The sequence below is a fragment of the Megascapheus bottae genome, chromosome 7 (assembly GCF_031878675.1).
Source record: "Megascapheus bottae isolate mThoBot1 chromosome 7, mThoBot2.hap1, whole genome shotgun sequence".
NCBI classification, from domain to species: domain Eukaryota; kingdom Metazoa; phylum Chordata; class Mammalia; order Rodentia; family Geomyidae; genus Megascapheus; species Megascapheus bottae.
This window is the reverse complement of record NC_143515.1, coordinates 69,961,715-70,033,803: the sequence shown is the minus strand read 5'-3', so window position 1 is coordinate 70,033,803 and position 72,089 is coordinate 69,961,715.

Here is a 72,089-nt window from a genome sequence, read left to right as displayed (position 1 = left end):
AATTTAGCCCACATGCAGGCTCTAGAAATCCACAATGTTAAAGGAGGTTTTAGAAAGATCTAAGTTAAAAAGTCTAGATAATAACTAATCAGATAGAAGCAAGAAAACCTCTCCAAACTACTTTAATTCAAATTGAGAACTCCCTGATGTACTTAAATATGCAAAGGACAAATACATATTATCCTCTAGGTGTTTGAAGGTAAATGAATGTTGTATAAAATGAAAAGGGTAAATAAAAATTAAAAGGATTAATAACACTAGAAAAAAATCAAAGTGAGTAAGAAGAAAAATATAATCATTTCACACTACAGGGCTTAGTAGCAAATATCAGTTCAGAGGCAAATTAAAAAAATTCTAAAATTCACTTCACCAAAATCTGCAGCATAATCATGTATTAGGGCAAGAAGTATATACCAAGAGTCATGTAAGATCACCATATTTATTTTCAAATTCATTGAAATTATGAATGATATGTTAAAAATAAATTATATAATTTAAGCACATCACTTACCATCATAAAACTGATTAATAGGCAAAACAATTTTTAGAACACCATGTATATGAATAACTGCTAAAGCAGGACAAGAACAAAAAAAAATCAGTTGAATATTATTGTGAATGAGGCTCAAGGAGCAAAGGAGAAAATTGTGGCTGATGAGAAAAAGAAAGAGAGCAGTCCTGGATCCTGCTTGGCCTCTTAGCTCTGTTAAGAAGTTCAGAAGCAAGGCTAATTGCAGGTGAAAACAGGATTGATGCTGAGAAATAATAACCTCCAATCTGTTTCCTGTAGGTTATTTGGGACCAGTGTAAAATTCACTTCTGACAGGGCCAAGGTGGCAGGAATTAAGAGGCTCTTACTCTGTTGTAGGTGACAGGTGATGATTTGGAATGGTCTAATCAGTGAAACATAGATATTTGCCTATACTCAGGATGCATTTAGAAAGGAAGCTATGCAATTTGTCATGTTAACCACTAGGCGTGGTCAAACATAAATCAGACACTTCTGGTTTGTGTAAATGATTTGTTCTGAGCACCTAAAAGAGAGTGAGACTGGATATAAAAATATCCTGGGAGGTTTGGTTTGGGATTTGTAGACCTCAAATGGAGAAGACAGATTCTGAGTTATGAACCTGATTTAAAAGAGATAGGTCTATAGATTGCAATTAAGATACACACAAGTTCACAAGAAGGGCTTCACAGGAATGGTTTGTTATAATGAAATACAGATGCTCCTTGAATTAGGTTAAAATTAAAACCTGATAAATGCATCATAAATAGATAACATCATCAGTTGACAATTCATTGAATACACTTAACCTATTGGACATCAGAGCCGAGCTACAAGGTACACCGGGAGTCATGCTATGTCCTCTCATGCTTGTGTGGTTGACAGGCGTAGTTCTCTGCTGTCCAGACCCAGTATCAGGAGCAACTGCCATTCCAATGTGTTTCCAGCCTGAGAAAAGATCAACACTGAAAGTCTGGTGAATTTTACTCAATATGTATTGCTTTGCCATTGTATACTAAAAATTTATTTCAAGACAATCCACTATAATTTGATACCTGATCTGATACATGGAGTAGGTTTAGGAAATCACATTTAGAAATGCCGATGTTGAAGGAGAGGGATGGCTCAAGTGGTAGAGAGTCAACCTAGAAAACTAGAAATGCAAATGTTTTCAAGGTTTGTCAGAGATGGAAGCATTAGCATAGAAGACTTTGGAGAAAGGGCAGGGTGATCACTTGCCAATGCTGCTGCAAGGAAAAGTGAGAAGTGAAAAAATTCTCATGCCATGGGAGAACTGGAAGAAGAAGCCAGATTACTGCGGACTAAGAGGATCCAAAGAAGAGACAAGAACCACAGGAAGCTCTTTAAGATATGGAACCAACCCAGATGCAGATTCAATATGCAGTTATTTCTATCTTTTTCTTTCTGTTTTACTTTTCTGTACCCTTTGTCTTGTATATAAGCTTATCTGATCCATGGAAAGGAAAGGGCATTGCAGAAACAGCAGGACAAAGAATGAACTAATGCAACAATGATAATCACTAAACACTATGGTGAAAATGAATAAACTTTACAATCTGGGTGGAGATGGTAGCAGAGTGGAGAAAATGAGTGAAGAGTTAACAGTGTTTAAAAGAAAATATACTCATTACCTTACTTGGGTAATTGTAACTCCCCTGTTCATCTCAATTGCAATAAATACCAAAATAAAAAATAAATATAAATTAAATTAATAAAAAGAAATGCAGACAGCTCTTAACAAGTTACCTTACTAAGGAGTTAAGAAATTTTTGTTTTTGTTTTTTTTTAAAGAATTAATTATTATTCTTTGAATGCTTCTGTTATTTGTCTTATAAGCCTCCATCTCCATGTTAATTTATCTTTGTTACATGTTATTCTTTCCTTCCCCCTTATGGGCCTTCAAATATGTGGAAGTCTTGGGGAATCCCTATTAGTGTGACTCATCTGTAGATTTAAGTCTAAACTCACACTTCGTATTTCTAAACTGCATTTTGTGTGAACAGGTCTCCTGTCCATTGGAAAGCTCCAGGTGGAAATCTGGATGCCTTTTCCTTGGGCTCTCAATGTCAAGGTTTTCAATCCTTGAGATCCAGTGTCACGTTTCTTAGCTGTAAGGGACATGGGGACATCATGGTTTATTTCCTCTAACATATTGACTTCCAACACATAATCCTATTCTTTTCAAGGGACTATGTTTTCAGTAAGAGAACTCCTACTTTCTCACCTGTTTTAAGTTTACTTGAACAAAACTTTTAGTATATGTTTTAGAACTTGAAATCCTTAACAGTTCATTGTATCACTATATTATAGTAGAGATCCAAGACTAAAATTATACAATTTCTTCAACTGGGCTGAGTAGCCTCCAATATCCATATATGTTAAGCCACTAAGCCAATATTTATTTAGAGCATACTATGTGCAAAATTGATACAATGTGTTTTTTTGTCCTACTGTTTCTTTGTTGAAATGTACTTTTTTGTTTCCAAATATAAAAGCATACCTAATTAAAAGGATATATAAATCAATAAGATACATTAAAATACTATTGTATAGCTCAATTTAAAATTAAAAGGACATTATCAAATAATAAGATTGTGACCAGTCCAATTTTAATTAGCTGGAATTAAAAAAACTCTTGAAAAATACAATTTGATGATGTGCCTGTCTTCCCTGTGGTTTTACAGAATTTGTGTTTATTATTGTATGGAATATCCTTAAAAATCTTATAAAATAATCATTTAACTTTTCTTTTTTTCATATATTTTTATTGTAATTAATAGAAGGGCTACATTATATTCACCAGATAGAGGGTTCATTACTTCACAAACATTGATACCCTTTATCATGTCTTGGACTCCATTTCCCTCTCCCCACTCCCACCCCTCATCTTGTTTTCCCCCCTTATCTATCCTATTTCAAATAAACATATATACAATATATCAGATGACAAGGTAAAATACTGTAACCATATGATATAACCAAGGGACAGCAAAAGAGATGAGAGATAACATAGTAAATTAAGGACAACAATCACTCATTATATGGCTTTTGTTTCTATATCCTGGAGGTCCTTTCATTTAGCATCATATTATATGGCCTTATGCATCTGGGTTTTGTTCTATTGTAAATCTCTGCTAGAAGAGCCCAAGGTTTCTACTGATTATGACAAATGAGGGAAACCATTGAGCCTATGTTCCTTTGAGTCTGGCTTACTTCATTTAATATGATTTTTTCCAAGTCTTTCCATTTCCTTACAAATGGGGCGATGTCATTCTTGAGGACAGCAGCATAGAATTCCATTGTGTATAAATGCCACATCTTGTTGATCCACTCATCAACTGAGGGGCATCTGGGTTGGTTCCATATCTTTGCTATGGTAAATAGTGCTGCAATGAACATCATTGTGCTAGTGGATTTAGTATGACCTTGTTTCTGTAAGATTGGGTAAATGCCAAGTAATGGAATTGCTGGGTCATAGGGAGCTCTATGCTGAGTCTTTTGAGGAACCACCATACTGCTTTCCATGGTGGTTGAATGAGTTTGCACTCCCACCAACAATGTAGTAGTTGATTAGATTTTTCAATCTTATAAAATAGTCATTTAACTTTTCTTAATCTATGGGAAAACTTACTTTCAAAAAGTCACTGAAAAAATCATATTAAGTGAAGTAAGCCAGACTCAAAGGAACTTAGGCTCAATGGTTTCCCTCATTAGTCATAATCAGTAGAAACCTTGGGCTCTACTAGCAGAGATCTGCAATAGAGCAAAATCTTGATACATAAGGCCATATAGTATGAAGCTAATTGAAAGGACCTCCAGGATATCGAAACAAAAGCCATATAACGAATGATTGTTGTCCTTAATGTACTATGTTGTCTCTCATCTCCTTTGCTGTCCCTTGGTTATCTCATATTGTTATAGTATCTCACTTTGTTATCTGATATATTGAATTTATTTGTATTTGGTTATTTGAAATTTGATAGGGAACGGGGGAAAACCAAGACAGGTGGGGGGTGTGGGGGGGGAGGGAAATGGGTACCAAGACATGTGAAAAGGTATCAATGTACGTGAATTAATGCACCTTCTATCTGGCAAATATCATGTAACCCTTTTACTAATTACAATAAAAAATGCAAAAAAAAAGTCACTGAATAGAGCTAATGTCACACAATAATTGAACACAGATTTATCATGTAGAACTGGGAGTCTTTTTGTGGCCTTTGAAGAACTTACAGTATGCTGTTCAGTGTGAGAAAGAAATACGTTCAAAACAGAACATTAGAAAATACTAAGTAAAGGAACCGAAAGGATGAATTAGGATGAATATGCTTGAAATAGCTTATTTGCATGTATGAACACAAAATAATTAATCTTTTTGAAATTGTATCAGAAGGAGACAGGGGAGTAGAGTAATGAAAGGAGTAAAATTGATCAGGATAAATTGTATACATATAGATAAAAATGTCACAATGAAATCCCCCTGATATAACTTATGCTAATATGTTTTTAAAACACCTTTAAGATGACAGTCTTTGATATCTCCTCACCGACACGAGTGCTTAGATTTCCATGGTTGGAGTTCATACTGCACTTTGCTACTGGCTCTCGGATTTACCACACTCAGAATAAATGATCAGGTTTAAAGTCACTAGCATCTATAAATGTGAACAACGAAGATAAGCTTCCTTTACTGAAGAAGAAAAAACCCAGATAGCCCTCACAAGTTAAATTCTTTCCACTGTCACCTCTGAGTCAGACTCACAGGCATCATTTGGGTCTTAATGGTTCTGTAGATGATGCTTCTGCCAGGAATTAGGACAGCCAATAGAAAACAGATGACAGTAGTTAGTGAACATGGTGACATATGAAGCATTCTAAGTGCAGTAAACCAGGGGGTGACTGTTGTCCTTGAGTGTTTGGAACTTTCACTGCCCAAGTAGGTCATTGAATCAAATGACTACGAGATTGACATTCTGTCAAATAGGAAAAACAGAGCATTTTCTGGGGTGGGGGTCGACAAAACAAAACAAAAATACAACTATATTTGGATGAAATACTGATAAAAAAGAAAGAAAATATGCTATTATAGAAGCACAGAGACAGACCAGTGAAACCCCTAACTCCCGTGAATTAGTGGTTATTATATGTGGAGGAAAAATACAAACTTTGTTAATACTTTTCTCATCCACTGTGAAATATCAAAACTTGGCTGTGATGTAGCATTTAACTGCACATCGAATCAAGAGTCCGGTAATAGAAATTGCCTTTTTGCAGTAGAAAACAGGGTTAGAAGCAAACCAAAATAACACATAAAACAGATCCCCATGGAGAAAATTGAAGACTGATTCTAGCATGTAAAGATCGAGGATGCAATTCCTGTTCTGTGAAAAGCTTTTTTCCTGGGGTTTTAAATTTTCCTCTTGATTACATGTGGAATCAAGGGGTGTCAGTGTGATTGTGCCCAAGCATGACTCCGAGAAGCTGAAATGGGGCAGACACAGACAGATGGCGACAGGCTCATTTTTAAGTCTGACCAGCAGGGATATACAAGTCAAGAACAAAAGGCAGATCTTAGAGTTGGCAAGGAGTTTTCATTTCCAAATTTTAATGCCTCAGCTGGTTAAAATTAAGTTTACTTCTCTAGCAAACAAGAGCTTCAACAAAATAGTACTAAGGAAGAGTCATTTCAACTTATCTACCTAATGTACAAGTTTTAAAAAGTCAAACCAGGCCATTGTTTAAGGGAACAGAAAAAAAAAACATTATTTCATCCTGTTACTTTGTATAAAAATTGGAACAGTCTTTGCAGAAAACAACTGGTTATTCATAATGGAGAAGATCAATCTACTTTTCCAAAAGCAGGATTCCAAATCCATTAGAGCACATCAATGCAAATTAAGTTTTCTACTTATTTTCAAGACAGAGGAACTTAGCCACCATACCATGTGTTATGAATACAATGAGATACAAATCAAATATCCAGTTCAATCATCCTAGATGATTGTATAGTGGGGATTTATTTTTTTCAAAAGATCTGACAGACTCAAATTGTGATCAATTATAATCTCCCAGTATAGAAAAATCAAAGATTTCATTTCTGCTGCTGTAGTCCATTTAATTTTTTTGCTGTTTAATATGTATTGTTTCAGTGAAACAGTGTTTAAAAAACAATACACTCTCTTCTTTTCAAGTGCAAATCCTTTTGTATCTGCTAATGCATTTTTCAAAGCATATCTGTATGTAATCTTAGAAAAAGCATCCTCCTCCAGGAGAAGAAATATGTCTGTATTGCTTTTATTGAGTCTGGGCTCATAATCCCTTTCCTCTGCATCTGTATTGCTTTTATTAACACTGGACTCATAATGTTCTTCAGTGTGATAGAACCAGAGATGAATGTCAGGCTCAGGCTCACACCTGTATGAAGATATGAATGCTGTAGCTTCATCTCTCAATTACTTCTACTCTCTAAAAGACAGTATCTATAGAGAAAAATGCCCAGCTATTGGAGTTATTCTCCCTCGAGGATGCTATCTAAACAGGGTGCTACTTCCTGTGGATTCCTGAGGAGAAAACAGCAGAGCTATCCTCTTACTCAACATGAATAATTGCATGAGTGAGTGTGTGTGTGTGTGTGTGTGTGTGTGTGTGTGTGTGTGTGTGTTCAACAATGGATTTCCTTCACAGATAAAAATTTGTAACATCTTATTTCAAGTAGTGGAGAACGTTCCATCTGGACACCTTGGAGAGTAACACTCAGATGGCACAAAACTCCTTGCATTGAAGATTCTCTATACCAACTATTGTAACACCAAGTTCTAGTTTCTAAAATTTTATGTACTTAAAATATTCACAAATGCATTATATTAGGACAATTTAAATGCACATGTATGCATTTATTCATTGGATAGGCATGGATGAACACAAATCTCCATGTTTACATATGGAGGAAATTTTATATATACATATAACTCAAAATCTTAAAAAAGTCATTGTGCTATTTTATCAGAAAAAGTGAATATAATTTTGATGCTACTGATACTCTCCTTTTATTACTTCCTAAGGGAATTAGTAGGAATTGTTCTGCATACTTTTTGTATGATAGGATAAAGTGTGTGTAAGTAAGGTTGATTAAGGTGCCTTTAACATTCCAGTGATACTGAAGTAAATCCTTATCCATTAGTCACTTCTAAGAGTTTACAGGGAGGTTGAGTGTGTTCTATGACACTTAATTAGAATAAGTAGGAATACAGATTTTTTTTCAACTTTTAATTGAGACGTTTCGTCTTAGATTTGGCATACGCTTCGACTTTTGTGTCATGACTGTTACTACTGGGGCCTCTGTTTCCTTAATCATACCCTAGTTTGTTTATTTCCCCATTCTCAATATTAGCACTACCGAGTCCATGTTGGTCACTATTACCCATCTTGAAGTTCGTCTATTCCAGGAACTCTTCATTGAACAGTAAGTTTCAAGCAATTATTAACAAGTAAGCACTCATTTCTATTGTCACTATGCATACTCACACTTAACTCATTTCAGACTGTTCCCATGAAAATATTTCCTAATCAGTTATGTTAAAAGAATATTCATTCAGAGAGCATGGCAGAGAATGAATGTGGTCAGAATAGATCATTTGTATGTATGAAAATAAAACAGTGAAGCATTGAAAATACTTTTTGGAAGGGAGACATTATGGAAGGGTGAGAGATAGAGAGGGCAAGGTCGATTGCAATATATTGTAAACAATATCAAAATGTCATAGTACCTGCCCCCATAAAACTACCATATGCTGAAATTAAATGAACATATACATAGATATATGTATACATTAATTAAATATCCAGTCAAATAAGGCTACTTTCTTTAGCCAAAACAATGAACAATGTACTTATTTATATTTTCCTAGAAAATAATCCTTTGAATGGGAGAAAAATAACAGCATGACAGCCTCCCATAGAAACTGGGTATGGAACACAGTTCGCAAATAAAACTCTTATTAGGTTGATAGACATTGAAATTGCTGCTCATTGTACAGGGACATAAATATCCATTCTGCCCAAAACAAATTTAGCCAAATCAAAATACGTAACACTGAGAACATTTCAGCTTTTCTCTCACACATGGAGCTAGCCATACAAGCCAGCTCGATTCTATCGCCTCTCCTCATTAAGCTTGAAAGCATATTTTGTGTTGCTTTTAGCAGCTCCTAAAACTTCTTTGTCTTTTTGCACAGCATCATAAAAGTTCCCACCTGACAGATCATAAATCGTTCTTGCAGAGCAGTCTGTCCCCTGGTACATCCTGGCTACATTCAATTCTCCAGATACATGACTAACAGCATTTATACACTTTTGCACAAAACTTACTTTCAAGACCTGGAAAATGTTTGACCCTATCCTATCAATTCAGAGCAGAGAATGGCCCACTTTCCACAGAGCATTTATTCTCACTGAGAGGGGAAGGAAAAAAGGTTTGTTCTGTGATGAAACACATTTGAAACAATAAAGAATGTGTTATCCAAAGTCAAGACTATCTGGCCACACAAATACTACCTGGATTCTTAGAATTCTTTCACCTATTACAGAAATCTGGGTTTTTCAACAGTCTCTGTGGAAGACATTTAAGGACATGTGATTTGAATGAGCTAGTGATTTGGTCCCTCATGTCACATACATTGCTGTTAGATTCTCCTAGATTCTAGACACTTTGCTAGCTGAGACAATCTCAGAGATAAAACTTATCTAAACCATTTTGTTTGATTGCTTGGTAGAATGAATAGCAGAGAAAAGAGAATTAGGAGAAGCCAAACAAAACCTATCAGTCATGTTCCCCGATTATTGATGGTGACAGAGAAAATCTGGAGCAAATATTTTCTGAAACTAGTATATGCAACCTCTCTGAAATGGAAAGACTTTTAAGAATTGGTGTGTATATGGTTTGTAAACTGAGTTCCTAACTCATCCAGAAAAATAAACAAATAAGACAGAAGTATGTCAAATATATGCAGAAAATCACATGTACCACGTCTTCCACTTAAGGTGGTCTACTTCCTTTCAGCTGTTGTCATGAAAAATGTGGGACCACTATTCCAGAACTCCTAAGACTAGGAAAGGAGGAAATAAAGACTTATGTAAAATATGTCACAATTGAAATAACAGTAATAAATGTATAATCAACTCCAGATGTTATGGTCTACATATTTGTAGCTCTCAGAACTTCATGTTTTGAAGTACTAAACCACAAGTGATAGCACTAAGATTTGGATACGATCACTAGGCCACAGCCCCAACCCAGGGAAGAAGTGTCCTCATACTAAGGAAGAGGCACCAGAGTACCATCTCTTGGCCATGTGAGAACACAGAAAGAAGGCAATCTCTATAAGCCAGGAAGAAGGTCCATCTAACACAAATGAGGAACCGTGCAACTTTTGTATCTGGGTTTGGCTTCCTCATACTCAATGTAATATTTTCCCAAGTCTTTCCATTTCCTTACAAATGATACAATATATTTTTTCTAGTGGATAAGTAAAATGCCATTGTGTATAGTTATTACATTTTCCTGATTCATTTGTCCACTGGGAGACAGCTGGGCTGATTCTATAACTTTGGGGAATAGTTTTGCAATGAACATGGTTGTGCTGGTGGCTTTACGGTAGCCTTGTTTGTGTTCTACAGTATAAATTTCCAAGAGTAGAATTGCTGCATCATAGAATAATTTGATATTTAGTCTTCATTACTTTACTGTACAGCCTGTAAGCTGGAAGAAATACCTGATGTGTCTCACACAAAACACTGCTCCACTGAGATTGTGAACATTCAATTGCGACAAGGCATCACTACTGACAGCAGTGGTAGGAACAGTGAGTTGGTCTACTGGAGTCATCAATATACTTCTAATTGCACAAAGCTTCTTGTTTCATAGAGACTGTTAATTGAGTGGAGTAAACCTTCCCAGTACTCAAACTTTGGGAGGTTCTCTGACATTGGAAAGAGTGTAGACATAAGAAGATCAATTTCACTCCTACTAAGAGGGGCTGAGGTCTAACAATCATGGTTCAGACTCAGCCCAGGCAGAGAAGTTCCCAGTATTCTCACCTCTGATTTATCTTAATTCGTATCTTTAATCAGCAAAAAGCCAGAGTGAAAGTGTGTCTCAAGTGGAGAGCCTCAACCATGAGTGAAAGAAGTCAAGTAAGGCCCTTCAGTTCAGGTCCTTCTACAAGCACACACACACACACACACACACACACACACACACACACACACGCAAGTTTAGTTTAATGAACACTTCTTGTCCATGAGTCAGGAAACACCTGGACAAACCTCATTGACCAAGATGGATAAAGTGTATCTACATCTTCCTTATCCAGGTCTCTGTGGACCCTTCATCTCTTTGTCTTCTGAACACATTGTGATTGACTCTGCATTTTGTCATTGAATCCTAGGCACACTTTTTTTGTTTAGAGAATTGTCATGTTATTTACTTGGGGTCCTGCCTGTCTCTTTCTGGATGCTTCTACAAAGACTGTCTTGTCTTCATCAGTGACACAGTGAGGGCCACCTCCATCTCCTCAGGGTCAGGAAGGGTAGTGCAGTGCCACAGCTAAATGAGACATGGTTCGGGTGGGACAGTGTGCAGATCACACTGTGCCCAAGGTGGGGAACCATTGAGCAAGGCCAAGCTATCCTATCAGTGATTATTCAGCTGGAAAAGAACCTTTGATCTGGGAAACTTTATTGTATTGTTTACCAACAAATCTTATTTCCTCTTTGCTACCAGACTGACTGTTTTGTGCAGGTGACAGTGGCAAATGGGCCAGAATCTCAATGTCTTCCTTGTATTGATTTCCATTTACTTTGATCTTTACAATCTTTTCTCCTTGCCAAAGTTTTTGACAAAGGGAAATGCTATTCAGAGTTGACTCCTTTCTGTGTTACAGCACTTAAAAAAACACTAGCAAGTAATAAGAGAAGTGACAGATAAGGGTCAAAAGAGGACTGATGAAGAAAGAGTAAGTTGTAAGAAAAGCACATAAAGGCAACCAGTGGATGAAATGAAACACTTTCTATGAAGTTCCTTAGTTTAACTGTCTCAGGCTCTAAGAACAATCAGACTGCATAATTTTGGCTAAAAGATCTCAAAAATCCAAGGATAAGTCAAGTTATATGTTGATTCCACTCTGATCATAGAACAAGAGTAGAAACATAGCTTTTGCCTTTAACATCTCTTCTACTACTGACAGTTTGCTTCAGTTATCTATGAAGAATTCAGCCATTCTGGACATAGTATCAGGTCTTCCTTGTTCTAGAGTTGTTGTTACTGAGTTCCTCAGCTCAAGGATACCGCCCTACCCCTTGAGCCACAACATCACTTCCTAGCCTAATATGTTTTATTTCTATTATTTGTTGAGATTTTTTCTACATGTCACTTTCCTACTTGTGTCTCCATATATTTTCCCTATTTCTTGTGTCTACGGTTTTTGTATTTTACTAAGTGTATAAAGTCATTCCCTTTGTCGTAACTCAGTTGAATTTTTAGTTTTTCAACTTGTTGAGTACCTATTTACTCTCATCTGAATGTGTGATCAGAGTTTCAAGAAAGAATCAGTGCCCTAAGACTACCTTGGTTACATTTTTAAAACATTTTGTAACGTAACATTTTTATTGTGCTGCTATTTTAACAAATAATGACTAAGGGCAATTATTTTTAATTTTCTTTGATTAGATGGAACACATCAGATCAACAAAGTTTGTTTGTAATACCTAAATATAATTATAATATAAATATCCTAATTTAAAAGTCACAAGAGTAGTGTAAATAATGATAATGAATTAGATGAACTAAATTTCAGGACATTCACAGGCCATTTTCTTTCTTGATATAAACCAACAATTAGTGTTTGCCTAACTACGAGCCCCTGAGGAAAAATAGATAATATGGTTCTATGGTTTAAGATTGTGCCGATTGATGATAAAAACAAATTGCAGTGTAGGACAGCACCCCCCAAAATATACAGCATGCACCCCAACATACAGTTACTCTTGGAGCATTTGCTGAGTTCCAGGTGCCAGAGGAGTTTGAAGACCTCTTAGAGCAAAGCTTCTAAAAGATAGCCAGCACTCTTTTATGCAGTGCTTTGAAAATAGAGTTCAACAAAAAGAACTGAAACAGTAATTCGTCTCTCTTGTGTATACAGTGCAGGAAACAGAAGAGCTAAGACTAAAATTCCAGAGTACTAAAGTGAGTGGTTTATTCTTTCAGAACCAAACACTCAAAATGCTGGATTCTAGAAAAACAGAAAAGTCATGGGTGATACACTGTTATTTATTAAGACTAAAGACATGACCAGAATGTTCTAGTCCCTGCTAAAATGACTGGCACACTCTACCTAAAATAGATCATTGTGACTATTGTCTGGGAAAAGGTAGCACTGACCATAATTCATGCAGTCTTGTTCACCCTAAAAGTAATGAGACAAGAAACAGAAGGGCCACACATCCAAAAGTCCAGAGAAAGGAGGGACCAAAGCAGACGTTCAGACAATCCAATATTAATTTCTGGTGATAGAGCTTTCAAGTGACATTTTAAACATGCTGGTCTTTGGGGTTGTTGGACTTTCTTGTTATCTGTCAAAAATTCTAGAATTTTGGGCCAGGAATTTGGCCTTGTGGTAGAGTGCTTGCCTAGCATACACAGAGACCCTGGTTCGATTCCTCAGTACCACACACCTAGAAAAAAGCCAGAGGTGGTGCTGTGGCTGCAGTGGTAGAGATCTAGCCTTGAGAAAGCCCAAGGACAGTGCTCAGGCCCTGAGCTCAAGGCCCAGGACTAGCAAAAAAATAATAAATTCTAGAGTTTTACTTAACTACTGTTATTTCAAAATATGTCCTTTTCCTTATTGCCTCCGGATAGCATAAATATATATATATATATTAGACATATGTAGATAGGATATATGATATAATAAGTACGTATATTCTATCTATCCACTCTTGAATTTATCTATCATACTTTGTTTACTTTAGTTTTACTGGCTTGTCTTCTAGTACAATGTATACTTCCTTAATGGGATGATTTTGATTATTTTCTATGTTGGTGTGCTTTTAGACAAAGCAAGAAGTCAATTTGTCAAATTCTACAGAACTCTTTGGTAGAAAGAATCCCAGCCTGTGAAAAGTGCAAGGACAGAATGTAATCTGTGTAAAATTCTGAATAAGCAAGGAACAAACTCAATCAGATGCATCAAAATAAAAGCAAAATTCAAATCAGAATATGTCTGTCTTAGTAGGCATGAATAAAATGAGTTAATATTTATTATTACTTGTTTTGGACATTTATTCCACTCAGAAATAGCTATTCTTTATTCATTCAGTAACATTACTATGTAACATGATCTCTGATCTCTACATCTAAGAAATAATATTGAATAAAAATTAATGAAATTACAATTACTTGCACATATTACAAAGTTTTTTGCCAGTCTTGGGCTTATGCTCAGGGCCTGAGCACTGTCCTTTGGTCTTTCTCAAGACTAAAGCTCTACCACTTGAGCCTCAGCACCACTTTCGGCTATTTTCTATGTATGTGGTACCAAGGAATTGAACCCTGGTCTTTGTGCATGCTAGGCAAGCACTCTACCACTAGGCCAAACTTCCAGCCCCATATATTACAATTTTTAGGCTAAGAAAACTTTGGACTCTCAACTCAAATTGGACCAAAATTAATAAGGTCTTAGAAAAGTGACAAAATATCAAATTAATTGCTAAATATTCATCTACATACTGACAATACAATTGGAAGTATAATTGGAAAGGTTTTTATAGTTGTAAATTAAAATAATCAAGACAACCTGGGAATTGTACATAAAGAAAATAAAGTTTTTTCTGTAATATTTCAAAGAATGTGTTTATTTTACGTTTATTTATAACTGCCTGAAGGCGCTAATGTGTAGGACACGAAATTAAGGAATACAGCATAGGTAAGCTATATGCTGTACATTGTATGACAGTGAAGTCTGGGAAATGCTACGTACTTATTTTTCATTGTATAATCATAGCTATTTTGCCTAGTGTATTTCTAGCATACATGACCATAAATGCTTCCACATTAAGTATTTTTATTTTGCTTAGAATTTTTTTGAGTGAACCCTCTTTGTAGCATCCCATTAACCTATGGCACTGTACTATAAAGAACCACACTTTCAAAAAGTACTAATTAATATATTTAAAATAATTGAAGTTCGAATCTCAGTAGTCATTTTTCATTAATCTCATAGTGACTCTAGTATTCCCCTGAATGAATGCCAGTGTCACTGGTGTATACTATTTTACAAAGGGGCTAGCAGGAGCAATTTCTCTTTCCTGATATTAAAACTTAGGGGAGAGGGGCAATAATTGAAAGCACACCCTTGGAAGTACAAGACAAGGTAATAAGTGGTACCAGTTAGTCCCAAATTCCCATGCAATAATCTACCCATTAATAAGTGCTTCCTGGAGAATTATTGTATCAGAATAATATATTCAGCATATTTTTCAGTTTTTTTTAAGAACTCCACACCCACAAGCAAGGAATCATAAATCACTGAGCAAAAGATAATTAAATGATGCCAGGAAGTTAGCTATTTGTGTAAACCATCAATTTTAAGTGAAACCTCATCTTATAGAGCAACAGAGAATTCTATATTGATATTCCAAGTGTTTTTAACTATAAACATGTATATAAGAAAATATAAGCAAAATTTGAAAATGTACATATGGATGGAATCTATGTATAAAAGTATGAATGTTCATAATTTGTACATTTGTCATCAAAAAATTTAAAATGTTTTGCCATAAATTATGAATAAATCATGTGAATGAAAAATAATTACTATGAAAACAGTTTATAAGAAGTAAATAAATATTGATCCTTTCACACGTCAAATCATGTTTTGATAACTGTTCTAAAATTAGGAGCAGTAAACAAATTTGAAATTTCAAATATATAAATACAAATAAATGCATAGGTACTCATATGAACATCACTGTCCATGTGATGTGCATGCATGTAACATTGCTAAATAACATGCCTATCCTGAAGTTCTAGAGGATGGCATTTGATTTACCCTCTTTGTGCTGAAATCTCAAAAATTCATCTCATGGATTAGGCATGATTCAACTCTCAAAGTAACTGTGCCAGATATCTTTCTGTAACTCTGAGTATGACCACAAAACACTTGTCCAATAGCGATGGAAATGTACCTACAATGAGCCTTCTCCTGCTTGAAACAAAAGGGAACTTAAAGGATAAGGGAGACCCCAGAATATCAACCCCAGACTGTTATGTTCTATACTGTTCGGACTTTGTGTCTTCTGACTTGACTAGTAGCTGATCTGCATAGTCTTACAAATAATTAAGACTAAACTTGGTGAGTGAACTTTCTCCTCCTTCCAAAAAATAAAGGCTTATGGGTCCACTACAGTCTGTATCGAGTTATAAAACAGGGGAAAGAAAACATAAAAGGACCCACAGCGCTTCTTGCTTGGACAATGCAAGGAGGCCAATCATCCACTCAAGACAGAAGTCCGACAAGCCTTAACTGTCGTGGATATATTGTCAATACCATGACCACTGATTTCTGGGACAGGACACTTAGTGGCCTGCACACCATTTTTTTCAATAACATTGACATTAGAAATGCCAAATTTGGTTTGACTTTCAAAACATATGTTGTCCCCTGTGCTACAGGGGCAAAATTTTTCAGAGCAAAGAATTATCAGCAAGTCGCACTCTTCAGAATGTTGGTTTGAAGAGTCAACCTATGATTATCTTACTTTTGAGAAGGGACAATCCTCATGAATTCTGGAACTCTCTGGAACAAAATTAGAGAGATCATTCTGCTAATGAAGGTAGAATCTTTCTTCCTGCTCTTTGTCATGGAAGCCACATTGCCTAGCCTGTGTTCCATACAATGGAGTTTCTTCTAAGAAACTAAGTGTTGTGTGGGTACAGCACAGGGCTTGCTGAGCACACACATTTCAGAACAACATTCACAAATTACTTGTGAACACCAACCCAAAGCCACTTCACATGGTTTCCCTCGTAGTCAGCCTTGCTTTCCTCTCCTTGTAACTTTTTCCTCCTTATGACTCTTCCTGATGGAGTAGGTTCTTCCACTGACTGCAGCTTTCTGTAGCCAGAGGGCCCTGTCTATCCTTTTCTCTCCTTACTTTGTACATCCAGCTGGGCAAAGTTTATTCTGTTTTATGTCCCATAATCTGTCATGGCCGATTTTGTTATAACAAGAAGGGAACAGATGGGGAATGGTTTGCTCAAGAATTACTTGCAATATGAGTGACCTATAGAAAAAACTGGGAGCTGAAATGCATTCCTGCAATAAAATCCCAAACCCATTCCTCTCCCCACAGGAAGCGCACGAATCCATCCCCCTCACAAAGGTGTTAATAACTAATCCAGAGCTTTCGAAAGAAGTCCAGTCCTCTGGCAAATCGCATATACACAAACAAGAGTAAGATAGCAACAGAGAAAAGCACTAACAATTCCTTGCCATAGCTTGTCGCTCTGATTTTTTTTTCTATCAAGTGAAGCCTACTTAAAAAATACAAGCCCATCAGTTAACAATGGAACAGAAATGCTGTAAATAAGGTGATTTCTCTATTCCTGGAAAATGTCCAGAATTAGACGGATTCCCATCAGCATTTAATAAACTTTTTTTTAACACCTACTGAGCCCAATTTCATAGTTCTTCAAAGTTCTTGCTAAGCATCACGGAGAAGATAATCAGAAATCCTTATGGACAATATACTGTCTGAAAAGAGTATTAAAGACAAAACAGATCTGGCAAAGAGGGTGCCATTAATCCTCTAATCCAACTGCCCATATTTATGTTAATATTCAAAAATGAAAAAATGAATTTCCTCCTAGGATGTTAATGCTACCACACCAAACAGACTCTGCAAGTAAATTCAAAAGCTCTTCTGCATAAGTTCTCTGTGGTTTAATATTATTTTATTTTTACAGACACTGCTCAATTAGATCCAGCCCCAAGCAATTTCTACATTTAAAAAATGGCAACATTAGCCATATGATCCTTGAGCAGCATTTATGAGACAAATAGATATTCTCTGCAGGACCTAAAATATCATGATTGCAGAAGATAAATAAAAGGAAAGGAAAATTCCATTGTGTAATATTTTATTGTGAGTTTCCCTTTTTAAAATGTACTATCCCTCAAGTCAGGTGTGGTGGCTCACTCCTGTAATCCTAGCTACTCAGGAGACTGAGATCTGAAGATCGAGATTCAAGGCCAGCCTGGGCACTAAAGAACTTGAGACTCCTCCAATTAACCACTAGAAAAATGAAAAGTGGCTCTGTGGCTCAGGGGTAGGGTAGTAGCCATGAGCTGAAGAGCTCAAGGACAGCTCCCAGGCCCAGAGTTCAAGCCGCATGACATCCCCCCATAAAAAAGCATTATCCTTTCATTAAGCCCATATACATGAGTAGTATTTTCTGGTGCTTTCAATTCTTCTACTCTTTCTTTAGTATCGATCAGAACTAGTACATCATCATTGGCTGACTGTATCTCTCCAGCTAATATTTCAGCATTGTCCCTACTGTCCTCTTTCTCCATAAGTGGAATACTTTTTGTTGAAAAAGTACAAGCAAGGAAGAATGACTTTCATCCTCTACAGCTAACACTAAAGAATATAAATAAATAAGAGTCACTGTCATAGCTAGTAGCATTGGATCTATATCTAATGGCCCAAACAATTGACATCATGCTTTCTGTAAAAAGGATAAGGGAGAAAAAGCTATTTACTGATTGGTTAGACCTCAAAATAGCTTCATGTGTTTGGATGGCAGCAAGTTTGAAAAAGCACCTTGCACATTTCACATGATTCCATAGAAAACCATTGAACTTCCAGCATATTGTCCTTGATTTCTTTTTGTGTGTGTGTCCTGCACGCTGATCTCAGCAATACTTCGAATCTGCATGTTTTGCTCCTCTGGAAACTTCCCCAATTATGACTCACAGCTACTCTAAAAAATGAGTCATGTGGGTAATGACACTCAGTATTTCAACAACTCTTTATCCCTTTTAATTATCCTGCAATACAGAAAATGACAATGGCTCTGAGTTAAGAGCACAATGAATGGTTTTGCTAAAGTTGAAGTTGGTGAAATTCATTATTAGAATGCTGGGCATTGTCCATGTGGAGAATATCTCGTTATCTCTTCCCTTTTTCTTCCTTTCCCAACTTATTTTTTCATGTCATATTGCCCTTCATGTATCAAGATTTGGGCAACTATTTTTCCTGCTTTCTTTCTCTTTTTTTTCATGCTTCTAATTTTTTTCTAATTTCCTTCTCTTGCATTCTTCGCAGGAACAACCAAAAATGGAAAGCAAACATGTCAGTAAGCAGCTGAAGGTGATCAGGGAAAAAGTACCAGCCTTATTAAAAGTCAGAAAATCACCTGTGGCTTGAATATAGCAGTTGAAAGAAAATCCACAGGTATTTTAAGACTACCCACCCCTCATTTTTTTAATTCTGCTTTTCCTGACTCTTTATCTACTAAAATCACCAATATCATCATCATCATCAACAGTATAATCTCATTTAAATCTAGATCTTTACTTGCCTTTCAGTATTGTTACTTTATCTCCTGTCCACCTACATGTGTTGTGAGTTGAATCTCACAAGTTGAGTTTTTTTTCCTGTGTTTCCTGTTGCTTACAAAGTTGATTTCCTTTTTTTTTTCTTTAAATGGTTTCTGTGACTATAAAATTAGATTGCATCACTGGGACTTGCTTTCCGGGTCTACTTACTCACATTTTAATTTGTTGGGGATTTTTCCCCCAGAGGTTGTCTTCCTTACATCCCCTCACTACACCCCCACAGCCCCATCTCTCTCTAGAGTAGTCTCTGGGCTTCTCTTCTCTTGCGCATATGTATGAGCTACCAACATGCTGCCTTCACAACTATAAGTGCATCACACCCTAATGTGTAGAAAGGTAAGATTCTCTTGTTTCACTTATTTAAAACTTCCTTAGATGGTTTTGTGTTCTTTTCTGTAGGAATTGGGCTGCTGTCACTATGCGGGAGATATATCCTAAGTGTCCCACAAAGCATGACCATAACAGCAACCATATCCACAAAAACTAGTGGGGACAAAGGTCCAAAGACCAATCACCTCATAAGATCAGCCTTTCATGTTAGAAGAGCTGACTTCTAGTGGACTTCCTTAACCAAGGGCTTTCACTTCAGCTCATTAGCTTCTTAGAAATCCAGCCAGAGCAGCCCTGAGGTAAGTGAACTTGCAGCCACCCATCTCTAGGGGGACTTTTCTGAGATGTGCAGTACTTCCTATGGAAAGGACAATGCCTGAAAGCAGCAACTTCATGGAGAAATTGCTGCGGGTATGCTTATTTATTGAAAAAGGACAAACAGGGCTGGGAGCATAGCCTAGTGATAGAATGCTTGCCTAGCATAAATGAAGCTCTGAGTTTGATTCCTTGGTATGCAGAAAAAGCTGGAAGTGGTGCTGTAGCTAAAAGGGTAGAGCACTAGGCCCTGTGTTCAAGCCCCAGAACTGGCAAAACCAATTTTTTTTAAAAAAAAGAAAGGACAAACATCAGTATATATGCAGTCAGTATTTATAATCTTTCAAATTAAAGCAGCATCTTTGAGGCTTTTCTCAACTATGAAGCCCTTTCCCCTTCCTCTCTCAATCTGTCTCTCTCTCAATCTGTCTCTCTCTCTCTCTCTCTCTCTCTCTCTCTCTCTCTCTCTCTCTCTCTCTCTCTCTCTCTCTCTCTCTCTCTTCTTTTGTAATGGTACTTTAGCTTTTTTGCTCAAGGCTAGTACTCTACTACATGAGCCACACTTCCATATTTAGCGTTTTTTCTAGTTAACTGGAAATTAGAGTCTCATGGACTTTCTAACTGGGATCCACAAATCTCAGTCTCCTGAATAGCTAGAATGACAGGCACAAGCCATTAGCATCCAGGAACTCTGAGGTTTGTGAACTTAATATCAGGCCTTATTAAGGGTCTGACTGCTAAAGGAAACAAAACAGAAACATAGATTAAGAGATATGGGATGACATTTTTTTTCTCCTCTGTTGCATCTCAGCATTCCCTTCTATACCTGCTCAGCACAGGCAATAAGACATCTTCCAGCTGTGACAGTTAGAAAGGCGCCAGTGCTCACTGAGGGCACCAATGGAGGCTTTGTTCAACTTCTAGAGCTGGTTAATGTCTCATTTCTTGGGAGGGGAAGGGAAAGGGAGAGTGTCAAGGAGGAGAATGAATCACCACACAAGCTCTTCATCAATCTTACCCACAGCCTTTTAGTACAAATACAGGCAGGTAACTGTGGTAACTCTAGCCATGTTACAAGGGCAATGTGTTATCACAAAATTACTAATTTGTTGAGGCGACAGTGCAATTTACACATCTCCAGTTCCATCTCTAATTGTCTGACACTTATTTGGTGCTGAAAAGAAGCACACAGCAGGAGAGGGTCTGAGAGGCCAGCCAATCAGTTGAAGGCTTTCAGACATCACAATGGGCACACTCTCAGCTTCTAGGATTTCACAAGGAAAGGTTTCCCAGGGGAAAAATTTTTGATGGGTAAAGAGATTTTCAAAACTGAAATCATTGTTTGATAGAGACAATATACGAATGGGGACAATTTCTGCTGCATCTCGTAGAGCTTGCTGTGATGGAATATCAGATCATAAAAGAATACTTTGTAAACAGATTGAGATGTGAAAGGCACATATATAGATGTGAAGGCATATACATAGGTTGAAGAGTATGTATTTCTCAGGGAGAGAGAGGAGAGGGCTAGTAGAGCAGATTCTCCATTTGGTGACTAATCCAATCATTCCATTCTTCCCGGCTTACTTTTCTTTGCTGTGTTGCTTGATTCTTGTGTTTCCCTCCCCCTTCTCCTTCTTCTTTTAAGACCTCTGAAAAGCTGATCAAACTTAGGCTTCCTGTGTTCATCTTGTTATCTATTTGGCAAACATGGAAAGGATGATGACAGCAATGCCACCCACCTTCTGTTGCCACAAAGGTCATTGGCAGTGTGGAATCCTGCCTTGGAATCTAAAGGAGTTTGAGCCATATGCTACAAGACAAGGCTCTTTCTCATCCACCAGAAGATGATGCAGGCCACAAAATTTCACTTTACAAACTAAATACAATTGCTACTGACATCACAAGAGAAAAGCGAACAGCTGGAAAATCTCTGCAACCTGTGAAGATGAATTGACTGAGTAATTTGTGGGATTAAAAACTATCTCCTGCTAACAAGGAAATTCCAATATCTTATTGGTGTATGTGCACACAAAGACACACACCTTTCTGTATTTGTAGAAAATTAACACTACAAAGTAATGATGTGTTTGATCAACTGTCAGATATATGGTGCTCTCATACAGCTTTGCTCTGAGATTTCAGAGAATGAAGAAATTCTTTCCTGCTAGGGAGCCGGCAAAGCTCTATGGAGAAAACCTTGAAATATGGGTAAATACATGCACAAAGGGAAAAAGAAGGTGGACTGACAAGTTGGAGACATCATTAATAAAAGCTTCGGGAATGAAACTGAACAATGCCTGTGGGAACACTTTTGGATTATTTAAACCCCTCAGGAGAGGATAAGTGAAGAAGAAAAAAAAGAATCTTGAGAAGTGAGATTGAAGAGATTTGTCATCATAAGAATTAAACAGAAAAGCACCATAAAAATTAAGGAAAAAAATTTCTACCATTACCCAGAAGTTTCCATTAGCTTCAATATGGGCCACTGTACACAAACAAAAAGAAGCTTTATCTTGGGAAATTAGAAATGCTGCTTTGTTTTAGATTCTGCCAGTCAGCAAAGCAAGGGCTTAATTGCTTTTACTTCATATGATAGTATTTAAATAGTTCCAATCATATAAGTTTGTAGAATCCCGTTTTACTTCCTGACATAGTTGGGTTTACTCATTTTTTTCATTGCAAGGAGGCGTTGGAAGGGTCACCAATGGGTATGTGACTTGCCATTACTTCAACAAGTTCTAACTAATTTAGAACAAAACTATCAAAAAAGAAAAAACCTAATGAGAAAAGTTAGTTACCTCTATTCTCTACTAAATCATTTGTATTCAAAATAATGTGAGTTGAAAAGGTAGCCTAGAAAAATATGTAGGGGCTATTGTAAAACTCAAGTTCATTTTGAAGTGCACGTCATGTTAGTACAATGGGTAGAAGATAGAGGTAAATGACCAGTCCAGTAGCAAGTGATGAATTGATCAATATGCATTGGATAAATATCAGTTATTATGCCTTTCACATGCAAGCATATTTAACACATAATTGGACTGCATATGATGGTATACACCTGTAATTCCAGATGCTTAGAATATACAATCAAGATCATAGTGAAGACCAGCTCAGAGAATAGTTAAGAGGGCCAACCTGTTTAACAAAGTAAAAGCCAAAGGACTTAGAGACATAATTAAAGTGGCAGAGAGTTTGACTAGCAAGTCTGAACCACTTAGTTCAACCCATAGAACAACAGCAACAATAGTGGAAAAATGCAAGATGAGTAGAGTGACCAAACAAGAAACAAATGTGATTTCTACAATGGATAAAGATGTGAAGATAGTAATTGTTGTACTAGAAAAGCAATAGAATTTTCCACTAATACTTTTAAGAATACATGTAAATTGAGCTAGAGACTATGAACAGATGCAGAATCTATCTGGAAACTGAGACCAAAAGCTGATACAAAAATTGTTAGGAACCTAATTTTAAACTGTACAGGTACTTCCTCTATAGATTCAGCCAACTAATAAATATTAATCAAGTGTCAATCATAAAATAATCACTAATGTACATGTTCAATGTACAGCAATGAACAAAAATGTCCTGACTTGCCTTGACTTTATATTCTGGAAAAAGACACAGAAAATAAAAGTCACTTAGTGTTTTGTTCAGAAATGTTAATATTTTTGATAAAGATAAGCTAAGTATAGGGGCAAGTTGGAGAGATATGCAGGAGTGCTGTTAAATAGGTGGCTTAGGAAAGCTACATGCTGTTTTAAAAGAAATCAGAATGAAGATAGAAAGATGGCCCTGAAAATGTCTGGGAGGATATTCTCATGGAAGGAAAGATTAGCCATTTCCTTGCTATTTAGGGGTTAAAATGACCCCTAAAATAAAATGCTCAAATGAATGAAGAAAAAAATCCATTGAAATGGGAACCAAGACTGTGGTAGATCATGCTGGAAAATTATTCAGAGACCCAATTTATGGAGGCTATGATAAAGATATTGTTTTGAGAACTTTAGAAGACATTGGCCCTGTTTTTCCAATGCTTCATTTACCTGACCTGGGGATGGAAGGGAACAGACAAAATAAAGGCATACGTGTCGTTTCCTTTTCCTTCCACAGATCAGATAAGCAGGCAAAGAATTCCGAAAACCGAAACAGAAATGAAAAATAGAAACTGCATCCAGGAAATAATAAGAACCTTGTATTTCCAATTCTTGGAGTTCATTTTGATATGCTTCATTATATATGGTCCTATGCACTTAGCGATTGGGCTATTGTGATCCACTGCTATGACTAACATAGACATATTCTAGTTATTACAAATGAGGGAAAACATGCAACCTATATTTCTTTGGGCCTGGCTTTCTCTGCTTAAAATAATTTTTCCAGGTTTATCCACTTTCTTATTAAAGGGCCAATGTCATTCTTTCTGATGGAAGCATAGAACTCCATTGTGTATGTATACCAGCAGGACAATGAATGAACTAATACAATAATGATACTCACTGGGCACTATGTTGGAAAGGAACTTTACAATCTGGGGTAGGGGGAGGGAGAGAGGAGTGATAAGTGGAAGAAAATGAGGGAGGGGGTAACAGTGTTGTTGCTGTATCTGACTTTGGTACCTGATGCATTGCATATACATTTATTTCTTTATTTGAATCAGGGAAGGGAAGGAAAAAAGCAAGATGATGAGACCAAAGCCAAAGGATGAACCAGTGTAACAGTGATATTCACAAGACAATATGTTGGAAATGTACTCTACAAATTGGGAGGAGGAGGACGGGACAGGAAAGTGATAGAAAAAATGGAAAAGGGTACCAATGTTCAAGAGTAATGCACTCACTACCTTACTAATGTAACTGTAACCCCTCTATACATCACTTTGACAATAAAATTTTAAAAAGAAAATAGAAATGTACTCATTATCTTACTATTGTTAACAGTAACCTTTCTATTTATCACCATTACAATAAAAAAAGAAAGCAAGCAAAACAATGAAGGCACATTGGGAAGTACAGAAACAAGTAAGATTTTTGAAAGAGTTTAGGTAACAGAAAATGTTAATTCTAGGAGGATGGATTTTGAAGTCAAGGCCAGTGCAGATTGAATCTAGAGACTAAGTAAGAAGAAAAACCGATGAGAGAAAGTTTTGACCTGAAGACTTGTTCACCATATCCTTATTGGAACCCTAAAGAATAAATCCAAATAGAGTAAAACTGGAAATTAACAGTGTTTGTGGAAGGGTATATGTGTGATGCCTACCTGGTATCTAAATGGATATGCTACATGGGATTCCACCCAAGTCTGTGGATGCTAAAACTTCCATGATGGAGAGAACAATGTAAGAGCCTGAACACAGTGATTCAGACAAATTAGGATGGAAGAAATACATTTGCAGTGAGTGTAGTTAAAGAAGAGATTATAGGACAAGAGTCAGTAACATTCCAAATTAAAGAGGTTATAAAACTTAGTAGTAATCAATTGGGAGACTGAGTGTACAGATGGAAAGAATTAGGATTGCTCAGTTGTGTCCCAAAGGCCAAGGGAGACACTTCAAAGAAGATAATAGGATACATGACACCCACAATATTTGATACATCCAATAAGATGTAGACTGAGAAATGATCACCCAGATTTCTATTGGGAACTATTGGTCTTTGGAGGAAAGTGTTTTGCTCTCAAATGGGACAAAGGTATGAGGAGAGTAAGTCTGAGATAGGAAGAAAAAAAATTCAACAGTTTATATGATGTGATATGAAGAGAAATGGGAAGACACTTGAACACACAACTTGCTCCCTTCCTGGACTATGGGGAAACCACGTAGGTAATATTAAAAGAAATAATAAGCATTTAAATACATCTCTTCAACTGGGCTAGGAGCCATACCAGATATTGCTTAGCATGGAATAGTAAATACAAGGTGCCATCTTTTTGTTTCTATTACTGTCTTTTGAAATAGTCTTAGTGTACCTTAGGCTGACCTCAAACTCATTACTGTCCTACCTCTACCTCTTAAATATTGGAATTATAAGAATATATCACCATGTTAAGGTTAAATATATTTTTAATTAAATGTATCAAACATGGAAATGTGAGAATATCAACATGAATATATGTGTATTTGTTCATTGTAGATTTATATATGTGTTTTTTTTTGTTTTTTTTTTGTTTGTTTTGCCAGTCCTGGGCTTGAGCTCAGGGCCTGAGCAATGTCCTTGGACTTTCTCAAGGCTAGAGCTCTACCACTTGAGCCTCAGCACCACTTCTGGCTTTTTTCTATGTATGTGGTACCAAGGAATCGAACCCGGGTCTTCATGCATGCTAAGCAAGCACTTTAACCACTAGTCCAAACTCCCGGCCCCAATATATGTGTTTGTTGATAAGGATATTTTCTTTTTTTTTTTTTTCTGCCAGTCCTGGGCTTGAGCTCAGGGCCTGAGCACTGTCCTTGGACTTTCTCAAGGCTAGAGCTCTACCACTTGAGCCTCAGCACCACTTCTGGCTTTTTTCTGTGTATGTGGTACCGAGGAATTGAACTCTGGTCTTCGTGCATGCTAGGCAAGTGCACTCAACCACTAAGCCAAACTCCCGGGCCGATAAGGATATTTTCTAACTTTAGAAAAACAGTATTGAAGATACTGTAAGCATGAACCTTTCTGACTGCACCTCTTTTTCTTTTTGCTCTTCCTCCAGTTCTGTATTTATTACTCCACATTTTTTCAAGAATAAGTTTACAAAATATTAGTGTAGGTGAAAGTGTTATTGTTTGTGTGGGATTGCTATAATTTTTATTTAAATAAAAACCTATTTTATGAATTTGTTTCTGAATTACTATTTTAGTGGGAATTCATTTGGAGATTCTTCTATTTCAATTCACATAGCTGTACCTATTCAACATTACTGCTATGTAGCAGTTGTTGTGGTCAATGAGTATATTAATATCTATTTTAATATTTCGGAAATTGTCAGTTGCTCAGCATGTCTTCTACCAAGCTTCTCATACTTGTGTGCTCATGTCACTTGAGTGTATACCCAAGAATCAAATGTATAGGTCCTATTTACTCATCTCCAATTGTGCATGGCAATGATAGCTGCCATTTCAAAGCCATTGGAATAATTTATATCACTCTAGCAGTATATGACAATTCTGACCCCTCTAGACCTTGCCAGCACTTGGTACACTCAGGCTATAATTTTATTCATAGTGTGGGTGTGAAATTGTAATACAATGTAATTGAATTTGCATTTATTTGGTAATTAATGGCATTAAACATGTTTTGTTTTCCTCGAAATGCTTCTGGGCCTTTTGTCTTAAAAGAAATGTCTTCATTGGCAGTTATCTATCTGATTATGAGCTATTCTATCTCCTACAATGTCTAACTAAGCACAGCCGGGGAGCAAATCTCAAAAACTAAAAAAAAAAAAAAATCCTCTATGGATTCAATGGCACCAAAAGGTTTTGCTTTGCTGTTTCATATGATTCATTGGGATAATTTCAACTCTCTGGAAGAATGAAACAAGGCCTGAGCACTCACCCATACTTATTGACTTCCTAGGATCCAAGTGCCATGGGTACTAACTGATCAGACTACAGGATCATAGCCTTCTCTTGCCTCGCCCTTCCTCACGCCAAGCACTGACATTTCCAATGCCAGGACTGACAGGCACTCATGTCCTGCCTTGGTTCTATATCCCCAACCCATTAGTATTGGCTCAAGGTCAGCTTTTTGAATACACGATCAATTGTAATATAGTTACATTGGCTTCTCTGTCTATCAGAGAGTAGATAGAAAGTTGGGAGGGATCGATAAATTCCAAACAACAAATAAGAAAATAACACACAGTGTATATGAGCCAGTTAGCATGCATGGATTTTTCAGTGCTAGTCATTGATTTAAGTATAGGTAGTCCAGAAGTAATATCTTTGCATCCATATCTGAAAGCCTAATGGAAATCAACTCTTCAAGTTATCTCTTCAGCTGGATGGAAAATAGGAAATGAAAAATTCTTGACTGTACCCTCAATAGCTTGCCTTTTCTGCATCTTTACTGACCTGTTTTCTGTTTCTGTTAGACGACTTTAATTTACTTCTATAAAGGGATGTGTGCTCCCCTGTATCTGCTTTCCAGATTTCAGAAGACAGATTTCATCATACATTTACTTCCCACTTTTTTTCTGCCTGCTAAAAACCTGCCTACATCTGAGCTCCCTATACTTTCTTCAGTTCCGTGTCTCTGGATGTTCTTTAAACTGCCAAAATGCTGTAGCACTTATTACCCTTCACACTAATTCAGGAGCTGATGGCTGCCTGCCTGTCTGCTTCACATAGCAAGTTTTCTGTCTCTTTTCTACCCCACAATACTGGCTCCTGAAAACATGGTTTCAATACAAGGAACCAGTGTTTGTACACCTTCACAGCCTATTGACCGAATACATGGAGATAGTTGAGCATATGGATATAGGCTTGAACTCACAGTTCATATCAATCAAAGTTCATTCTCATCAACTAGGCCACATTATTCTTTTAGGCAGAGGCATCCCTAGTCTGTCTCTTAGGCATTCTGGCTATATTTTCTCCTTCTAAAATGGGTACCTGAGGGCAAGGGTTTAGCCTAGTGGTAAAGTGCTTGCCTCTAGCCTGCACAAAGACCTGGGTTTGATTCCTCGGTACTACATACATAGAAAAAAAGCCAGAAATTATGCTATGGCTCAAGTAGTGGAGCTCTAGCCTTGAGAAAGCCCAATGACAGTGCCCAGGCCCTGAGTTTCAAGGCCCAGGACTGACAAAAATGGGGACCTGATATTAAACAGAAAAATAAGGTTAAAATAGTCCATTCAGTCCTGGTGAAATGTTTGATTAACAGCTACCATTCTCCTCAGGCCTAATGGAAATGCTGTGCCTTCAGGTTTAGTTTCCTTTCTGAAATCATATCTATCTTAAATCCTTTTACCAATCAGTCCTCCTTGTAGAATCTTAAGCCATCCTTGAGTCTAATAACTTAATGGTGATGGCAGTTAGTATGAGAATAATTGCCAGGTCTGGGAGTTTTACTCAGGTGGTAGAGAACTTGCTAAGCAATTGTGAGGACAGAGCTCAAACCCCAGTACTGACAAAGAGAACAGAATAAACAATTTCTGTAAGATAAAATGGTTTAGATGCTCATTACATAGATTATAATTCCTAGAGTCATGCAAATGGTAAGCCATTTATGTACATGAAGTGCCCCATGAGGTAGATACTGCTGCCCAGCTGAATAAATTTCTCCTCAGTAACCTTACATCTAAATCTTCCCCATTTTTTAGCCTTATCAGCCCTAAAAGTTGATATTATCCATCAAACTCCTCGCCCCCTGGTTTATCGCTGAATCCATTAAGTGGAAGATACCAGCAATTTTTTAGAGGATAGGAAGAGGAGGAATGTCAGTATTTTACTTCAACCTTTATTCTGCCAGGCTCCATTTTGACAAGAAATACTTTTCTCTACCCAAATCCATGACTTCCATCGCTAGCTCACAGCTACAGCCATAGCTCTCCAAAATTCTATTAACGACTCTTTGTGACAGCTTTCAGACCTTGAAGAGGTACAGTGTTTTATTTTCAGAGTGCTTTAGTATTTCTGATGCATTTGCTTTAAGCCTGCACATTCCTTTATAAATAGTCCCTTTATTACATTTTCTGAAATTGCTCTTTTAAATACAACACCTTACTTTGCGGACTTCAACCATTAGAAATGAACAGACTAAGGCATGACAGTAGCAAGTTACTTCCTCAAATTTGTGCAACCACTGAGTGATACAGTGAGAAGGCTATCCTAGCTGTCTGGCTCCACAATCTGTGCTCTCGCTACCATACTTCGCTGCCTCTGGGTCTGAGTCTCCAAATTTAGCCAGACAAATGCCTTTTGGCTCTGATATAAGGCTGAAATTCCTCCTTGCCAGATGAAGTCAAGAGAGAAGACTTTTCCCTGTGCCAGGAGAGAAAGATCACAGATCTATTTCAGAAAGGATGTGGGCAGAAAAAGAAAAAGAAAAGCATCTTCTAGGTTCTGCTGATGTCTGTTTTACATTTACTCGGGAGGCGTGTGGGGAGGAAGAAATTTAAGATAATGTTTCAGCCCAGTGCGGTGGCTCACTGTAATCCTGGCTACTCAGGAGGCTAAGATCTGAGGAGAGAACAAGGTTCAAAGCCAGCCCAGGCACAAAAGGACCAGAGATTCTTATCTCCAATTAACCTCTAGAAAACCTGTTAATGGGGCTTAGCCTTGAGCTGAAGAGCTCAGGGACAGCACACAGACCGAGTTCAAGCCCATGACCCACAAAAAAAAAAAAAAAAAAAAAAGATAAGAAACTGGACTCAAGAAAAAGGAAACAAGAGGGAAGCAGAAAGCTACAGAAGAAAGTCAAAATCCAAACTGTATACCCCCAATGGCACTATTTTGTCCAAACTAAAACCAGTAGTGATACTTGGCTTAATTCAGAATGTACCTCTGGAAAAGGAAAACTCCCTCTGAATCACTCAAAGGTGCCTGATGAGACATTCCACTCCAATCTAGAAGAAATCCTATAATACATCAACCAAATCATTCAATCAGTTAAATAAATTTCCAGTCACTTTCTTACAGTTTTCCATAAAAGTAGTATCATTTTAATGTCATTGGATATTAAATATCTACATTAAGTGAGGGATTTTACCCACATAGCCATTTTCCACATCCTTCAAAACTAGGTCATATTAACACCATTTCTCTGTTTCACAGGTTTGAAATTATTTAAAACCCAATGTGGGAAATGTGAAAAACAGATAGTGTGAGTTCCACATAAACTTTCTCCAGTTGTGTGGCCTCTTGACTGACTTGGAAGCTATACAAATACAATACAATATTTTTGTTTTCTTTACTGAGGTCTCTAAAAGCAACATCAAGTGAACATATAAGGATAACATATAGTTCCATATGCATAGTTTGAATATATTATGTTATAGCTAAAATAACTTTTTTTTGCCAGTCCTGGGGCTTGAACTCAAGGCCTGGGCACTCTCCTTGAGTTCTCTCAAGGCTAGAATTCTGCTCTTTAACCACAACACCTTTTCTGGCTTTTTCTGTATGTGTGCTACTAAGGAGTTGAATCCAGGGCTTCATTCATGTGAGACAAGAACTATTCCACTAGGACACATTCCCAGCCCCACTCAAGTTTTTTAACTCTACCAATCTATCAATAATCAGGATACACCTGGCTCTATGTAGCATGTATATCTCTGGAAGAGTTCATAATCTAACATTATTTGGAAATAATGTTTTTTGCTCTTTGAAGGCTATTTAAGAGAAGACAACTTTATTTTTTTTAAATGAAGCTCCATAATACTCTTTCTAATCCTTTCCTTTCCCCATCCTTAACTGTATACACAGAAATACATTAAATACTTTATTCAAACTCACTTTTGAAAAGAATATACAACTAGATAAACTTAAGTCAAATGTTTCTATGATTCTTCCATTGTGGAGAACTCCAGCAGCCATACAAGATGTGGCACATTGGCTTTTCCTTGTTGTGTATAGTTTTTTTTTTAAGCCAGAGGTAGAGAGATTGTAAGCTTCTGTTGTTGTAGGCAGGGCTGGTAACCGTGTTTACAAAAATGGTTGAGAAAATCCATGTCTGTCTGACAGCTTTTTACCCCATCAATTATAAATGCATTTTCCCTTGGGTAGTATTATCTCTCGCCTAAGGAATTTTCCACTGTCCTGGAGCATTTGCTGAGGAGAATTGATTAGGAAGGCGGCTTCCCAGTAGATGGAGAGAAACTGCGAATGCTTCTGTTTGTTGATGTTGTTGCCCTCGCAGCGTAAGTACTGCACGAATGTGCACAATTATAGCCAAAAAAAAAAGAAAGAAAGAAATTCAAGCAGAAGCTGGCATGATAGAATTGGCAATTCACCCCTGTGGAGCGGAACAGCCCCAGATATGGCAGGCTGGAATACATCTCCCTAAGAAAAATGATGTTTGCAGGTGAAGGAATTATGGATGTCAGCATCTGGAGGAGAGAAGCGAATGCGTGTTTTCTTTTGGGTGCATATTGGAGGATTGGTCATACTAAGTAGTGCTGTAGACGTAGATTTTTCTTCTCTCCCTCTCCTTCTCCCTATCTCCCTCCCTACCTCCCACCGCTGCCTGCACCTCATTCTTTTTCTCTTTCATTCTTTCTTTCCCTTGTCTTTGCTCATGATCATGGGTATCAACATAAATTACTAAGAAACTAAGAAAACACTTTTAGATAGAAGTGAATGAAATAATTCTGGCTCTATTTCTTAAATCTTTTGAGACAAATGTGATTAACCTATTCAAGTAACTACATTTATTTTCTCATATTTATGATTATAATATTTGGCTATAATTGTGAATAAAGACAATGGCAGTGTGTTCTTTTCCTTAATTTTTTTCCCTTAAAAACTTGGCTCAGGATTGATTCGTCATAAGGATTGAATTAATTAGGTAACTGAAAAAAATGCAGCTTAGGTTGATAAGGCTTTCAGGAAAAGTGAATGAAAGCAGAATTCTTAAACTTATTCAGTTTTTGAACTGGTAATCTCATGAATGAGTTTTTCTTTGGGAAACACTAAAGCTATTCTGTCTCACACAGTACCCATAAGCCACACCAACTACTTTGGCGACCACAAATATGCATGCACTGTAAGCTTAAGATACCTACTGAATACTGAAAAAATTAAAAATACATCAAATACCAGTTACTTTAATTTTGGGCCTTGGTGTAAAGTATTTTGAATTTATTGGATCATAATACTTTATAATTCACTCTTCTTTAGTGTTTTTCTTTTGTTGGTATTTAATATGGCTACTGACAGCAGAAGAGTGCCCCAAATTTAAAGCCAATTATGTGCCTCATATTGATACTTTGCATTTTGGTTCTATTGGGCATGTGTATTTAGAAAGGGATGTAAAGGGAATAACTGGAATAGAGGGAGGGAAAGGGTGACATATTCCACAAAGAAAGGTACTCATTACCTGACTCATGTAACTGTAACCTCTCTATACATCACCATTATGGCAGCAATAATATTTTAAAATAAATAAAAGTAGATGTAAACATAAAAAATCCACTATCTCTTTCTTTGTACTTGCATCAGAAACATTTGTCAGACAGAATGGCTATAACACTACAATATAGAGATGTAACCAATGGGCACATAAGCTCATGGTGATCTCATAGCAGCTGCAGCCATACTCAGTATTGGCTGGGTACATGAATACATGAAAAAGCAGGAAGCGGTCTTGTACTGGGTACCAGTGACTCCCGCTTATAATCCCATCTAGAGTGCTGATATCTAGAGGATTACAGTTTGAAATAAATACAGAGAAAAAAGATTCAGACATCTCAATATCCAAACTAACCAGTATGAAGCAGTGAGAACATGAATCATGTCATAAAACACCAGCCACAGTGCAAGGGACTTAGTTTAAAACTTACTATAGACAAGAACGATAACTAAAAGGAATTGTATGCATCAGACTTTGTACAAAAATGTTGCAGATGAGAAAACAGTAAAAATCTATGAAAAAATACTATTATAAGGGCTGGGAGTTTGGCCTAGTGGTAGAGTGCTTGCCTCGCATGCATGAAGACCCAGGTTCGATTCCTTGGTACCACATACATAGAGAAAAAGCCAGAAGTGGTGCTGAGGCTCAAGTGGTAGAGTGCTAGCCTTGAGAAAGTCCAAGGACAGTGCTCAGGCCCTGAGCTCAAGCCCAAAACTGGCAAAAAAAAATACTATTATAAACAATGCAAAGTTTCAGAACAATAGCTCTTTTTAAAAGGCTCATGCTTGCTATTATGCTCCTGATTCTACACAGTAAACACAGAAAACAAAATCTGTGACAGGGAGGTTCTACAGTCACCTTTGAGTCTTCTAGATTAAGAATTCTCAAGTGTCTTTCAAACCTGGATATCCAATTGTTGCTACCATGAGGCAATTGGTGCTTCTGATGTAGGAATATAGTCATTATTCAGTTCATGCTGGGCCTTATAAGAGAATTACACATGACTTCTGTATCTCCACTCAGATGCAGTTTGAATGATATAGGAGACATTGAGCACACACACACACACACACACACACACACACACACACACACTGATAAAAAAAGAAAGAGGGAATGAAAGCCATATATATATATATATATATTTAGAGAGAGAGAGGAGGAGAGGGAGAGAGAGAGAGAGAGAGAAGAGAGAGAGAGAGAGAGAGAGAGAGAGAGAGAGAGAGAGAGAGAGAGAGAGAGAGAGGGAAAGAGAGAGAGAGAGAGAGAGAGAGAGAGAGAGAGAGAGAGAGAGGGAGAGAGAGAGAGAGAGAGAGAGAGAGAGAGAGAGAGAGAGAGAGAGAGAGAGAGAGAGAAAGGAGAGAGAAGGGGGAAAAGAATTGTTTCAATTTTACCCCTAGAAGAATAAACAAAATTTCATATACTACTTATCTATCACTTCTATTTCTATTGTAGTTGCTAGATTTAAAACTATTATCTCTTGATCTCATAGCATCTTGGTTATCTAACAGTAGCCTTTTAACAGAATCCCTTTCTTGCATTCCCAACTGTGCACAACCCCAGTTTCCTCAAAGTAGCTTCATTCTAGGAGCACACACTGTATTATTCTCTTCTTTCATGGATGGTCTTTATTTTCTATAAATCACCTTCAGGATAGCTCTTAAAGTGTTTTACAAAGGTCTCTCTAGCTGGTGCTACCCAACTAACATGTTTATGTTACAGTTTATGTTCTAGCACATTCTAGTACAATCCAAGTATTTATTGGATGCTACATGTATCATGTGAATTTTGTCTTCCTATCTTTTCCTGCTTCTTTAACCATTCTCACTCTCATTATACATAATAAACTTTGAATTTAATATTACATTGTTTTTTCCTAAAAGGTGAGTAGAAATTAGCCTGCTTGATATTGAAAACTCTGTTTCTTCTGTTTTCTCCACTTTGTGTTATGTTTTGACCATAGACATGGCTGTCTAGAATGTTTCAGAAACATTAATACTAAGAGCAATACACACGGCTCTTGGTAGACAGTAAAAACTTGGAGAACAGAAAAGATGTTGTACCCAGACCTCTATCTCTGCCACCATCTGTAATATATAGAGAGAGTGCAGTAATAGATTGTGGAGTGAATCAGCCAAATAGGTCATGCTGGCTCATTCATTAAAAAGTATCTTAACTCAGTTTTATATACTGACAAGGGTGTAGCTAACGTTTTCTTATTTAATCCAAGGACTCTTATTTTAGGCAAAATATTAGTGTGAAAGTGGACAGTTCTTTTTACTTTGCTGGCATGTTTGATTCTGTATAAATAAAACTTTACACTTTACACTGACTGCAAGAGATAGAGCAAGACAGAGAAGGATGGAGTATGAAGTTACTCAACTTGCACTTGATAAAAAGCTTTCAAATTTAGAGGATCAGTCAGTAGCAGTTTGTGAAAGTGAATCCAGGTCCAGGAAAATGATAGTTTTAGGCATTTGGGTTTTGCAAGAAAACATTTTCTATTGGATTGCTCCTTTTAAATACCATGACCTGAAATGTCCACGGGGAAATCAGAGAAATGTGTTTGCCTACACTTTCCTTTGTTATATATGAGATCTATTCCAGGATTTTGACACTATGTTGCTTTTGTTTGGTGAGGATGGATTTCCTAAGGGTCCTTGAAGTATCTTTTGAAATATTGGAGAAATAATGTCCATCTTACAAAATTAATTAGATAAGGATGTATCTTATGTTGGAAAACACATACTCAGGGACTCTAATTGCAAGAGCTACATACCATCATGAAATGGCAGACTTTGAGAGTTTGATCATTTCATTTGCAATTTCCCACCAAGAAATGACTACTCTTGAGTTTTACTAAATCAAAATGGTTTGAAAATATATTGAAAGCATGGATCAATGTTAAAAGGAAGGTTTTCTAGAGATTTTGACCCTTTACTTCAACTTAGTTTATTACAGCTCCTTGTAGTCAGGTGTTGTTCTCTATAACCTTCATCGTAGACCAACTGAAATAGAAATCTTCAAATTACGCATTTTCACCAAGAGGAGTTTAAGGATTTGAGAACGCCTATAAGCAGACAAAAATCCAAGGAATTTTCTAAAAGAATTAAGCAAAATCCTAGAGAAAATGCAAAATAAAAAAAAAAAGACCTGCTCATGGCGCCCCCTTGTCCACATCCCATTGAAAGTGGTCAATGAGTTACACATAACAATTTCCTGTTGTTCAAAAGCATCTCCCATATGCACAAGGCAGCATTTTCACATAGTCCCTCTTCCATGAAAATCTTGAAACACAAAGATGATTTAAAATAAGATTTTAAAATGTAGTGAAATAATTTTAAGGTTTGTGAGGTTTTTCCCTTGTATATTAATGTCGTATTCGATCCAGATACCTTGGATCTGGGGAGGTCTGCCATGATTCCGCAGAGATGGTCCAATCTAAGGAAGCGAACATGGGCCACCTTCCTGGCTGCCAGCCACCCTCCAACCTAATCCTACAGACTTCCCATAGCAGCCCAGGGCCAAATAATGCAAGCGTAATTAAAAGTCATGTTCAGAAAACAAAGAGAAATCCCTGCAGAGTGGTTTCTAGGAGAAAAGCTATCAGACATCCACACGGGAGGCCAAATACAAAGGACACAAGAGCCTGCAGTGACTGGGGGACAAAAAAGGGATCTGGCTAAAGATGGAAGCAGTAAGGAGGGAAGCTGGAAACTCACAGGCTCCAAAAGCAAAGACTGCTCGGAGCTGATTAGCTCACCTGAAGGTGACAGGAAAGGGAAAGAAGAAAAAATCCCAGCTTTGGACCTGAAACAAGAGAAACGCCTTAAGCTCATTAGCGTCAGGGATCCAAGCGGCTTTGTTCCCCTAAGAAATTAGCAGAGAGAATTACAGAATAATGATGGTCTTTGGTAAACAGATTGAATGCCAGACCTAGCCCTGGTGGCCTAGGCCCCTCATTCCTCCTGAGCACAAAAGAGAGTTGGATTGGGGACTGAAGTCAACTCACAAGCTTGGCTGCTCTAATCCAAGGATGCTTGAGGAACTTCTAAGAGTCAGTGTGATAGTGTAAAAGTAGTAAGTAGTTCTGACAGGAAAATTCTTTAAATGCAAAAGCCATGCTGTCCTCAGTTCTAGGATTTGGCAGTAGACAGTAGACTGTTAGATGTGTGGTGCCAGTGAATTTTATTACCCAAATCACCTTAATGGGGTAGATTTATAACTAAATCCACAAGCATGCATTTTCTAGTTGGTACATTGTTTTTCCTTAATTTATAGATTATCGTGACAAAACTATGATCCCTTAATGAGATATTTCTAATAATGGTAATGCACAATAATACAAGATTGGTAGTATATGGTAAAACAAATTTCCTTTTGCCTGAGAAGAAGTTTTTTTCTAAAAATTACTGTCAGAGCCAGGCACTTTTGATCTCATGCTTGCAATAGTCCTAGCTACTTAGAATGCTGAGAACTGAGGAGCATGATTCAAAGGCAGCAAGGCTGAAAAGTTGGTGAGCCTCTTCCTCCAATTACTGAGCAGAAAGCTAGAAATTATGGAGTTTCTCAGGTGGTGAAATGCCAGCCTTGAGTGGAAAAGAGCTTGAGCCTCTGCTTTCAAGCTTCATGACTGGCACACACACACACACACACACACACACACACACACACACACACACAAACACACACACACAACTACACATATCCACAAACCCAAACATACATGCACAGTATCATACTATTTGATTTTTATCTTGTTGAAGATTAATATGAAATTATTTGAATAACCAGTTATACAACGTAGAACCTAACACTGAGCCTTGGACTGTTTATAAGTATGCAGAATTGCAATATTTTCTAGTTTCAGATTGCTGCCTTTGAATGTCTAGAAAGTGCTTCTTCAGTTACTAAGAATATGAAGATTTCATATTCCTTCTCATATTGTCTCAATCCAAAAGGTTAGACAGACTCACTTGGCTTCATGGTTGAATGATGCATTCGGGTTGGTCTGGTTTGCAGTACAAATTATGTGGCATTCAGGGTGTTCATGTGGGGAGAAGTGTTTTGGAGAACCTCAGAAATATCACTTATTTCCAGAGCTGGTTCACTTGAGAGGCTTTGGTGACTGTCAGCCAGGAGAAGGGAGACATACATAATAAAATACTGTGCATAGAAACATAGCAAACAAGTCTAGGGAAAAACAACAAGTCGAAACTGGAAATCACCAGCAGAGAAGTTTTAAATCATAGGCAGTAAGGTATAGCCTTGCTCTTCTCTTGTGGGAAACTAGCAATAGTGGCTGCAGGTTTACTTGCTATCTACATAGTACTTGAATTGCCTGAAGAAATCTCAAGGACACGCAGCATTTTAGAGTGAATGTGGAGATTTGTTTCCAAAAGTATTGTACTGAGTGGGATGGCAGGTTTTCTATGCAGACAGAAAAGTAGCAACTGGTTTGAGACATATAGACAGTCAAGTGTTGGAGCAGCAACCTGTAGCAGTAAAGAATTTCCATTTGAAAATACACTTAGAAATCTAGAACAAGGGCCAGGAGTTTGGCCTAGTGCAGCTTGCTTACCTAGCATGCACGAAAACCCAGGTTCGATTCCTTGGTACCATATACATAGAAAAAAAGCTGGAAGTGTGTGTGAACATGACTTTTTACAGTTTCTGTTAATTTCAAAAGTTTGCCAGAGTCTGAGATAATTGATTCATGGCATCTCCCATTCCGACACCAGTAGCATCAATGGTACAAAACTCCTTGAAGCTTGTCTGATTATTTCAGGTATAACCACCTACTATGGATGCAGTAGAGATATTGGAGAATTGTGGCTCAAGGCTAGGACAAAGTTAGCCTTGAGAATCAAAATATAATAAAGGGCTGGAGCCCACCTGAAGTGATGATTGCCAAGCATGTGGAAGGTACTGATTTGTTTTGTTGTTTTTGTTGTTTGTTGTTCAATGTTGATTGTGGGAGTTGAATTCCAGGCCTGGGTGCTGTCCCTGAGCCTCTTTGTGTTCAAGCTATACTCTACCATTACTATAGCACTACTCCTGGTTTTTGAGTAGTTAATTGGATAAGTCTCATGGGGACATTATTGTCTAGGTTTGCTTTGAACCACAATCCTCAGATCCCAGATTCCGGAGTAGCTTAGAATATAGATAGGCATGTGCCACTGGTGCCAGGAGACTCTGAGTTTTTTAAAGAAGGATTGCCTAATTGATTTATGGGAAAGGAAATAAGAATAGTATATGTAGGCATTAATTCAACATGAAGAGTTCTAAGGAATTCTACTCCTTGAGGAAGGTTTCTTTGATCTGTAATATAGCTATAGGAATCTGATGCATTTGCTTATGTTTATCCTTGTGAGTCAGTTTTCAGTGTCTCTTAGAAAGAAAACAAAAAGTCAAGATCATCTGCATGTCAAAGTTGGCATCTCATTGAAATTTGCTTCTGAGAAATATGTTTTATATTCTATTTATTTTGTACAGTTTGGGTTTATTCACCCGTTCCCAGGAAAAAGGCATTTCTTTTTACATAGAAAATGAAAAGCATAATATTTGTGGAGATTTTTAAAGTCAATATATGTAAAGGAAATATATTTCCAATTCAAAAGTAAATTGTGAGGAAAAATTGCTACCTGGGGTTTATATGCTTTTTTTCTGTGAAGGAATATGACAGTGTTTATCAAAAATCTCAAGAAATCTTCTGAGTTAAAATATAATTCAATGTGTTTTTATAGGCACACTGTTCTAAATGATTTTCAAAATATAGAATAAATAAATGAAATTAGGAAGTTCATCTATTCGAAGGATTTTAAATGATAGTTGTAATTAGTTACTTAAGTGCTCTTAAAGAAGGGGAAAGAAGTTGAGAAAGTATATTCTGTAGATTTTTAGAAAACTATCATGAGTTTCAAACTTATGGAGTAAGAAAAGCCACCTAGCCAACCACTGAAAATTATTGGTATATGTTGAAACAAACTCATAAGCTCTTTCCTGGCTGCCCACAACCAATCTGACGACATTGATAATTTTGCATGGCTTCTAATGATGTTATAAATATCCAAATAGCCTTTGGCAAAAAAAAGGTTCTACCTCTAATCCCCTTCAGATGTAATCTGAGTTTAAAAATATGTCTTTTATTAACCAGAGACACAGAATGTCCTATAGAAATTATTAAAATGCAGATCCGGATTCAGTATGTCTGGGGAGAAGCCTACAATTCTGCATTTCCAATAAGCTCCCAGGTAAAATCTGGGCTTGTGCTCTGTCACATATTGAATAACAAGGCCTGAGGCTAGCAATAAATGCTGTAGTGGGCAAGAAAGGTTACATGGTGTGTTATGGGACTTGCTAATTTGTCTTGTTTGGACTCTTGGTTGGCTTTTCCCTGTTGCCTATAGCCTAAGGCAAGCATTATTGCCTCATATCTACTTTAATGCAGTGGCCTAAAAACTATTCTCCTTTTCTCTATCTTTTTTCCTTCTAAAAAAATGATTACTACCATAACAACTTGTACAGGACAGCTACTACTACTTTCAATATTACTATTATGCTACATACCTGGAACTCTTAAGTACTTCAGAAGAGATTCATCAATCCATTCTTCTATGACATCAATCAGTCTCTAAATTACTAATGTTATCATATTGCCCTCATGTTCCAAGCCTTTCAGGGTCTCTCATAGTTCTCTTAGACTGGGATCCCATGGGTTATTTTATCTCTAGATTTTCCGTTCATCACCATTTCATCTGTCAAAGATTTCTAGGCACCCATTGCCAGCCTTTTTTTTTTTTAAAGAAAATGCTCATGTTATTATGATAGTGGAACAAAGTGGGAAATCAAACCGTATGTATGGTATGACTAGGATATTAGTTTTCTAATTAGTACAAAGTAGATTAAAGCTTCTCACAATCTTATTATCTTACATTTCTGGAAGACATGAACAGGTTCAAAAAGGTGTTTTAAAGCGTCTCACTTCCCTCAGAGAATGAGTGCGGGTTCTTAGTTATCTCCTGCTCCCTGGAAAGGCTCCTTCCTCCTAGTCCCCTCCCGTTATCACTGGCACTAGGCCACAGCAAAGTCAAAAGGACTTAATGGGGAGCAGTAAATTTGTCTGCAACAATGTGGAGGCCAAATTATTTTGGGGCAAGATAGTAAAAAAAAAAACAGCTTAATCTCTTTGTTTTTGTTTTACAGATAAATAGAAGAGGACTATACAGCCTGTGTTTTGTATAAAATCACAGGACTGTCAGAGACAATCAAGAACTTGTTTCCTTTATCCTCATTTAACTGTTCATTCTTTACATTTTTCTTGCTGCGTTGAAAAAATTGGTAGCATTTGCTAGTAAACTATTAAAACATCAACCTAGTACAGAAAAAATATAATTATAAACACATATAATTATAAAAATATAATTACAAAATAATGATAAAATATAATTTTAGTCTAATATGTTATACAATAGTGACATATCCGGATTTTCTAATTTTTTGTATTAAGATTTTTTAGTTAGCATGTGTTAATTGAATAAAGAAGATTTTAACTGTGTAATGTACCCCAAATATGCTTATCTTCTCTATTGCAATCTGTTACCCCAATCCCTTCTTAAAGCAATTTCACCAGTTCCTTTGTTCCATAGTCATGTGTGCCCATAAAATAACCACACTAACACTGATTCATCATTCATATTCACCCTGCCCACACCTGTTGCAACTGTCACCCAAACAGAGGCTTTTATAATTTCCTGTTATTTGCTTATTTAGTGTATAACAATTGAACCACAGTTTTTTATGTCTGTGATACATTAGCTTTCAATCCTATTAATTTCCTCTATTGTTCTCTCTTTTCCTTGTTTCTCATTACTCCCTCCCATTATGAATAGCTTTTTAGTAAAATTTCTAATGCTATTTTCATATGTGGACACTATGTATTAATTAAAACCAAACTATTTATGAGCCCTTGAATATATGTTGTATCAGTGATATAATTTCAATTGACAGCTTCCCAGATTTAACTATGACTTCATCCAAAATGCCAAGAGCATATCAAACTATTCTAACCTCCACACTTTTTGTGAAGTGAATCTTAGCTGAAACAATGCACACTCTTCCCAAAACACATCCATTCTCTAAGATATGGCTGATGCTACATAAGAATTTATTTCCACCCTTCTTGGAAAGGATGTTTTCTTCTCTATTGGTAACATACCCCCAACCCTTGCTACTTCTTTTCTACTTGTCTTCTCTACTTTCTTCTTTTACTTGTTCATGAAAAAAAAGCTTCCTTGGTCTACTTGAACATAGATGTTAAAGCACTTGAAATATTCAAATTGTGTTTTCACAGCACAGGCATTATTGCCACTCAATGTAGACACCTTAATATAGCTCAGTAAATATCAAGGTGTTTAGTGTTTGCTCAGCAAATTTCCACATTGTAACTCATGGACAGAGCTTCTCTGTCCTCATGCACTAAACATTGGACACAATGAAACATACTTTACTGGGGAAGGAGAGCTGGAAGGCGGGGCTTCTGTGTGTGGAGATCAAGAAACAGAACAAAATACAGCAATAATTTTAGGTATATTTTTGTTGACAAAGTATGGCAAGAACCATTAGCTTTTGTTCTTAAGAGTTGCAATTTAGGAAGAACCTGCTTGTGAGTAGAGGTTCCTCTTTTAATTAAATACAGAATTATTGAATGCTTCGGAGATATACATTTTTAAATAGGTGTGTCTTCCCTGGAAAGTTAAGGCAATTCTTCATAAATTGTGGTCCACATTCTCCAATAAAATCAGGGCCCAGAAGAAGACCTTCTGAAATTGCAATGAACAAGCACGTCTAGATGAGACTGTCTCTGCTAAGAATGGCTAGAGTGGTTGGCATGCCGAAGTGCCTGGACAGTTTCTCATACCTAGAATTCTGCAGAGTGAGTTCATTCCTCCATTAACATTCATAGCACCTATTATTCCCAATTATATTCTTGTGCATCATCGGCGATAACCACATGGATTATTCATTACACGATGAACCGAAAATTAATGAAAGAATGAAAGTTTATAAATATAGGAAATAGCACTGAGCCTGAAACTGATGTACTCAGGGAACTAACAATTCTTCACTCAAATCCTGGATAGAAATAAACCTTTAATGAGGCTATGAGGAAAACTTTAAAAAACTAAAAAGCGAATTATAAAGGATCCTGCACTATACATTATAGAAGGGGAAAAGCTGTTTAGGTAATATGCTAAATCTCATTCACAAAAGGAGGAGTTGAAATTCTTTCTAATTAAACCTGCTACTTAGCAGGTAGCTTTATAGAGGATATTACAGTACTTGCTGGCTAGGTTTTTTCATTTGTCTGATGAGAAGTAGTCTATGTAGACTACAGTATGTTGAAAACATTTTAGAACCTAGTGTCAGTGGCTCAGCAGCCTATAATCCTAGCTACTCAGAAAATGGAAGTGCAAAGCCAGCCTGGTCAAGAGAGCCCAGGAAATTCTTATCTCTAATTGACTACCAAGAAAGCTGGAAGGGCCTCTGTGAATAAAGTAGTAGAGCATCTTCTTTGAGCATAAAAATTCAGGGACAGTGCCCAGACCCTGTGCCTGAGGACTGTCACCAAAAAGAAAAAAGAAAAACAAAAAACCATATTGGAGTTAACTTTCTTGTGGTAAAACACCTGAATTTGTTCATTGCATTTTTTTCTGATGATACCTTTCTGCTACCTTATTATAATATATATTGTGCTCTTGAGTAGTTGTTTAGTCAGTCCAATGTGCTAGTAAACTATTTAAGTGTAAATACCTTATATACATAGCTACATTGAAATAGTTCACAAAGTTTCTGGAGTTTATCAGATAATCATTATATTTGTCACACAAAGGAATGTACTCAACTCAATTTTTACTTTGATTCACCTCAAAATCTAATTTTAAAGACATTAGGAAATTATATAATTTCTTAAAGGCTAAAGATAGTCATCTTCCTTTTCTTTTTCTTTCTAGGAGTACCCATCTTCTATATATCTGGAGATTCCATTCTGAGTGGCTTCTTTAAGATCTATTTTCTTGCTAGGGTATAAGAAAGATGGGATTCTGTTTTCATACTATGTTGACAAACTAGATAGAGAACAAGTATTCCTCTAGCAAGTAGGCCTGAACTAAAACCAAAAAGAGAGATAGTTTAAAACTGAAGAAAAACTTCCAAGCTAGTCAATGTCTGTCACAAGTCCATTGTAAGATTTGAAACCAAGTCACTCAGCTTTTACTCACTCATGATTTGCTTTTCTTATTTGGCCTTGCTTTGTTCCTCTTTTAGAATACAAGCATTGTGATTATTGAGACATTGTGTGTACTGTGAATAATTGTGACCTCTCCTTCTAGACAGAGACTGGCGTGTACCATTTATTTGAGTAAATTCATGGATAAATAGAGAAATCCCACTCCCACTCAAGAATATAGGACTAAGCGTCTTCCCCTCTACTCCGTTTTTCACTCAGGTGTTATCTTGAGATGTTACCTTGTGCATTCCCTTTGCAAGTGCTGATTCTTCCTTTTTTCTTAAGAATTAATCAGCTGCTTACTGTTTTTCATCAATAGATTCATTCTTCATATATCTCCAATAATTTCTCATCTTTAAAGAATCTGGCACATTCTGGGCAGAAGGCTAGAGGGAATTTGGAACCTCTGTCAGTCTCTATCTGAACTTGTTGTTTCAAACATACTCAGGGCAAATCTCATTTATCTTTTGCCTTCTGGCCATGTATTACCCCAGTTTTCAGTATTCAGTAGTTTGTACTTTCAGTATTCAGTATTAGATTTGACTTGAATCAAAGCTCTTCCGCTAACAAAGTCTGTATATTCAGTTAACTTTCTTGCTGGATTTTCTTCTAATCAAAATAGCTAGCAGGCAGGTTATTTCCTTAAGCCTGCCTCCCCTTCCACTGAACATGGTTGAATTGCTTTTCCACAGCGCTATTTTCCATTTCTTCCTTACCCCTTCCCTGACCCCAGATCTCATAAAGCTAATCAATAGATCATTAGATATGCCTTTTGGGGAAATCTCCAAGCTGCCAGAAGTCTGCAGTTGCCTCTTTTCTCTTCCAATGCTCTTTCTTTACGTCTAGGTACATGAAATTAAGTTAGATGAACTATACCTTTGGATCTGTTAGTTTGTCACTTGGGATTTGGTGCTTCTCTACTTCTCTGCTGTTCTTTTGCATTGTACCTACGAAGAATTAAGAAATTTTTCTTTCTCTCTTTTTCCTTCCCCTCTGCCTCTGCATGTTTTCCTCTCATGCAGCCCCACAATTTGCTCTTCTCCAATGAACTCTTTTCTACCCGGAAAAATTAAAAATGTAATTTTTGTTGATGTTCCAATGCAGATTCCCAGGGCCCACTTTTGGACAGTCTAGTTGCACTGCTGTTCTACTCATGCTCTCAAAGTAATTCTAACGTTTGCCTTGTCTTGGCAATCCCATTTCACAGATATGGGTCTTCTTCATAGACAATGGGCCAGCTATGAACCATGGATCTATTATTGTATTCTAGCTAGATAACCATTCTTATGGCAATATAAATTTAACATTGCCTTCATTTTTCACCCAGTTTATACAATATTGGTTAAAGCTCTTTATCAAAGTTTCCATGGATTTATTGAGTCCAAGATTTTACAGAAGGAAGAAAAAGTCGAGAGGTAAAGGGTTAAATAACTTTTCACCTAAACGTAAGTGAGGGAGAGGAAGAGAAAGCAGAGTCTGTCTCTGGAGATTGGAAAGGACTTAAATGTTAGCACTAACATATTGAACCTAATTCTGAGCTTCAAAGGCAGTCAGGGCAATCACCCAAGAGATCAATGCTCTGTCTCCCCTGGGGAACAGATGCACTGCTGCCTTTCCTGCTCCATTCCCCAAAACCTCATTTCTGACCAACTGCCCAAAACAGAGAAGAGTTGTTGCTGTATTGTTCTTCTTTTTTCTGTGAAAAAAATTCATTTAGGACATAACATCATAATTCTCCACTCCCACTCGTTTTTCTTCTTTTTGTGAAAATCAATAACCTATAGGGCTGGATTTTATGAAAGCTGCAGCAGTTAGAAGAAAATAAAGGAATGAATCTTTTGACTCATCCTATTTCACAAACACACCCCACACAGGCTTGCTGCCTTTGTGCCCACCAGAAGAGACTCAGGGTACACGTAGATATGACTGTCATGCATCTGCGCAGTGTCCACGAATGGAAAAGTAGGAGTCAGGTCTACTAATGAAGTGACACATACACACACCCAAAGAAAGCATAGCATTGGCTAGATGACTGGGACTGGTTATAATGATTATTCTGAGGAGGGAGAGAGAGAGGCCGCGAACCATCAAATCCGTTATATAAGTAGCAGATAACTGGTAAAGTTATTGAATGAATTAACAAATGAATACAGAATTAGGTATTGGTAGCAAATGAGAATGTATTAGTATTCTAGGCATCTCAATAGCAGTAGGAGAAATTCTACTGTTCTAGTTACAGAGCATGATGAGCTAAAACTACATTGTAGGTTAGTTAATCTGCTAGAGGAGTGTGGAGTAATTTTGACTTGGAAGAAACAATACAGAATGCCACTTCTGTAACAGTATCCTGGTGGAGACATGTAAGTAACATATGCCTTAGAATAAGGATGGGAAGAATGGAGGAAAGAAGAATAAGGGATACTACAACGGCAAAAGGAATAAAGTTTATTAAATGGATAAGATTGTAGGATAAAAGATAAAGAAGAGTCATGTATGAAGACACTTGCTGGCAATCAAATACATTTGTTTGTTTATTTGAAATGGAGAAGGGAAGAGGGGAACAAAATGATTGATTCAGTGTGAGTGGAGAAAGGGAAACAGGGGCAAAAACACAAGAAGGGGAGAAGGGATATCATTGTGTGAGAAGTAATTCACTTACTAGCTGACGAATATAATTGGAACCTCTCTCTATATTATCCCAACAATAAAATAAAATCTTACAAATTTAATATCCCTCCTGGGGTAAATTTTCCATATAGTTAATTGCTATCTTCACTAGATTTTACTGTAATTTGTATGTTTTTTTTATGGAGTTTGCATTGTGCAACCTAATTACTATTTTTCTTTGCTTTTCCCCCTCTTAGTACTGCATTGTTAGTTTTTCAGGAAAAGATACCTATTTCTAAAGAAACAAAACACACACAGATTCCAAGCAGAAAGGCTAAGGCGTCTAAGGTAATTGTCAACGAGTGGCAGGGCTTGCCTAATATCTAAGTGTTTCAGAAATGGAAATTCAGAAGACAACTTTCAAGGGTTACCCAGGATTTAGTAGTATTATAATGCAATGGAGGCACCACTGAAAGAGTTAGGGTATAACAATTCAGAAAAACTGTATCCACATCCATCTCAATGAAAGTAAAGATAATATATTTGAATCATTTGCTATATGTTAATACTCTATTCATTACTTTCCCATATTAACTCTGACATAAGCATTAAGAGGAATATAATCAAAATCAAAAGTCTACACTCTACTATTCATGTTTATTCTTTTTCTCTCCATAAGCTTCTTGAAATTATAATGATTTTAAAGTAGATATTATGGTAGGAAGATAAAGTGAGCAAAACCAGTTGTAGCAAAACAATATGTACTGGTCCTAGTCTTGAACTTTGGACCTCAACGCTGTCTCTGAGCTTTTTAATCTCTAGGCCAGTGCTCTACCACTTGAGTCACTGCTGGGTAGTTAATTAAGGATAAGAATATCATAGACTTTCCTGCCTTGGCTGGCTTCTAACCATGATATTTACATCTCCGTTGCCTAAATAGCTAGAATTAACATGTGTAAGTCACCAGTACCTAGCAGTGTTATGTGTATTAATGGCCGAATGGGAAGAAATTATGAAAATGGATACCTACATGAAAGCTTTTTCAGTCATTGAGACTATCTGATTTCAAAAAAATTTCACTTTTCCTATGCTTTCATTATGGAACCAGAAGAGATTTCCTTGAATGCCATTTCTTGTACCTCAAGCAGCGCAGGGGAACTGAGGTTGTCTCATTTTATATTTCTCATTGGTTTTATAAAACTTACCTTGGGTATTTTATGTTTTAAATACAAACACTGAAACCCCTGGGGACATTTCCATTTCATTGAAGAGGTATCAGTATAAAGTATAAGAAGGAACCCAGAAAACAATCATCTGTGCACAACTGACATAGGCATTGAGACGTACATAGAATCTGATCCTCTAAAATAACCATAAAGTTCTGAGAGCTCAAGCAGAGCACGTGAGCAAGAGCATCTCAGAAACATTAGTCAGAATGGCAGATTGGAGAATGAGCACATAGTTTGGCCTCCTTCCACATTGGAAGGGTTCTCCATTCTGAGTGTTAGGAGGAGAATAACAACTTCAGCAATTTATCACTGGAGTGGGCAGAATCTTGTCCATAAGAACACATCTGTCACATAATAGTTAAGGATTACAATTAGCTCCAACTGGTATGCTGAGTCCGTTACAAGAATGGCACTTTTTTTTATGTGACAATGGATAAATTATTACCATGACATTCAATGGCACACAGTATTCCAAGTAAACAGTCATAAAAACTTTTGCATAACTCTTGCCTTAATCCTCAAGAATTCAACTCTTCTAACAGTGGGTTTTGGTTCTTGGTTCTATAGGTCAAAACATAGCAGTGAAATCATCTGTGAGAGAGATTGACTTGGGCCTCATTGTAACATGAGGTCTGTTGTGTTTTTCGTTTTTATGAATTAATGCACTAATCCTGCAGATTTTCATGGTTGTGACTTGGATATGATTTTCTAGCAATTGTGTGAAGAGTCAATTGGCCTTGAAAAGAACGAAAGGCCTTTCTTTCCTAGCTTCTGACCTTTTCTTCCCTTGTCCAATGTCCTATCTAGCATTCTAGAGCTCTTCCCAGTCTGTTTTTGCACATTACTGTCATGTTTATACCTTGATGGTGAATCTTGGGACTCAGTATTTCACAAAATTGTTTAACTGAGTTCTATAGAAATGACTATTTATAAGTTATCTTGGCTTCAGAAAAAACTACACCTGTGCCTATGGCTTGATACATTAGGAAATTCTAGTTGTAAAAAATTTAACAGAAGGTTTAAGCCCAATGATCCTCCTGTATAGAAAAGGAATGAAAGCACTGGATTATCTTGGCATCCAATTAAAATGACAATAACAGCAATATCCTAAGTGGAAAATTACAAAAATTAGCAATAAACTGCTATGCAATCATTTTTCCCATCTCAGTTTCTACTCCCTTACAGCAGAAAGGTTTTGAATGGCTAGATACTACGTGATTCTCCATTCTCTTTTCTATCCTAGTAATTGTGTTGGCACTCTCCTTTTAGAAAACAGTCATGTTTGAACAATAATAAAATAAAGATGAATTTTGTATCTTTCTTTTTACCTACTATATCAACTTTTAACAATTTATTATAGCTTATCCACATTTGTCATTAAAAAGCATGTCTTCCACAAACAATATTCATCGCAAACAAAAATATTATTCCCATCATTCCAAGAACATTGTGTGAGGAAGGGAAGAGAATTCACAGGGGAAAAACTTAAACCTACTTTGCCTCCACGAAAATGTTCCTTTCTCCTACTAACGCTCCTTCCCATCACTGTTAAGTGTTGTCTTTCAAGTTTGTAGAAAGTGGTTGTAGCTATAAATAATGATAGCCATTAAGAAGTTACCTTAATGGCAAATTCTTTTGGTGTTTGAATCAGGTTATTCTAGACACGTTTATAACACACAATTTTTAAAGGCAAAAGGTAAAAGTGTTTCCTAAATTCTATATAAGTCAACACGCATCCTAGTCATGGTTATTCTTCTGATCACCACTAAAAAATGGTGCAGGGGTGATAGCTTTTTCATTACCCTGTATTTTATTTCTCATGACACAACACTTATTCATTCATTGATTATTTTACTGGGCAATAATACTGTGTAAGAAACTTACTCATTGATTATTTACTGGGTACAAGAGACTTGAATTAGAATAACAGTTGTACACTATGAACTCAAGCCAACTGGTAATACAATGACAGTTTTAACGTGGACAAATCATCCTATGTCTCCATCTTCTGTTTTGCATAACATTTTAATGAGTTTTTGGCCATTCAGAATTTTCTCTCCAAAGAGGTTTCTAAGTAGCATTACACCATGGAAACCAAAGCAATCTCTACAAAATGCACATCCATTTGTGTCCATTAAACAACTATCACAACCAGGCCTAAAAAAATACTACATGATCTCATTCTTCAATAATTTCAAACAAAGAGAGACTAAAATAAGGATTATTGAGTATAAAATTGAGGCAAGAGAGAATTAAGTATTGTTATAATATAAAAAGCTTCAGGTAAGCAAAGAGATGTATGAAATCTGTTGCACAGCATGATGATTTTACTCAAAAGTAATATACTGCATATTTCAGAAAACCTAAGCAGGGCTGGGATGTAGGTCAGTGAGAAAGTGTTTTCCTAGCAAGTGCAACATCCTGATTTCTATTCCAAATATCAAAAACTAAAAGACAAAAACAAAGCTAAACTTGGGTGAGTAAATTATGGGTTTCAAGGGCCGGGAGTTTGGCCTAGTGGTTAAAGTGCTTGCCTAGCATGCATGAAGACCCAGGTTCGATTCCTTGGTACCACATATAGAAAAAAGCCAGAAGTGGTGCTGAGGCTCAAGTGGTAGAGCTCTATCCTTGAGAAAGTCCAAGGACAGTACTCAGGCCCTGAGCTCAAGCCCAGGACTGGCAAAAAAAAAAAATTATGGGTTTCATAAATATATCAACAAAAATGATAACTACATTAAGAAGGCAGATTTAATCATTTCACATTGTTCACATAACTCAAACATATTATATTCTACAACTACATATAACTATGACTTATAAATCAAAAATAATATTAATCAAAAACTCTCAAGAAACATGAATAGACAGAATGAGTAAGTGGAAGCTAACTTGTAGATACATAGTGTCTTCATTTTAGGAGTAAATTGTCCAGAAATCCTCATGAGAAAACAAACAGAAAGAAAGTATCACAAAACAGGTAGAGCTAAACAAGGACATACTAAATCCACTAGCACAACAATGTTCATTGCAGCACTATTCACTATAGCAAAGATATGGAACCAACCCAGATGTCCCTCAGTGGATGAGTGGATCAACAAGTTGTGGTATTTGTACACAATGGAATTCTATGCTGCTGTCAGAAAAAATGACATCACCCCATTTGTTAGGAAATGGAAAGACTTAGAAAAAGTCATATTAAGTGAAGTAAGCCAGACTCAAAGGAACTTAGGCTCAATGGTTTCCCTCATTCGTCATAATCAGTAGAAACCTTGGGCTCTACTAGCAGAGATCTGCAATAGAGCAAAATCTTGATACATAAGGCCATATAATGTGAAGCTAATTGAAAGGACCTCCAGGATATTGAAACAAAAGCCATATAATGAAAAATTGTTGTCCTTAATGTACTATGTTGTCTCTCATCTCCTTTGCTATCCCTTGGTTATCTCATATTGGTATAGTATCTCACTTTATTATCTGAATTTATTTGTATTTGGATATTTGAAATTTGATAGGGAAGGGGGGGAAACTAAGACGGGAGGGGGGTGTGAGGGGGGAGGGTAATGGGTACCAAGACATGTGAAAGGGTATCAATGTATGCAAATTAATGCACCTTCTATCTGGCAAATATCATGTAACCCTTTTACTAATTACAATAAAAAAAATTAAAACAAAAACAAAAACAAAAAAAAACAGGTAGAGCTAGTTTATAAAGTAGAGCTACTGAAATAGAAGGGGGATTGTTCAGAGATATTATTGGTAAGTCAAAGTTTCTAAGAGGAGTCTGAATATTTTTGTGAACTTGAAACCTCAGATTCCCCTTTTAAGAAATGGACTCAAGTCTATTTTCCTTTCTTCCTTGAATAGAAATTTCATGAAAAGATTTGAGAGAGACATACGGTCGTGTACAATCACCTAGGGAAGTTTAGTTGGTAATGAAGCACAAAACACACAAAGCAAACTATACACAGATAGAAAAAAGCCTTAGAAATACAAAGGCTAATCTCAGACATTTTTTTTAATTTTCTTTTTTTCATATATTTTTATTGTAATTAATAGAAGGGTTACATTATAGTCACCAGATAGAAGGTGCATTACTTCACATACATTGATTCCCTTTCTCATATCTTGGTCCCCACTTCCCTCCCTCCACCCCCGCCCCTCATCTTGTTTTCCTCCCTTCCCTATTCGACTTCAAATAGCCAAATACAAATATATACAATATATCAGATAACCAGGTGAAATACTGTAACAATATGAGATAACCAAGGGACAGCAAAAGAGATGAGAAATAACATCGTACATTAAGGACAACAATCACTCGGCTAGTTCTGAGACCAAAACCGTGGTTTCACCCTCATTTGGGAAGATGCTTGTGCATTCCCCATCTCTTGATCTACCTTGGATGACTTATCAGAGCCAGAATTCTAGCAGATCTGTCACATCGGTAAACCTATGATTTGGTAGCCATAGTATCTGTAATGTGGTCTTCATCTCAGAACCTCATGTTAGTCTCCAATAAGCATAGCCTTTGGCTTCTATGTGCTCAAAGACTTCCATTTCTTGGGCTTATTATGATAAAGGAATTTCTTTAGCTAAAAAAATGTTGCTGATTACATGATTGTTTGGACACCTAAACTACACTCTCTTCATGACAGCACAGATAGAGGTGAGTCACCAATCCTCACCATTTTTTAATTAACAGAACCCTCCAAGAATCCCTGAGGACAGATTCAACAAGGTACAGCACAAAAACTTCTAGACTCTGTCATGAGCAAGATGCCTTTCCATGATTTGCAAAAGATAAGTGGTTACCAATTCAGTTTATCTTTATTCTGTCATTTCATATTTGTCCCTGCATGCATAGATTTTTATTTGCTCCCTTACAAAGATTACCAGCTGTCTCCATGTGGATGAGAAGCTTTTGTAAAGCAACAATCCATGTGTTATAATCAAGATGACGATATTGCAGAAGCGACAGCATACATGCGCATGCACTTGACAGAGAGTTGTTGACAAGTATTTCAGCTGACTTTGAGTTAACCTAATTTTACAGGGAAAGAATCAAAAGCCCAGTGCATAACTGAGAATTATCTGGTTTTCAGTTGATGACATCAGGACTATACTCAGGTACTCTGAAGACAAATGCTAAACTTGCTTTACCACCAGTACCCATCATTGCTGCTGTTGATGAATACAATGTTACAGCAGAAACTGAGTGTGATCAGGAAACCTAGCATTCACTCTGCTATCCAAGCTGTCTATCTGCCAGTGCCTGACAGTCACCAAGCTTCTGTACTCACCCAGTCACCAAATCAAGCCTTGTAAGAACAACTTGAATATCAATTTCCACTTGCCATTCAAGTTCCCTTCCAAAAAGAACCTCCTTACATCCTCAGATCTGTGATGATTCCTTATGATTTCCTAACTCAGTGATATCTTTATGATTTCTCTGAATTCTCACTCCATTGATTTGAAGACACTCTCAGAAGAACTGTTGTTGAATAGTGGTTCCTTACCTCTCTAATATCTTGGAACAATGTGATTAAAAAATGATAACTTTTCATTGTAGGCTAGAGTCAAAAGTTCAGCATTGACACAGGCAAGACAATGAATGAAATAATTGAATCTTTGCAGGGAACCCCACTTTTAATTTGTCCTACTAGAAAATCTGTTCTTCCTACTAAAGTTAGGCCGCTCTGTGGGCTATATAACAAACTAATATATACTTAGGGCACTGCCAACAAGAGTACCTACTCTTCTTGTCCTCTATATTTCTGAAACCCAAAGGGCTCTTGTCCAGGGTAGGAAGCAATATGAAGCCTAAGCAGTTTTTACTCAGCGAATTTTTTTTTCTCTTTCCTGAGGCTGGGATGTGTTAATAATCATGACTATGTCTGATTATCTTCAAGTCTGTAGCCATCAGGTGAACTAAACATAATTCCTGCCACAGGCTGTATATCCATCCCTGTGGGGTTTAATATCAATCACGACAGGATCCACCATTTCAAACCTGTTAATTTAACTCATATTTCAAGGTATTGAGGAAATCTCAGAGTGAGAGATGAGGGCAGAGCACATAATTATAAAATTCTGTTACATCATTTAAAAACTGTACAGCTGGTGTATTCTCATTTCAGAGCCTTTGTACTATTTTCCCTGCCTGGGACCCTCCTCTCCAGAAATCCACAAGGCTAGACCTGCTAACTCATTCAACCCTTTTCTCACATGTTAGTTTCCTGAGGTGTTCAGTCCTGACCACTGACCTCAAATCTGTCATTGCTCCCAGCCCACCAGTTCTCCTGGAACTCCTTATTTTTCTTTATGCTGATCATGTTATAATATCCTATAAAGTATATTTATTCACTCCATGTATTCAGTGTTGTTTTCCTCCTCACTGGAATTCAGACACTATGTGGATGGGAAATTTTGATGGCTTTTGTTCACTGATGCATGTCAGGCCCCCAGGATAGTTTCAGTCATTGGTAAGTACTCCATAAATCATGTTCATATGTTTAGAAAGAAAACAATAAATATCCTACACCCTGGATGTTTCAACAATGATTCACCAAGAGATAGTACGTGCAAGTAAGGACGGGGACACCTGCAAAGTTGTGGGATTACCTGTGGGTATGCAAGCCAGGACAGGCACAGTATGTCTAATAATGGGTCATAAAATTCTCACTTTTGTGTGGGACCCCACTGAGACCTTCCCCATTGGAGGTTGTGAATCACACTGAGGGCATTCCGGTGCACATCCAAGGTTTTGTAAAGATGAAGCTGGAGAGATCCATATCATCCTTACCTACGGCATGTAGATGGACAGCGTTTACCAGTTTCCCAGAATTAGGCTTAGTCTTTAGCAAGGAAAAACCAAAAGAGGAGCACAATGGACCACAGCAATAAAGCATCTATAGCTTGGAAACCAAGAGACACACAGGAAAAGATGACAGATGATTAGATAACAAGGCAGAATCGGAATCAAAACGCGTTAATATTTAAACTCGATTCTGAATATTAAATTTTATAATGATGATGCTGTATGATTTCTCATTGGGATGTTGAAGAGGAATAGTACATTTAATGCTATAGTGGAATGTGGTAAGATTTGTATATATAAAGTGCTATGGGAACACAGATAATGGAGCATGATTTGTTCCAGAAGTGTAGTGAAAGGTCAGTTGATAGTGTAGCTTCCATTTGGGCCTAGAAGGATACATAGGAGTTGGTCAGAAGATTATGGAGAATATTTCAATAGGAAAAATGGTGAGAGACAAAATACAGATGTTGCAGTAGCTATTTTAGAGAAAGGGGAGAAAATTCTTATACTTTCCAAAGGAACTTATGCTGCTCACAATTTCTGGGCATGCCTGTTCCTCTTGGTCTGTCTCCCAGGACATTGGGCAGCACTTGCTTGACAAGACACATTTCAGTATAAATTGAGTAAATGCATGAAAGAAGAACAATCAAGATCTAGCCAGCTCATCAATCAAGGCTCTCAGCCCGTATCCTTATGTTCAACAGAAACATTAATGTTTTTGAAAATTCATACTTATCACTGTAGTTTTATGATCCTGTACTCATTGGTTGGTTGTAGGGCAGTCCTCTGATCTTAGGGAATATGAGAAGACCTTACATTCAGGTGCACACATGTGCCTTGAATTCTGCAGAGAATGGCACAAATTTGGACCTACCTTTGTCATTCAGAAAAATAACCCAGAACACCATTGAAGGAATAGCCTCAAGAATGTGAGGATGCTAAGAATGTTCATTTGCTATTTACCATAGCAAAGACATAGAACCAACCCAGATGCCCCTCAGTTGATGAGTGGATCAACAAGATGTGGTATTTATACACAATGGAATTCTATGCTGCTGTCAGAAAGAATGACATCACCCTATTTGTAAGGAAATGAAAAGACTTAGAAAAGAATCATATTAAATGAAGTTAACCAAACTCAAAGAAACATAGGCTCAAAAGTTTCCCTCATTCGTCATAATCAGTAGAAACCTTGGGCTCTCCTAGCAGAAATTTACAATAGAACAAAACCTAGATACATAAGGCCAGATAGTATGATGCTAAATGGAAGGACCTCCAGGATATTGAAACAAAAGCCATATAATGAGTGATTGTTGTCCTTAATGTACTATGTTATCTCTCATCTCTTTTGCTGACCCTTGGTTCTCTCATATTGTTCCAGTATTTCATCTTGTTATCTGATATATTGGATATATGTGTATTTGGATATTTGAAATCTGATAGGGAAGGGGGGAAAACAAGATGAGGGGTGGGGGTGGGGGGAGGGAAATGGGGACCAAGACATGAGAAAGGGTATCAATGTTTGTGAAGTAATGCATCTTCTATCAAGTGAATATAATGTAACCCTTCTATTAATTACAATAAAAATATATGAAAAAAGAATGTGAGGGTGCTGAGACCTTTCTTTATCAGCCACTAATACATTTTGTTGGATAACTAATTAATATTGTATGATCCTACTTGTAAAGCAGGCAGGAAACTATAACAGGTTATAGTGAATAGTGCTGCCATAAACATAGTTTTGCTGGTGGCTTGGCTCTATCCTGGTTTGTAATCTTTGAGACAAACGCCCAGGGATGGAATTGCTGGCTCATTAGGGAGTTTATTTTTCAAAGGATCAGCCCAGATATTCATCAGTGGACAAATGGATTGAGAAAATGTGGTATATACACAATGGAATTTTGTTCATCCATTAGAAATTTATAAATAAATGGAAATACATGGAAAAATACATTAAATAATCTAGATCGTGTCCAGAGACACAAAGGATGCATGTGGAATTTTAGCTTATAAACTTTTCTTTTTGTGGGTCATGAGGCTTGAACTCGGCCTGGGCACTGTCCCTGAGTTCTTCAGCTCAAGGCTACTGCCCTATCCCTGGGCCTGGGCATTGTCCCTAAGCTCTTTAGCTAGAAGATACTGCCCTACCTTTGAGCCAAGCCCCACTTCCAGTTTTCTAGAGGTTATTTGGATAAGAGTCTCAGGTCCTTTTGAGCCCAGGCTGGCTTTGAACCTTGATCCTCAGATCTCAGTCTCCTGAGTAGCTGGGATTACAGGCTTGAGCCACTGCGCCCAGCAGCTTATCAACTTTTAAGTAAAGATGTAAGTGTATACAAACATACTAACTGCAGTACAGTAGATCCAAGGAAGATCTCAAATAGTGTAATTTCTTAGAAAGGCAAATTTAAAGTTCAGAAAAATATAAAACACCAGGGAGCACATACTTGAAATGGGGAGAGTATGGTGAAGGAGAAAGGGGCAGTCACCTGAAGAGAACAGAAGGGAGAATGTAGTCAAGAATCCAGGACATACCCTATGAAATTAAAAAGAGTGAGGGAAAGGGTAGAGTGAGGAGACATGGGTGATAAGGTTGGAATGGGTGACAATATTTGAATGGGTGACATTGATCAAGATATATTGCATTCAAAAACTGCTTTGTTAAATGGAAGTTACTTTGTACAACTAATTAAATGCAATAAAATAATTTTAAAAATAAATAAATGAAAAACTAAAAAAATAATAAAATATAGGTCCTAGCATCAATTCAGATGAATTTTATTACATAAAACTTTTGAATACCACCTAATACAAAATAGGTACTTGTCAGATGTTGCTGTTAGTTATGACAACCGTTTCTGATTCTACCTACAATTTGATTTTCAGATAGTTTGTCAGATGGAATACCCAGAAAGAATCTAGGAGGGCCAGAGTACAGGAAACCCAAAGTCCAGAAGTCTGGGTCGCAACTCTGTCCCTTCAAAGGACTAGCTTCTTATGTATAAAAATGATTATGTTTTCTGGGTGTCCTTGCTTAAGAGGGTGATGGATACGATTCCAGTGTGACCACAGAGATAGAACACCATTACCCACATAGTTAAAAGGCACTTCGGGTTTTTATCTCCTCCAGGATCCTATAGATTCAAGGTTTCTCCAATAAAGTAGTGCCTCTTTGCATCCAGATAAAGAACAGGGCAGAGAGATAACAATCTGGACTGTAAAATGAGTGCAGATCCTGTGTCCAAGGAAATAGAGGGAAGGGAAGGAAGTGGGGGAGGATCCACTGCCAGGCTCCTGCTGCTGCAGGTCAGTTGCATTTGGGCTGACCAGGAACAGGGCAAAGCAGCTTCTTCAAGCTCCTGGCATGGTGCTAAATGGAGGGAAAAGCTTCCTCCCAGCAGCAAGCACAAAATGATGAGAAATGACAGCTAAAGTATCTACCTTCCCCTGTATTGTAGCACTTAACTTATTGAACTATAATTGCAGGATTTACTTATCTGTGTTTCCTGCCAGATCAAGAGCTCAAGAAGGGTAAGGACTGTGTATTATTTGTGTCTAAATTCACAGCCTCTTTCAAGGTGCCTGGGAAAATAAATATTTGTTGACTGCAAAAGGTAATAAACGTTGGGTGAATGTGGTGGTCCAGACAAAATAAAATACTTCTATTCATTTTCCCCATGCAAACTCTATGTAAAGGGTTGCACCTATAATGTTCAGATTAACCCTAAGGCAGGACTGTGAGGTAGACACTTGCCTATCTGTACATGGGTGGGGAAACAAACATTTATGATGAATCAGAGGTGGGCACCAAGAGATGGCACCTGTAGGTCTAGTTATTCTGGAAACTGAAATCTGAGGATAGTGGTTTGAAGCCAGCCCAGGCAAGAAAGTCTGTGAGATTCTTACCACCAATAAACTAATCAGAAAAGCCAGATGTGGCTCAAGTTGTAGAATGCAGGCCTTGAGCAGAAAGAGGCTAAGAGACAGCACCCAGACCTCTAGTTCAAGCCCCAGTACTGCAAAAAAAAAAAAAAAAAAAAAAAAAACACCTCAGCAACACGTTTACCAGGATTCACAGTGACATATGCTTTAATCCTAAGTACACTATAAAGTCTTTATGTGGGTTCTTTTGGCAACTTTGCTAAGAAATCCCCTAGTGGTGAGCATACCCAGGAAGCTAAACTACATAGATTTTAGGGGTAGCTGGATTGGGGAAATGTTTAGCATGTAAAGCAAGCAGTGGTCTTTCACTCTTTTGAAAGGCCTCGCTACCAAAACGTCAGCACAATTAAATCCTAGTTTGACATCACATCGAAAACCCTGGCTAGGATAGAATTTCATGTGGTGCTCTCCAAAGTCAGGTCTTCGGGGAGGTCTGATCTTTAGCCTAGAGAAGAGGCTAATCTTGGACTCTGTATTAGCAGTACTCAGAGTGGTGTTCTTCAAAACACGAGAAACTTCTTAGGTTCCTAGTAATTGCAGACATTCAAAATTTTGTAATAAAATAAAAATCTATGAATACTATGGACAAATTTAACCTGATGGTGATTAACTTGATTCAATTCAAGTGAAAAAAAAAAGAGGAAAAAATGGGAATCTTTTTTCACTTTTAATAAAATTATTTGAAAGAAACTAATTCAAGGCTATTTATTTGCACAGTCATATTATACTCAGAAAGACGATAAATGAAATAGGAATTGCTATTTCTTGGGGTCATTCTTTCCCTTATTACTTATATGTGAATTAAAAAGTGAAGAAGAAATTTTCAGCCCTAAAGAAATAAGACCCACGCTGCCTCAAAGAATTGGATCAAAGATGAATAAGAAAAAACCACCCAGAGAAGACACAAGGGAGAAGGATGAAGATAGAGGCCATGCTCATAAATGGCCCCTATCCCGAAGTCATGACTGCTCAGCATAGGAAGAAAGAGCCTCTGCCTTTTGGGCCCCATTTAGACCACAGAACATTAATTTCCCTGGGCTCCCGCTGGTTAGTTGAGTAAAATATGTTATTTCAGGTCCTAAAGCCCAAAGCATCCAAACAGCTCTAATTACTCAAGAAAAGACATCTATAACCCAGGGAGAAACTGCAAACTAAGAGATGACTTGTAGGTTGTGAGAAATACTCAAAGAAAACACAAACCTATCTCCATTTACTAAAAGATGTGCAGTACAGCAATAATCTCATATCTTTTTAGATCCAAGTCTCAGACTACACACACACACACACACACACACACACACACACACACACACACACACTCATCTTCTAAGAAACATTAACAATTGTACTCAAATAAGATGCCATTTTATGGCTTTAAATTGTTTTAAACAGAATGTGATATAATTATCTTGATTAACATAATAATAAAGAGTAATGTGTATATTGGCTTGATGAAGGATATACCCAATTGTTGGAGGGAAAGAGAAAACTCTGGAATTAAGTAGAAAAAAATCATGCATCTACACAGGTGGCAAATGATTCAGATAACACCCATGGCCAACTCTGTGAAGCATCATGTGTTTCCTTTCTCAAGGGACTTACCACTTTTGGAATCACCCTGACTATAAAGGCCAATATTTAAAGTGACCAACAACCTAAGATCCAGAAATCAACTCCAGATGGACTTTTATCCATCTTAGATATTATGGGAGATTGGAGAGGAAAGAATGGAGACCAGAAACATGAATATCAGACATTTTGATAAGTAACAGAGGAAGAACAGATGATGTGCAAAGAGAGAACAGGAGACAGACAGAGAGAGAGACAGAGACAGAGACAGAGAGACAGAGAGAGGATGGGGGGACTGGGAAATGAAGATACATATACATAATAGCCCTTTGGGAGACACACAACACTGGTGTGTGGAAGATGTGATACGAAGAAATGGTGGTAACTCAACAGAATATTAAGCTTGGTTTCATAGAGAAAGTTCTCAGAAGATCCAGGGCTGAACTTCTACAAATAACCTAACACATGTCTGGCCCCAGAATAAGCACTGATTAAATGCGTGCTTCATTTTCTTTTCCCTCCACTTTACCCCAGTGAGCAAATTGCAATCAGGCAGCAGCTCCCACCCCCCTCCCCCACTGCTGTAGCATTTCCAGAAAGTTCGCTGCATTTCCATAGCCAAGTTTCCTTGTCAGGTAACAGAAATCTAAAGGACTTGAGACATCTTGATTAAGAAGGATATAAATAGCCCCAGATCCCCTAAGAAGAGAGCAGATGGGGAGGTCATGCTTTCACATATGGGGGGGAAGAGTCAGTAGAAGTGGAGGTGCACCCCTCGAGATTTTATTAAAAGATGAAGAGGAACTAAGAAGTATTTTAAAAAAACAAGTGACACTCAGTTCTATGAATATGTATTTACAGAAAAAAGTATATCAAGCTGCTTAACTACATAGTGGGACCTTTCATACCTCATTGTATACAATTGATCCCTCAAATTAAAAAGAAAATAGTCATGGGAAGAATATATTTAAAAGTTCACACTCTTTTTAAATAAAAAAAAAATGTGTCTTAGATCACTCCATCTGAAAGTCCACAGGAAAGCAGGCCATGTAGAATGGTCCCCTGAGTACATGTGTGTGTATTTGGAGAAATGTCCAGGAATGAGTGAGTTAACATATACCCAACACAGACAAATACTGGCATCCTCTTGACTCCTAAGAGTTAGGAGAAGAGGTGACAAGAAGCTGTCAAACCGCCAGGCTTTTCTCATGGTTTTCGTATGTTCCGTCCCTGTGTTCTTGACTGGTTTGAACATATGGAATCACTGAGAGACACTGAGAGTTAACCCTCCCCTGGGACCAATGTGGAACTGAGAAAAAAAAAATCACCATGGTGCAAAAACTCTTTTATTCCAGGTTAGAATTTATGTTTCTTCACTTTTTATTTTCTGTGAACCTCATATTTCCTGAAGATTTTAGTGGGAGTTAGAAGATGGTTTTCCCAGAGAGATGGAACTCTTAGAGCTATTGTTACCAAATGAAGCAAAATCTCTTGCCTGGGATTGGCATTTCTCAGCTAAAACCACTTCCCATTCATCCACTTTGACGACTGGTCAGAGGACAGAAAATGTTAGAGCACACGGGAATTTGAGAATTCTTCTTCAAGCCCCATGCATCACCAGAAATTCATCACCAGAAATGTTAGTTATATTTATAGTTAACTTACAAAGCAAAACCAACCAACAAAATCACTGCTTGGATCTAGGAACTCTTTATTATTTGCATCATATACATGCAAGTAGATAACTTAAGAGCTTGATGGGTAGTGTATGGTCATACTTCCTGATTGATTGCCTAGAAGTCAATATTTCATAACAGAGGTAGGACTTTTGCCTCCAAGTTCTTACTAAGAAGTTTCCAGTCCTGGATGAATATCACAGTTGCTTGGTAAACAGTTTGAAATGCAACATTTCTCGCCCTTAAACAACAAATAGCAAAACAGTGAGTTGAGCATCTTTTCTCATCTCTGTTCTCCCTACTAAGCAAAGTAAGTTAATGAGTTAACTTATCATTTCCAACCTACGTGTTATAGACGAATTGCTTTACATCAAACGAGAATCCCTTTTGAGCTCAGGAGCCAGAGCTCAAGTGAAAGTTGTCAGATTTGATCAAGTAGATTTTTTTTTCTAGAAGGAACCATTCCCTTTCTATTTTCCAGGGTGCATCTGTTTGCCAGAATGTATTTCCCAGCTAATACCAGTTTGTCGACAACATTTACAATGAACTTTAATTGTGTGCTTTACCTGACAGTCTTAATTGTAGCCTGACTTCCTTCAGGTAGCAATCAGCAGAGTGAGGTAATCATATCTCCCAGAAGGCCATAAACACAACCACCTGCGCCTCTTCTGGTTCCTGTTCTTCCTTTTAACTCCAGTATCACATGGAGAGGGTATACAGAGCCTGAAAAGGTACAGCATTCTCAAAATAGCTGCTATTTTCCCACCATTACAGTGGTATATAATTAAACAGGGGCAGAGTAACTGGGGACAGAAATAATCCTACGATTTTAAATTGTAATAGGAGAGCGGCTATATAAGCAGCGATGAGCTGTTGGAGGAGGGAAGGAATTGGTTCGCATTCATGTTGGTGCATGCCTCTGTAGGGTTCCTCTGAACTTTCTTCACAGAATGTGGTTTTTCAGTGTGAATATCAGGGCTTTCCCTTCATTCATCTCCTATGGAACATGTACTCTGTCCTCTCTTCCCACAGCCTTGATGTTCATTAATTGTCTCACAGATGTCTGATCCGGCTTCTAGTTAGTTGCCATCTACTCAGCGTATTGCTGATAAAAACCACACTGTTGGTGGCACTTGAGTGCTATTGCTAAGACGAGCATCAATTTATTGGGTCATACCTCTAGACAGAATCTTGGAAGTGGAGCTTCCAAGAAAGAGGATGCTGAAATTCTAGTTGCAAATACATCACTACTCACACCCCAAAACATATGTAAATAAAGGCCAATCTATTCTAGGATCAAGAAAATCTTCATTTGAAGGGAGGGTTGGATGAGGAGAGATGGAAGAGAAGGATGAAAAGGTTTCATGGGCCATGGTGGATTACTATTAAACTAATAATAATCCCTTTGTACAACCACTTAAGGATAATTAGAAAATAGAATTAAAGAAAAACTTTTCCTAGAATATAAAGTCTCATTTTTCACAATATCAATAAGTATAAAACATACATATTAGATTCATTTCTAAAGAGAATTCTACTATAAATAGCATTATTAATTTATTTGGTGTATTATATAGTCTAATTTTGGGTGCTGGTTCTGAGGGTTGAATTCAGACTCTTGTGCTCTGGCTTGGCCTTTTTTGCTTATGGATGGTGCTCTACCACTTCAGTTATTCCTCTGTGTCTTGGTATTTGGAGATAAGGGTCTCTATGAATTTTCTTCTGGATCTAACTTCAAATTGCAATCCCCAAATCTCAGCTTTCTGAGTTGCTAGGACTACAAACATAAGCCAGAAGCTCCTGACAAGTGTGTCATGATTTTTCCATTAAACATTCAATGACAATTAGTGCCATTTTCTGGCTGAATGTCATGTAATTACCTTTCATGGACATTTGTTTGTCTAGTTTACTTGATGCAACATTTACATTTTTCCCAGTGTTCAGCAAGAATAGAGATAATATATGATGAAAAGTTTTCAAGACTATTCAATTATCTCTTAAAGTAGATGAAAGGATAGATATATTGTTGAAATTAATGATATTTTCTATAATCTGCTTCCTAGAACAAAATTTTACTTCCCATGACATGAACCATTGTGCTAGTTTTATTTTCTTAGATTAAGATTCAATTAACAATTATTTTGTCTGATTACAGGCCATGAACGTGTGTGTGTGTGTGTGTGTGTGTGTGTGTGTGTGCATTTGTGTGTAGATTTTGCAGGCACAGTTGCTTCTCATTTTTTCATCAGCTTGCTCATTTTTTCATACCTATCTATGTAGGAACAGTTACCATAATATAGTAGTGGCTGTTCTCTGTGATTTTGCTTCACTTGATTTTGGCTACCACAGACAATGTTAATCTGAATATAAATAGAAAGTGTAAGAAATAAACAATTCAGGAATATTAAATTACATGCCCTTCTGAATAATATGATGAAAATCTTATACCATCTCAGTTGGTCTTCCTGGGATATGCATTATTCCTTTGCCCACAGTATCTATACCATATAGTACAACTGTCTGTACCTAAATGTCACATGGCTGTCTCACTTATCAGAACAATGCCCAGTGCTGCATTCCAATGCAATATCTACCTCATCTACCTTACTTTAGCTCTTCTCATCTGTACTCCAACATCTCCCATCAGCACAGGAAAGAATAATACAATAAGGCAGAATAAAACAAGAAGGTAGACTGTAAAATAAAAAATGTAAATAGCACATGATAGGAAGGTTTAATAGAATAAAACATTTTATGAGAAGGTGCTTGAACTCAAGGCGTTTATCCTCTCATGCTTTCATACTGAATTTCAGTTGTTTCCTGGTTAATATTATTTCATGTGAAGAAAACATACAAATTACTTCCTTTTAAAAGCTTATGATAATTCTAAACAGATTGGCTAGTGGAATGAAACAAAAACATATTAAATTCACACATAACTCTAGGTGATGTATCATAGATAAAAACTGTAACAAATCAAGTACACCAGTGTGCCACTACTAAGTAGGATGCATCCCAGGAAAGCAATGCATGAATGGATTAGCATCAAGAAATCTATTAAGGTAATTCAGTATATTAAAATATTAAAGGTGAACAACCATATGATTATCTCCAGAGAGTACTGATAAAACTTAACATTCATTTCTCACAAAATCTTCAGAACACTAAAAAAATTAATCCCTCTTATCCTGAAAATGTTTCCAACCAGGAGAATCTCAATTCCCTCACATGAAAATTGGAAGCATTGACATTACAGCACAATCAGATTGCTATAAAGTTTAAATTTCTAAAAAAAAAAAGAGATTTCAATGGGCAATAAAAACATTTGGAAAGAACTTTCAAGAAATCATTAATTTACAATGATCTAAGTATTTAATCCAAAGCTCTAAAGAATCAAGGAACAAATGATTAGACTAATATGAGAACTGAATAAATTGCCCCAATACAAAACAAATCTTTAAAATCCACATAATTAAACTGATAATAATGGAAGGTATAATATTGAAAATTGACACCCAAAGCCTACATAGAGCTATACATTCTGTGGGCAAACACTAACAAGATGTCTGTCAAATTTCAAAATGAAGATTTATCAAAATATCAAAATGTGACTCTTGTAGTAGAGCTCCCAGCTGAGTAAGCAAAATCAAGTGAGTGAAGAACCCTGAGTTCAAATTCCATTACCTTCCAATGCACACATGATGCCTTATTTTTTTATCATCACATTTTTAATTGTAATTAATAGAGGGGTTACAGCTATATTCATTAGACAGAAGGAGCATTACTTCACACACATTGATAGCCCTTCTCATGTTTTTCCCTATTTCCCTCCCCTCTCTCCCTCCCCTCACTCCCTCCCCTCATCTTGTTTTCCCCATTCCCATTCCTATTTCAAATGAACAAATAAATGGATATACAACATACCAGATAACAAAGTCAGATACTATAACAATATGAGATTAACCAAGGGGCAACAAAGGAGATGAGAAATAACATAGTACATTAAGAACAACAATCACACATTATATAGCTCTTGTTTCCATATTCTGGAGGTCCTTTCCTTTAGGACCTCATCATATATGGACTTATGTATCTAGGTTTTGAATTATTGTAATCCTTTTCTAGGAGAGTCCTAGGTGTGTACTAATTACAAATGAGCAAAATCATTGAGCCTGTATTCCTTTGGGTCTGGCTTACTTCACTTAATATAATGATGGCTTATTTTTTTTAAAAAAAATGTATAGTACAAGTTCTTCATTTGTTAGTGAACACCATTCTCTCTCTATATATGCATATATACACGCAAATATATATACATATATACATATGTATACTTCAAGAGCAATAGAAAACATATATAATTGCAATGAAATTTTCAAAACAATACTGAAATGACGTTTAATTCACACTCTAGAAAAATGAATAGTGCTATATGCTTAAAGAATTTGGGGTATGCTCCAATAAAATAAAATTCCACTGTAATAAATTTTACTTATTTAACTTAGAAAAGAATAGACAATTTAATGTGTTTTGGGAAGATCTCATGATTTCTCTGAGGAAGATAAACAAAACACTTTAATCCATGCTTCTGCATTTAGACGTCCCTCCTGTATTCCCTATTCACCAGCAGAACACCCTTCTAAAATATGAATCTGGTCATGCAGAGTGCCTGCTCAAAACCTTCTTACAGTTGGTTCAGACATGTAAATATGACCAGAAAGTTGGCTTAGATTCTGTCGGTCCCTAAATGTGAGAACATCCTGACTTTCTTCCAGGCTATTTTTCCTCTCCATCATGCTAGAGGCTCCTCGTTTCCCTTTACCTTTCCTCCTTCCTTGCTGGTCCACTGCGTGTCTTCTACCAGAATTGTTTTGTGAGAGTCCCTGTCATTCTATTACGACCTGTAAATTAATGTCACATGTTTTCAGAACACATGACTTTCTGGAAACCTCACCTACACTCGCTGCCTCTTCTGTCAGTTTTATTTTTCATGAGTCTGCACATTACCACCTAAGGTAATTTTATAGATAATCTTGTGCGTATTTTGTTTATTGTCTGACTTCTCTTAAGCCCAATAAAGACAAAAATCTTGTACTGTTTGCTCTTATATCCTTAGGGTCTAGAACAGTGTCAAATACACAATAACCCTTAATGGATAACTGTTGAATAATTACATTAGTTCCAATCTTTATGCCTTGTTTTAAGTCACTATTTAAAAAAAGAGTTAAATGGGGGCTGGTAGTTTGGCTTAGTGGTAGAGTGCTTGCCTAGCATGCATGAAGACACGGGTTCGATTCCTTGGTACCACATACTTAGAAAAAGCTGGAAGTGGTGCTGAGGCTCAAGTGGTAGAGTTCTAGCCTTGAGAAAAATCCAAGGACAGTGCTCAGAGTATATATCCATATCTATAGATAGATAGATAGATAGATAGATAGATAGATAGATAGATAGATAGATAGACAGACAGACAGACATAGATATATATGGGTCATGGGGCCTAAGAGCTGTCCCTGAGATCTTCAGCTCAAGGCTACAGCCCTGTCCTTGGGCCTGGGTGTTGTCCCTGTGCTCTTTAGCTCAAGGCTACTGCCCTACCCTTGAGCCAAGCCCCAACTTCCCATTTTCTGGAGGTTAATTGGAGATAATAATCTCAGGTCCTTTTGTGCCAGAGCTGGCTTTGAACCTTGATTCTCAGATCTCAGCCTCCTGAGTAGTTAAGATTACAGGCATGAGCTACCTTGCCTGGCTTTCATATATTGTTGTTCTTTTTATTTACAATATTATCTTTGCCTCTACAATTTCTGAATATTGAATTTTACCCTGTGAGATAGTCATGTAGAAACCATTTAACTTTTTTTTTCCAGTCCTGGAAAGATAGATAGATAGATAGATAGATAGATAGATAGATAGATAGATAGATACTCTGTGCATTTGTTTTGCTTTGTCATTCATGGGGTTTGTACTCAGGGCCTGAGTGCTACCCCCAAACAATTTTGTTCGACTAGTGCTCTAAAACTTGGAGCCACAGCATCAGTTCCTTGTGCATTTGATAATCTAGGGTTTGTAACAAAAATAAAGGCAAAGTTCAGGCTGGATAAAGGCATTTGGGAACACATTTATAGTGAACTAGGATTCACTAAAAATATTTATGACATCTTACATATTAGAAAAATAGAATCAAATTAATAAAAATTTAATCAAATGAAGAATAAATTTAAAAAACATATACAAAACATGAAAAATGAATTTAAAAACATTCTAAATGAGTTCTGAGTCACTAATAAACACAATTCACTCATGAACACTAATAAACATCATTGTGATAAAGAAGACTGAAGTAGACATCCATACATTCAACTGAAAATAGTTACATTATGTGATTATTTTAAGAAGGAATCTTGTCTCTATTATTCAGAATTAAACAGTAATATTTTAAGTATATATAAGCATATTATGATAGACTATAAAATACTTTTAAAAGAAAATATGTGTTTAGCATTATACTAGTAGGGAAAATTAAGTCACACAGATGTAGATTATTTTACTATTCTATGATATTTCTAATATACTCACATTATACATAAATAAAAATGCAAACTATTTAAAATGGCATTGTTATACAGATTATCTCCAACCAGATTTTTCTTGTTATATGAGAGAGCTAGGAAGAGGCAATTACATTTTATTATATATTTATAAACATTTGCTGAAATTGTTTCAATTGTAGAATATGTATTTTTGCATTATATGTTATCAGATAATTATTACATGAAAAGATAAGAATGTTTAAAGTAACCAAAATACAATCAAGAATAAAAACTGCATGCATTTATCTCCCTCTACACACTTCTGAGCTAACTACTATAGTGCACTTTAAAAACAACAACAACAACAAAACTTAATAATCCTTGTCATATATCAACCTTCTGAGTTAGATATTTTTACTTCTGGTTTACAACTGAAGAGTGTAAAGTTTGAAGAAATCTAGGAACTTCTATTTTCTGCTTCAAAAATTTTCACTTAATGGCAAAAATAGCTGTAAGAGTTAAAGAAAGGTGCCATTGTCATTGGGAGAGACAGGGAGAACCAAAGGAGAAAAGCATTGGGATTCTAGGAGAGAGTCTACCAAGATTGCTCTGGTTATTCAGGCGTGATTGCTATCCACGGTGCTGACAGACATAACCCAATGCTAACAGACTTTTCAGACCAAGAAGTTCTCATAAAACAGACTGAAGTCTGTGCTTCTGGAAATGTGTACCCACTGATCATCTTAGAGAAACCTTCATCTCCCTTTTCTCATGCTACAGTCAAATCACACAGGCATGCTAGTAAAGGGGCTTGCAAAAGGTGAGCAATTTGTGACTTTTAATTTTTATTTAATTTCATTTTTTTATAAATTTAAAATTTTATTGTAAAGGTGATGAAAAGAAAAGTTACAGTTCCATAAGCCAGAGAATGAACACTTACTTAGAACAGTTACCCTCTCCTTCCTTTCCTCCCATTTTTCCTCCTTCCAACCTCTCCTCATTCGAAAGTTGTAAATTTCATTTTCAGCATTCTGTCTAGTGAGTACCACGGCCAAATTACTTCACCCTTTGGCCACTGTTTCTGTGATTCTTCTTCCCCTCCCAAAACAGATAAACTTACATACAAGACAAAGAAATAAAAGCCCTGACAAAAGGTACCAAACCAAAGAGTGGGGGAGAGAAATAGCTGAAAACAGTGTAAAACAAATACCATCTTGTTTCCATCTCATGGAGTTCATTTCGGTAAGCACCATTTTATATGGTCATAGGCACATAGCTATTGTGCCATTGTGTTATATATCCCAATATAATATTACTATCCAGAAATCAATTGTCACTTGCAGAGAATTAAGATAGATATTACTATTACCGCAGGACAAAATTATATTTCTTAACTGATTACATAATATATTTATTTCATCTCTAAAAGCACACAAACCCAATTAGGAATAATTTTACAGGTTAACTTATTTTTAATTATTATGTTTTCAAATATCAATAAAGAGGATTTGGGGATATATTTTATAGCCATGAATTAAAGAATCTAAAGTGATGTCCCATATGAGAAGAGGTCTTTGGCAATTACTTCCCAGTGAAGGAATCTTTAAAAAAAAGTCAAAGGAAATTCGGGAATTAAAAAAAAATATTAATTCAGATGGCCAGAAGTTTGGCCTAGTGATAGAGTGCTTGCCTAGCATGCACGAAGACCCGGGTTCGATTCCTCAGTACCACAAACATAGAAAAAAGCCAGAAGTGATTCTGAGGCTCAAGGACAGTGATCAGGCCCTGATCTCAAGCCCAGGGCTGGCAAAAAAAATCTTAATTCAAAAAAATGAAGTAAACAAAATAAGCTTGCAGTATTTATCCCACAAGTATGAATAGAATGTCAACTATATGCCAAGCCTAAATGCTAAGTTTAAGTAAACAGAACCAAAATGGGCCTGAATTGTGTTCATTTGAATTTTCTGTGAATTTGAGAGGAGAGTGGGTTTTTTCCAACATAAAATTCAGCTTTCACGGAAGCTGTAGATATAATTCTCACTTGGAAGCATAGATCTATTAGTCCTAAAATATCAACAAATCTGATCAATACTGCAAAAAGTATAATCGAAAAATGCAAGAAAAAATAGTAACAAGAAGCTATTGATAATATCCTCATCAATAAAGCACAAATAACCCCTATGAGAGAATTTCATTAGAATTAATATATTTTCCTCATAATTTTAATCATTTATTTTCATGTGCTAGTACTGAGGTTTAAACTAAGTGACTTGACTCTTTGCTTGGTTTCATAGCTGGCCATGTTCCACTAACTGAGCTTCCAGTACCTAGAAGATATTTATTTTAATAAAATCCTATACTTTCATAACAAAAACCTTATGTAAAACTAGAAATTAAGAGACCTTACCTATTCATGATGAAATTATAGATGTTGTACATTATAAATAATGTCATATATTCTAGAAGACACTTGAATTACCACTGAGCTTAGGAACAACACTAATCTACAAGCACTCATCATAAATTTAGTATTCCTCAGGAGTTCCAGTCTCAATATGGTTAAATGAACATCTCTCCCCTAAATAGAAAGAAGAGAATGATGTACCAATATGCATGGGATATATTATTAGCAAGATAATGAAAAATATAGAGTTGAAAAATAAACAACCTGAAGCATTTATATCCTTGGGCTTTGAAATTCATGGTTTTGACTACAAAACACATTAAAAGTAAAATTAAATATTAATATATGTCAATTCTCTCAATTAAACACTTCTGTTTCTCCTGCTTCATTACTTCAAAGAATAATGTAAGGGCCATATTTGAACAGGTCATATTGTAATTTCAAAAGTAAGTTGTGCACTAATGGCCCAGACCTGTATTTCTAGATACTTAGGAGGCTGAGATTGGAAAATTGCAGTTAAAAGCTAACCTGGACAAGAAAATCTGTGAGACTCTTATCTCCAATTAAGCACCAGAATAATCAGAAGTGGAGCTATAACTTAAGTTACAGACAAGCAAAAAAAGTTCAAGGACAGTGCCCAGGCTCTGAGTTCAAGCCCCAGGATCACCACCAAAATACTCTCATATTTTCTTCATTCTATAATCTTTCAAAGTTGACTTTCAGGGGCTGGGAGTGTGGCGTAGTGGTAGAGTCCTGACCTAACATGCACGAAGCCCTGGTTCCATTCCTCAGTATCACATATGCACACAAAAAAGCCCGAAGTGGTGCTGTGGCTCAAATGGTATAGTGCAAGCCTTGAGAAAGTTCAAGGACACTGCCAAGACCCCTGAGTTTAAGCCCTACGACTGGAAAAAAAAAAAAAAAAGGAAAGTTGAATCTCCACTTTTGGCCAGACCTGGGGCTTGAAATCAGGACCTGGGCACTGTCCCTGAGTTTCTTTTTGATCAAGGGATTCATTTTTGCTAGGCAAGCACTCTACCACTAAGCCACATTCCCAGCTGCTTCATTCATCTTATTCTTTACTCTTGCATTTGAAATCCTTCTTTGTGAGACATAACAAAACGCTCCATG